Source organism: Theropithecus gelada, chromosome 2 (assembly GCF_003255815.1).
Source record: "Theropithecus gelada isolate Dixy chromosome 2, Tgel_1.0, whole genome shotgun sequence".
Taxonomy (NCBI): domain Eukaryota; kingdom Metazoa; phylum Chordata; class Mammalia; order Primates; family Cercopithecidae; genus Theropithecus; species Theropithecus gelada.
Genome location: NC_037669.1, coordinates 32,461,732 through 32,533,820, shown reverse-complemented (window position 1 = coordinate 32,533,820; position 72,089 = coordinate 32,461,732). Strand labels below are relative to the sequence as shown.

Here is a 72,089-nt window from a genome sequence, read left to right as displayed (position 1 = left end):
CCTACTTATCCCTGCCAAATTCTATAAGGTGTCAAAATTTGGCACAGGGGTTATAAAACTATAAATCCAACCTAATACAGAATTATCTTTGCTTATGTAATTTTTAATAAATAAGACATTGATATTGGTTTAATGAAAATAGCTACATCTTGAATTTAGTATGATTACCATAACTTCTTATCTTGTGGCTTTAGAAGGTCTAGTCCACAGGCAGTAAGGTTTATTTTGGGAAAGGACTGTTACCATCTTTGTTTCAAAGCTAAACTGTAAACTAAGTTCCTCCCAAAGTTAGTTTGGCCTATGCACAGGAATAAACAAGGACAGGTTGGAGGTTAGAAGCAAGATGAAGTCAGTTAGATCAGATATTTTTCACTGTCTCAGTTATAATTTTGCAATGGCAGTTCTATAACTTTAAATAATGACTATTGCAATTTTCATAAACAATCTAGGTAAATGATTAAAATAAAATAATTGGGAAAATGGGATAAATACTTGTAGACAAACTTCTAATTTAGAATCTAAAGTTATATTAAATAATAGATATTTCATTATTTGGGTATTGTCCAATAATATATTGTAGGAAAGCATTATTTCTAAAAACAAAAGTATTTCATTTTTTAAAAGGTGAACAATTTTTGTTTAATTCAAAGCTTATTTAAAGGTTATGTATAAAACAAGGCAAAAGGAACCAGGAAATAAAAGAGATGTAAAGAAAGTTTTAAAAATAAAGAGATTTTTTTGTTTTTTCTGTAAGAAAGCTTAAAGAGACATAATTTTATATGAGAAAGAATCATTTATCATAAGTTTAGTCCTAGAATAAAATGATAGATTGTTTAAAGAAAAGGGATGTTCAGCACAAACCAGAAAGTCCATGCATGTAATGAACAGTCTGTGTAAGTCAATAAGAGAATTTATATATTTAAAAAAACAAAAAACTTTTATATAGGAAACTCTATAATTAAAGGGAAATTATAATGGTCTTTCTAGAGATTGGGCTTGATGTAAGAAAAAAACATTTATACACTAAATATTTGGTTAGAACAATGAAATTTTCTTAAGGGATTGTTTTACTTTTTTTTTTTTTTTTCCAGACAGAATCTCACTCTGTTGCCCAGGCTGGAGTGCAGTGGCACGATCTCAGCTCACTGAAACTCTGCCTCCCAGGTTCACACCATTCTCCCGCCTCAGCCTCCCAAGTAGCTGGGACTACAGGCGCCTGCCACCATGCCCGGCTAATTTTTTGTATTTTTTGTAGAGATGAGGTTTCACCATGTCAGCCAGGATGGTCTCGATCTCCTGACCTCATGATCTGCCTGCCTCGGCCTCCCAAAGTGCTGGGATTACAGGCATGAGCCACCATGCCCGGCCAAGGGATTGTTTTACTCTTAATAAATTATAACATATTTTAATCTTTTAAACTCAAAGTTCAACTTTTATTGCATCTCACCATTTTCAGTTTCCTCTTCCCTTTTAAAGAGTGCAAAATAGTGATATTCTCCTTCAACTCATTTTCAGTTCACATAAATTTGTTACCTTGAGTTCTGTTTGTTGTGGCCTGATGCTAACAATGTTTTCTTAAAGGTCTAAAGGCAATGTTTTCTTCCAGCATAATGTTCTGTGCAGGGCAGAAGGTCTTTTCTTTTCCTTTTGGTAACTGGCCTACCAGATTTTATGGTTTATCAAAACTATTCCTGTGCCATTATTATTAAGTTTTGGTGTGCTTAGGAAAAAGACTGAGATAAAAACAAATTTTTAATTACGGTTATCACATTCGTGTATCTTTCTGTATGTGCTTTAAAGTCCTTCTGACATTAAGTTACAGGGCTTTGACTCCTGGGTCTAAAAAGGACACCAAGTCCTGCTAAATCTTAAACACTGACTGAAATTAAAGTCTCATTTTCACACCCAGTAGACAATGCCAATCAAAATAAACTGCATTCCAGAAACATAGGGCCAGAAATTAAAGCTATTAAACTCCTCGAGGCCCCAGGATTCTCACAGAAGAGGTGGGCATGTGAGATTGTAACGGTCAATTTTGAGAGATAAAATAAGTTCAATTTCTCTATAAGTTGATCATTAATGTCAAAGGCACACTGATGCAAGACCAGCATATGGGCTCTTGAGTCAGATTAACAAGGTTTTCTTGAAGCATTAATTGACTCCTTAATAAAGGTTATAAAGGTTATAAAAGGGTTATGGAAGTCATATCTTATGGTCAATATTAAACTTTTATAGACTGTTTATAAAATTTTGAAAAATAAGTTTAATAGGCTTCATGCTGTTTCATTAGGGTTTGTTGATTTGAAAAGTAGGTCTCCTCTCCCAAAAATAAAGGTTCTTATCTTTTTTTGAAATCTTGAGTTATCACTTTGGTCAAATGAATGACTTATTTTACAATGACACATGATATCAAGTGTTTTAAACCTTTGATATTTGACAAACTTTCCAAAATCAAATTACAAATCATGTATTTTTCTGATCTAATTAATCCTTTAAGATATTAGGTTCCCTAAAGTCCAAAAATGACATAACTTGGCTTATTTTGCATAAAAATTATACAGGAAGCATTGTCAAATATGAAATGGTGTTTGGTTTTCTTTGGGCTGTAGTTGTATAACTATGTTATTTATATGTGTTCCAAAATCATGGGAAACTCCTATAATTCTGATGTGACTTGGTATACATTATCAGTAACAGTTATAATTGTTATGCTAAATTATCGTGTGCCACAGAGGTAACAAATTTCCTAGCCAATTGTGTCTTTGACTATGGCTACCCTAAAACCTTTTGTCATCCTTGGACTACTGTTTTCTTGTTTTGGTCGTCTTTAGAAGGTGGTTCTACTACTACTACTGAAAACCTTGGTTTTTGAACTACCTCTTTTCTTTCCCTCAAGTCAGAAGAATCAGGGCAGATATAGAAGGAACACATAGACATTTTTCATTACCCAGGATGGTTCAGCTGGATACAGATATTAGGAAACTAGTCAGTGTTAAATGGCTGTGTTTTTATTTCAAAGTTTTTGGGGACCAGGTGGTGCTTGGTTACATGAATAAGTTCTTTAGTGGTGATTTGTGAGATTTGGGTGCACCTATCACCCAAGCAGTGTACATTGTACCCAAAGTGTAGCCTTTTATTCCTCACGCCCTCCCCACACTTTCCCCACAGTCCCCAAAGCCCATTGTATCATTCCTTTGTTTTTGCATCCCCATAGCTTATCTCCCAATTATAAGTGAGAACATATGATGTTTGGTTTTCCATTCCTGAGTTACTTCACTTAGAATAATGGTCTCCAATTCTATCCAACTCCAGAGTCTTTGACGTAACTTATATTTTATCTGTATTTCCTTTCTTTATATGGAGAATTGGAGAATTATAATTCTCAAAGACATAGCAATTGGTAGAAGTAGATGATTCCACAATTACTTTATTCCACATTACACACATAGTGGTCTTAGGAGAATATTATTTTTTTATTTGAGGCTTTTTTAAAAATTATACTTCTTAGTATTCTCCTGTTTTGATTTTCTTCAAAAGGAGTTTCTGTTAACCATATATTAAATCTTCTTGGCCTACTTTCAATATTCATTATTTTCAATCCTTTTTATCTATTCATTTATTGTGCATTTTTAAAAGTCTCATTTTCACCTTCTCTTTTTATTAAGGCATTATCTGTTGAGTTGAGTCATTCTTGTGTTCCTTATTGTTTAGCCTTTGTTTCTAAAATGAGTTTCTTTATTTCTAATTCTTTTCTGAATTGTTGCCTCATTTTGAGTTTTTTGGATTCCAAATTATGTTGTTCTTTCATATCTTATGTTACTTAATTTAAAAATCTCTTCTGTAGGCGTGTTTTTGTCATGCTTTCATTGTTTGTAGGAAAATTAATCTGTTCTTTATTCTCTTTTCTTTTAATAACTTTGTATGGGATTTGACCTCACTACCTCCCTGTTTCTTAGTTTTTTCCAAACTTTTAGAAGGAGGAATGACACAGGGTAGTTTTTCTACTTTGAGAGGGCTCTATTTTCTGTTTTGCTTTTTCTCTTTAGAGAGTAAAAAAAATACAGTAGCTTGCTTTTTGAACTGTGTTCTTTTCTACCATTTAATAACTTTTTCTTTTCTTCATCTTTATTGTTACTATTCTTTCTTATTTTGATGCCACTCCCAGCAATTTCTATACAGTGTTGGCTCCCTGGGAGGAAGCCATAGTGGGTTCGTTTTGAAAATTTATGGAGGCTGGAGGTCTCCAGCCTCTCCGGTTCTTACAGCAGGCTCTTGTGATTATCCGCTAATAGAGCAGGCACACCCCTCCCAGGTTCAGCTGCTGAACTCATTTGGCCCACTGTGTGATGCAGTGAGTTCCTCTTAGCTATTTTGAGGGTTCTGTTGTTCTCAGCTCTGTCAGATGTCCCATTGCATCCCTCTACTTCCTCTTGCACAGAAGTTGTTGTATGCAGATTTATGCCTGTTGGTAATTTGTCCTCATCTACTTGTACATTGTGCTCTGTGACACACTTTATTACCTGTTTTTTTTTAATTTTTTTGTAAAAATTATTCATGAGTTTTTGGGTTTGTTATTTGGTTACCTTATTTATTTGGATGTATTTGGAAAGATTTAAAAACTATGCTGCTGCCGCCACCGTCTTCTCAAAATGAACAGGGAACTATTGAATCATATTAAGAACATGAAAGTTTTCTAAAATATTTTGTTTCTTTTAATACATCGCTTTCCAAGGGAAAAAGATTTTTGATTCTTCAGAGTTGTGTTTCTCTTACTATAGAGTTAAAAAATACAGTGGCTTGCTTGTTGAACTCTGCATCTCCCTTCCACACTTATATAAGCCTTTTCTTGTATATAAATATTAACTTTGCATAGACCCTGTGATTTTGTCCTGTCTCCCTTCCTTCCTTCCTCTCTTAAAACAAAACAAAAACTAAAAAAAAAAAAAAAAAAAAAGTGTTTGTGCCTTTAGCAACAAATGGTGGCTGATCCCCACCTCTATCCCTCACCTTCTCACTTTGCTGCACACTTCCTAATTTCCAGTTGCTGGCACTTGCATTTCTTTGCCTGTGAATTTTCCCTGACTACCAGCGCCTGCTTGATTTACGTGAGTAGCAGGCTGAAGTGCTAATGCTGTCCTTGGAATCGGTCTTCAACTAATGACTGATGAGAGGAGGTGTATGCAGTAGACAGAGTAAAGGCCCACCGAAAGATGTCCACAACCTAATCCCAAAAATCTAAATAAGTTGCCTCACAGGGCAAAGATACTTTCCAGATGTGATTAAGTGATGATCTGGAGATGGAAGCTTTATAATAAATATAAAATTATTCTTCTTCAATCCAAACTTGAGAATTTCAGCATGTACCTCCATCAGTCTCTCACCAAACTCATATCAAGTTTCATTTTAGACTGGGTTCCCCCAGAAGCAACCCCTAATTCAAGGACTTGAGTGCAAGTAGTTTATTTGGAGGTGTTCATAACATAATAGGGGGTGAAAAGGTTAGACAGGAAAGAGAAGGAAGCTACTAATTGGTTTGTTTTCTAGCTGTGGATTACCATTGTTGGATAAGGCACTTAATCCCCACCTCCAGGACTCTGAGAGCCAACATTAAACATACGCTTCAGTTATCCCACTCAAGGGCTGAGGAATTTTCCAGATGGGCTCCATCTTATCCTATGGGTTCTTCCTTAAAAGTGGAAGAAGGAGGTCATAGTCAGAGAGGAATTTGAAGATACTCTGATGCTGGCTTTGAAGATAAAGGGGACACCCCTTCTATTTGCAAAGGGTTACAAATGGCCTCTAAAAGCTGAAGAGGAAGAGACAAGGAAACAGATCCTCCCATGGAGCCTTCAGATGCAGCTCTGCTGTCACCTTGAATTCATCCCAGTATGACCCATTTCGGACTGACGACTTCCAGAGCCGTTGTATAATAAATTTGTGTTAAGCCATCACATTCACGGTAGTTTGTTACAGGAACTCTAAGAAACTAATAAAATGCATAAATGTGCCAACTCTCTCAGCCCTTGAGTGGGATAACTGAAGCCTATGTTCAATGTTGGCTGTCAGAGTCCTAGAGGTGGGGATTAAATGCCTTATGCACCAATGGTAATCTGCAGCTAGAGAACAACCAACTAATAGCTTCCTTCTCTTTCCTGTCTAACTCTTTCACCCCCCTACTATGTTAGGAACACCTCCAAATAAACTACTTGCACTCAAATCCTTGAACTGGGGGTTGCTTCTGAGGGAACCCAGTCTAAAACGGAACTAGAGATGAGTTTGATGAGAGACTGATGTAGGTATGTGCTCAATTTCTTCAAGTTTGGATTGAAGAAGAGTTTTATATTTATCATAAGCTTTTATAGATTCAAGATGCAATAACACAGGGGCAGGTGGGAAGTGGGATGGAAGACTGAAACTCAGGTGGTCATAAAACAGTCTCTATCTTTATTTCAATGCTTTTTAAAATAAGTGATTGTGTGTGTGTGTGTGTGTGTGTGTGTGACCGAGGGAGAGGTGGCAGGGGGAGAGCATAAGACTGTGGAGTTCAGATTTCTGCTTTGTGAGTCTCCAGAAACGAATCTTAGGGCTTTCACTGCCACCAAGGACTATCAATCAATCAGAGGAGGGACTTTGAGGTAGATACAGTAGGTCTGCTCACTTTATACCAGGATTTCTTACCTTGCACGGTTGACAATTTGGGCTGGATAATTCTTTGATGTGAGGTCTCTCCTGTGCATTGTAGGATGTTTAGCAGCATTCCTGGCCTCTACCTACTAGATGCTGATAGCACCCCCACACCAGCTGATAAGCAAAAATGTCTCCAAACATTGTCAAATTTCCCTGAGGGATAAAACCACCCTTGTTTGAGGGCCACTCCAACTCCAACTCCAACTCCTTTTCATCTTCAAATCCGAGACTCTGGAAGCAGGCAAGTTAAAGATCACATTCCCCAGCGTCCCTTGCAATTGGGATTCTGCATGTGCCAGCTTTTGAGAACACAGCTGGGTAAGACTTAGAACATGGTGTAGACATCATGAGGCATGTGACTTTTCTGTTACCACTGTCGTGGAGGTAATTTTTTCCAGAACAGTATGGGTGAAGCTTTAGTCTCTGACTTCACAGGAACTGAGCACACAGGCAGCAGCATGATTTTTGCTAATGCAACGCTGTTGGATAGTTGGACATTTCTCTTTGCTGTGCTACTTCTCACTATATAGCATCTAGGTTCATTTTTTGGCACTTCAAGAAATTTAAAATGGCTCCTTTCTCATTAAACTAGTCAGAGACTATTGTATGAACTAGTCATTTTTACCAGGACTGTGTACAGAGTACATCATAATCTAAATTGTGGCTTTTGTTTCATGGAGGAAGTAGGGAGAAAGATACTAAGAGTTTGAATTTTCAGCCTGAAAAGCTAGTGAACCTAGTTATACGGTGTTAAACATTTCTTACATGGCAGAACCCATGCTGACTAAGCCTGTAACATTAGCCAAAATGTTAGGACGAAGATGCAGATCAACTCAAACTAGAGATAGCAGGAATAGGACTTGGCTAGGAAAGGCTATGGGCCTGTGGTCCGCAATCTAAGTAGGCTGAGCCTTCAGTAATTTGGTATCTTGCAGTTAAAAAATTCAACTATGCTATTTACTCAATGAATTGAAAACATATGTCTCCCCTAAACATGCACACAGATGCTTACAGAAGCTTATTCATTATTGCCAAAATCTGGAAGCAATCAAGGTGTCCTTCAGTAGATAAGTGAATAAACTATGGTACGTCCAGACAATGGAATGTTATTAAGCACTAAAAAGAAATGAGCTACCAAGCCATGAAAAGATATGAAGGAAACTTACCTGCATATTACTAAGTGAAAGAAGCCAACTTGAAAAGGCTACATTGATTCCAACAACATGACGTTCTGGGAAAAGCAATACTATGGAAACAGTGGTTGCCAGGTGTTAGGGTGGAGGGAGGATGATTAGAGAACAAACGTTTTACAGGGCTGTGAAACTATTCTTTATGTTACTATAACAGTGAATAAATGTCATTATGCATCTGTCAAGATCCATAGAATATACAGTATCAAGAGTAAACCCTAATGTAAACCATGGATTTTGGGTGATGCTGATGTGTCAACACAGGATTCATTGATTGTAATAAATGTGTTACACTAATGCCAACGTTGACGGTGAAGGAGGCTGTGCATGTGTGGGGGCAGGGACTATATGAGAACTCAGTACTTTCCACTCAATTTTGCTGTGAAAGCCACTATAAAAATAAAATTTTTTATTTTACCAGCTGCTTCTTTACCCCAGTTTTAAAACTGTACCCTCAGAAGGAGATAAGTTTCTGACTCCAAGTTCTCTTCCACAAAGTCCTATAAGAGTGCCTGACAGTGGGAACTCGCTCATAAAGAGAAGATTAAGAATCACTTTTCTACCAAGTCCTATTTTAAATAGTCTCAGGATAGCTATCATTATAATGTGAACTGGAGGCTGGGCAGAGCATAATGGCTAGTAAGTCTCTTTGGCTTGAAAAATCCACAACTGCACAAGCTCTTTAACTGCGGTTATTTGTGCACAAAACTTACCGAAAGAGAATAAACAGAAATCCTACCAGATGTTTGAGATAACTCTAAGACTATTTTATAATAGACTATATTAAACACCAAAACTCTACCTGGACCCTAACTTGCAGAACCAGGAAATGGAATGATGAAGCTGTGTATCCCCCAAAGCCATCTTCTCTAATGCCCACCTCAGCTGTGATCTGTGATCATCAAGGCAAGAGAGCTAGTGTAGTAGAAGCTATGATGCACCATTCATAGCCTCTTCAGGACTAAAGAATTTATTTCCCCAAGCTGTGGGGAGTGTTCCTGGCTAAGAGGCCTCAGCTGTCAGTCTTGTATGGAAATTTTCCACTGCAAAGAGAAATTCTTTACCCAAATGCAAACCCCCTTTCCTGGAGACAGCCTGCATCTAATGACTGGTCATTGCAGGTATAAAAAATCCCAACCTCCTTGGCCAAACTAAAAACTATAAAGGATCAACCCAGCTTCAGACCTTCTTCTGTTTTGCTGAGGCCTTTGCTGAGACTGTATCACATCCTGATGTGTCCCTTTACCCTCTGCTGAATTCGGTTCTCTTTTCTGCCTCCACGCTTTATGATCCCCAGTGCACACCCTAAAAAACTTCCTGCATACTAGTCTCTGCCTCAGAGTCTACTTCCCATTGAGCTTTATTTTCAAAAACTAGAAAGATCTTCCAAGGAACAGAGGCTGGAGCTATTGCATGGGCTAATTAAGAAACTTCACCCACTGCTGCAGCAGGGCACCCTGGCTATTGACCAGTGGCTACCTATGTTTCTTGTATTCCCTTTTCTGAATAGGAACGTATGTGTGTCCCTAAAAACTGAAAATTAGTCATATTGACATTTTCCCCCTTAGCTTAAAGCAGCTTTCTAACAGGGACCATTGATGCACCATGGCCTAGAAAACATCTTTGCAGAAACTTACATGACTGTCTTCTTCCGTTTGTGCTGGTATGACAATATACCTTAAACAGTAATTCTTGTTTCCTCCTTTGTTTTAAAAGACAGGGTCTCGCTCTGTCACCCAGACTAGAGAGCAGTGGCACAATCATAGCTCACTATAAAAGCTGGGTAGTTTAGAAAGAACAGAAATATATTTCTCACAGTTCTGGAGAGTGGGAGGTCCAAGATCGAGGCTCCAGCAGACACAGTGTCTGGCGAGGGTTGCTCTCTGCTTCCAGAATGGTGCCTTCTTACTGCCTCCTGACAGCAAGGTGGAAGGGAGCAAAAAGGGATGAATGCTGTGTCCTCACATGGTAGAAGAGATGGAAGTGCAGGCAGTTCTCTGAAGCTTTTTTTAGAGACAGGGTCTGACTCCCTTGCCCAGGCTGGAGTGCAGTGGTATGATCATAACTCATTGTAGCCTTGAACTCCTGGGCTCAAATGATCCTCCTGCCTTAGCGTCCCAAGTAGCTGGGCCTACAGGCATATACCACCATATCCAGCTAAGTTTTGAAGTTTCTTGTAGGTACAGGGGTTTTACTATGTTGCCCAGGCTAGTTTTGAACTTCTGGCCTCAAGCAATCTTCCTGACTTGGTCTTACAAAGTTTGGGATTACAGATGTGAGCCACAGCACCCAGCCTGAAGCCTCTTTCATAAGGACATTAATTCCATTCATGAGGGCAGAGCCCTCATGACCTAATCACATTCCAAAAGTCCCTATCTCTTAATGCCATCACTTTAGGGGTTAAGTTCTAACATAGGAATTTCAAGGAGACACCCACACTCAAATCATAAAAGTTTTTATCAAAATGAGCTAAATATTATTCAGTTGGAATTGATTACTGTTATATAAGAATTCGAACTATGAATACTATATTATTTCTTCATTTGGGGAGACCAATTGTCCTAAAAGTGAGGCTTCCTCACTTTATTATGTTTTATTATTGCAAATAATACTTCACTCAACAATCAAACATTGCTTATGAAATTTTTTTTAAACACTATCATGGAAACGTTGGGCGCATATAAATTGATTTTTAGTTCATAAGACATGGAACCATGAGACACTACATATAGACCTAAGGCTCCTTTGCAAATGTTTTTGTAATTTGGACCAGCTTTAAGCTACACCATTCCTCTGCTAATCAAAGCTTTATTATGGCATTTACTTTAGAGTCTTGATCTCTATGCAACAATGACTCCCATTAGCAAGCAGATATTTTCAACTTGTTCCACCATCATTACATTTTGGCTCATTAATACAGGGTTTCTTGGTTCCAGAATGATTATAGTTGCAGTTTACTGATTACTTTGCATGTGTCACCTCAGTTAATCAACAAAACAGATAGGTATTGTTACTATGTTTTACAGAACTGGAAACTGAAATGTGGAGCAGATTTGGTTCTCTGGAAGCAGACACAGATAGATTAGGGATCAACAACTGTGAAAGGAAGGGATCAGAGGAAGAAACTGTGATGTAGGCCTAATATGCCCTTGGCAACTCAATTGGGAGTTCTGGATCAAGTATTGCCCATCAGCTTCCCGTGTCGGTTCAAAATGGCCAGCAATCTGTACACTTTCCCTGCTCCATCATTGGATGCAAGCTGTCATGGGAAAGCATGACCTTGGTCAAGGTGTGTCTCAACTGAGGAGACCTGGGAGAAGTTTACAGCTGAAGGTACTCTGCCTATTGCATTCCCCCATCTAAGAGCAAAGATATCCTTGAAGGGGGATCTGAGAAGTGCATTTCTGTGTCTACTACAGACTCTAAGAACATAGAAAATCTATTAAAGTTTCTATAGCTAGTAAGTGACAAAGCTTTGATACCACATATGTGATTCAAAAGCTTATGTCCCCTGCCAACTCATAATTGATTTCTAACTATTCCTTCAAATCAGTATATCAAAATCATCTTTGGAGCTTTCTAAAAATAGGGATATCTGTCCTTCACCTTGTGAGATTCTGATTCAATGGAAATGGATAGGATTTAAAAATTCCACCCATTTTATAAAAAGTGCCCAGGCTGATTATAAAGTATAGTAATGTACAGAAACTATTGCTCACAATAACATTAGTGAAAAAATGGCACCAAATTGAAAAATGTCAAAGGTTTTAAATTGCCGGACTACATTTACAGTAAAGCTATGGAATGTTTTGGGGGGATGTTAAAAAGATCAGAACCAAGATTCATCTCTTTGGGGTTGTCTAACATCAGGGGTAAGACTTTTCCGGGATCCTGTGTCATGTTTTATGATTGCTGGTTCTCTGATTACCTGAGGGAAAAATATTGCAGAAAGTACAGCTGCTTCATCATTCATGAAATCAACCGAGTCTGTAAGTGAACTGAAAAATTTGCCCTCCAAGTAGTTCTTGAGATGTTTGTAAGGAGAGTTTGAAGATACCAAATTCTATTTCCTTTTTGTCTTTCAACATAAAACTCATTAGAGGTTCATGTCTTTAAAATTGTTTCAATTTGTAATGCAATCGCTTTCAAGAATGTAATAAACTCTTTAAATTTGCAAATATACGTGAAAATTATAATTTTGGAATCAAACAATACATAATTATGATGGGATTACAAAAGTTATAAGCTTAAGGCAAGATTGACTTATTACTGAGATAATAAATTACTGAGTCTGGCTTCTTTCCATTTTTTTTTTCTTTTTGTCTTTACTAGAACAAAGACAGGAGTGAGATTCTGAGGCAGCGTTTTATCTACAGTGGAACACTCAGGACTCTACCTGCGGAAGGATAAAGAGCTAGGCGTGCTAATAAAAGCAAGAAAATATATACATCTTTTAAAAATACATTAGATGCTACATAAGATTTTTTCTAAATTTTGTCTAACTAGCATGGACTTTTTTGTATGAAAAATACTTAAAATAGTGACATAACAGTTTCAAGCTGAGATAAAGTTAATATGTTCTCTCTCTGATTTGGGCTTACGTAACCCATAAGCCATAAGGTTGTGGCTTTTGACCTCTGGGCCATTTTAAAGGGACAATGAGCCTTGCTTCAGCTGCCTCAAGAAGCTTTTACTCTACTCTGAACACGGGAAAAGGAAGGAGATGTGTAAATACTGCATCAATATTTCCCAGGATGTTTATTTAATAACAGAAATTCTAAAAGGCTGTGTGTAGCCTCTCTGTATTATACTATATTATAGGACCAACACTAAAGGTGGATGTAAGGAAGTTGTAGTACTGGTTGAATGAGTTCTTTAAAATCAGCAATAACAACTCATTCATCATTCATCTCCAAACATAGCACATTGTCTATTTGAATCAATAAATATTGATAACTTTTTTTTAAATTTTAATTTACCCTTGGCAACTCAATCGGGAGCTTTGAATCAAGTATTGCCCATCAGCTTCCCGTGTCTCGCCAAAATGGCCAGCAATCTATATATACTTTCCTTGCTTTTAAAACTTTCCTTGTACTTAAAAACATTGAAGTTTGGCCTTGGAAGAAAATCATCAGTCTCTGAGAAAAAACTTATATAATCGATTTCTGTCAATGATCACAAATGCCACAAATCTAGATCTCTTATTTGGAGTCTCAAATGGCAGATGAATTTGATTAGCTCCTATGACTATAAGCTAAGCTAATTATTACAAGTGGTTGTGGAGAAAACAGTCCTACGGTGGCCTGTGCTATCTGATCTTGAACTTTTCCATTTCTTTCTTTACTGTTTCTATTCTACTTCATCAAGACAACTGCATGAAGAATGTTTAAAATGGAAATTTCCTTTAATTGATATTCAAGATCTCCTTTAGATTAGAACTTTAGTATCTAGAGAGAACATGTAGCCAATATTAATGATGATCTTGTTCCATTGATATGTATCCACAAATTAAAGACGGCTGCTCTTCCTTCTTCTGTTGAGGAAGTGCTTCCTGTCACTCATTTTCTCCATAACCTCAGATAAATCTTCACTGGTTTAATGACAATAAGCAGTCTCATCTTACTGTGACATGTACAGGAAAAAAAAGAAACCTAAAATCTTTTACATAAAAGAAGTTTCATAATCACAAGCTATCACAAAGGGGAAAATGTATGCTTACCATTGATAGTTTTACCATAAATTTCCTGACCTTAATTTGATTAAAATCTCAACTTAAAGACTGTGACAATATAGATTTCTTTAAAGTTTAATCGCTCATTTCACTGAACGTTGAGTGCAGGAAAAACCTCAAGCTGGGGCAAAAATGTGGTAGAGCGGAAGGAGAAGTTAAGGACTGAGCTGCTTTGCAGAGCAGAGTGTTTGAAAGTGAACAGCCAACCTGACAAGAAGCAAAAACCACAGGACAGAGTACCACATCATCTTTCTGTTCACTTTGTTTCACAAAATCATCCAGGTTCTTCCTACTCTCCTCTCTTACCACCTCTCTCTTCTTTTTTTTTAGTTATTTCACAGATGCCACTGGGGTAGCTATACTGACCCAACTCTGCAGCACTCAGAAGACAAAGCAAAGCCTTCTACTTGAGCAGTTTTTCCATCCCTGATATGTGCAGGAAATGAAGACATTGCCTGCCATGCTTGGAAGTGGGCGATTATTTTGGGTCGTCTTCCTAATCCCTTATCTGGACATCTGGAACATCCATGGTAAGGCACCTGCTTAGGTTATTTCTGGTTTTATTTCTCAGGGGGTCTTGGAGGCAACATTTTCCCTTGCTGAACTTAGTACAGTGTAATGTTTATACTAAGTGGGTAATCGTAGATGAAACCAAGCAGTTACATTTGCTTACCGAAGACATCGTAGAGCGTAAACCAAATTAGAACATAGTTTTCATCTATCTAAATCATAGGCATTTCATCCATAGCTTGACTGACTCTCTTAAAACACAGGTTGATGGCAAGAAAAGAGAACTGAGTAGTTGTTATAAATAGTTAAGTATGAATCTATCACTACTTTTTGCAAAAATGCTCTGGCTGCCATACTGGTGATGAATAGATAGCTGTTTTTTTCCAAACTGAGTGCAGTAAAGTGTTGCAGTGCTCAGTTGGGTAGGAGAGTTGTTGGATAATCGGGGTTATACATATCTTCATGGTTACTCTCAAATAATACTGTCTCTAAATAAAATCTCTATACTTGCTTCGTTGGGGTGTATGCCATGAGAATACCAGTTGAGAAAATGCTACAAAATATAGGAGCAGAACCTTTCGTTATTGCTTCTATTTTGTTGAAAGGGAATGGTTCCTACTTGGTTGTCAACTGAACACAGAAAATAAGTTGGATTCTGCAAAGATGACATTTAGCCACCCCTGCAAAGACTTTATACAGGCGAAAAAAAAAAAAAAAAAAAAAAGGTAATGTCTTCTTTGTTGTAAAGTCGCTTGCTACCTTATATTGACACAGGAACCCACATATTATCAAGAGGAAAAGCCTATGAGTGGCTCATCAGAACCTTCTGATTTTTCAGGTTTTATTTTTTTATCTTTTTTGAGACAGAGTTTTGCTCTCATTACCCAGGCTGGAGTGCAATGGCGTGATCTCGGCTCACTGTAGCTTCTGCCTCCTGGGTTCAATCAATTCTTCTGCCTCCCGGGTTCAATTGATTCTCCTGCCTCAGTCTCCCAAGTAGCTGGGATTACAGGCGTCTGTCACCATGCCCAGCTAATTTTTGTATTTTTAGTAGAGATGTTGGATAATTGGGATTATCCAACATCTGTCCGATCCAGCTGAGCACTGCAAAACTCTACTGCACTCAGTTTGGAAAGAACGAGCTAGCTATTCATCACCAGTGTGGCAGCCAGAGCATTTTCACAAGAAGTAGTGATAGATTTGTACTTAACTACTTATAACATCTACTCTGTTCTCTTTTCTTGCCATCAAGCTGTTTTTTAAGAAAGTCAGCCAAGCTATGGATACAATGCATGTTGGGCAGGCTGGCCTGGAACTCCTGACCTCAAGTGATCCACCTGCCTCAGACTCAGAAAGTGCTGGAATTACAGGCATGAGCCACCATGCCCTGCGATTTTTCAGGTTTTAAATATTCTGTCTTATTATTCCCTACAAGCACATATTTATCAGTTTGGCTACTGCAATTTTAAATTAGAAAATCTGACCACTGAGGTTCTATGGAAAGTCCATCTATAATTTTAAACTGTGTAGTTTGGAATTTATCTCTACGATGCCAGGATGCCATACAACCAAGTACGAAGTGAAAAAGTCCTGAGTTACTTAAGCATCTTTATGTTTGTAAGTATCTAGTATTAAGTCGACTAGGTGCTTAGATGGTTGACAATTTCCCACCTTCCATCAGATGCCTACAGTCACATAGCCACAACTGGAGTCAAATATTATTCAATAGAATTCTTCCCCATTTGAAGGACACATAAACTACTCTATGAAATTAAGAACACTGAGTTTCAGTGCTAAACCACATTGATGGTGGGATATGACATTTATTTCTCCTAATGTGCAACCTAGCGTTTGCAAAAGTGAACTTGGGTGTTAGAACTGGGTTAATTTACTGGCTCCGCCATATGGCATTGATTAAGTCTCTTATCTTTAGTTTCCTCACTTGAACAATGGAGATAATAATCATACCTAAATTATGGGGCTGCTGTGAAGACTGTAAATGCAATAATATGGGTAAAGTGCCTAGCATAGTAAGTGCACATATTTAAAACTCAATAAATGTTAGTGGTATTTTTCCTAAATTATTTTCACCCAGCAACTTCCATGTAATTAAATGAGAATTATGTTTTAACATTATTATTTAAAATAGTTGAGTTTTTAAAGTTAAAAATAAAATAAATAAGTACATATGTTTTGCAATATATTTAGCCCAAAATATAGTGAATCAAATTATTCAGAAAATGTAATACTGCTGAGAGCCATGGCTCTAGCCTGTAGTCTCAGCACTTTGGGAAGCCAAGATGGGCAGATCACCTGAGGTCATGAGTTTAAGACCAGACTGGTCAACATGGTGAAACCCTGTCTCTACTGAAAATACAAACATTAGCTGGGCATGGTGGGAGGTGCCTGTAGTCCCAGCTGCTCAGGAGGCCGAGACAGGAAAATAGCTTGAACCCAGGAGGTGGAGGTTGCAGTGAGCTGAGATCACACTGCTGCACTCAAACAAAAAAGGGAAAGACTTGAGTGAAGTGCTGGTCAGATATATACCAGTTGATATAATTGCAGCATCAGTTGCATTAAATTAAAGCTATAGGTTAAGAGAAGGAACATTTGGTGCAATTTGTTCTCCCAGGCAGAGCTGGCGGCTCCATTTCTTAAAACCACATTAACTACCTTATATCTTGGGGATTTCCCGTGATTTACTTAATTGCTGAGTTCTTTACAGTAACACATTTTCGAAGTGTTTCAAGATAGCCTTTGAAGATTTTTCCCCCTACTTCAAAGCCATGTGAGATCCGTGTCCTTGTTCCTAGGAGTGAGGCTGCATCTATAATAAGGCTGGAAAAAATGTAATGTTCTCTACAAGCTTCCTGTTTAAGATCCTTATTTATTACAAAAGTATGCTTGCTTAGTTTTTGTGTTTCTCCAAAAAATTAGAGAAACTTGCCCCTCAGTGTGTGGCATACAATTTCTGTTCTGATAGAAGTAATAAAAATGTCAACACCTTCCCTTCATGGGCAGATCATGCTGGTAAGAACTAAACTTCAAACGCAAGTGTCTCTGTCCATTGTCTGCCCTATCGTCCTGGACCATTTGTCTGAGGCGGCCCTAGACCCTAGTTCAATTGAGGATCAACCAAGGATTCCACCTTTAGTCAGGCAGGAACACTGCAGTTAATGTCTGGGTATCGCCTAGCACCGTATAGGATCCAGAATAAAGGCAATTGGAGCTCTTTGATTGATTACTGGTTATTGTGATTTTTTGAAAAAGCAATCCTAGTCTGGTTCAGTAAGGGAAGAACACCTGTATTCTGGCTCTTTCAAGAATACAGTGGTTAGGTCTATGTCTCCATTTTGATCTGGTTTGTGTCATATTTACCCTTTATTATGACGGTCCAGTATGGTTTATGGACCAGCTTTTAAATGCCATATTCCACATCCCACACAGATTGTTTTGCTCTACCACAAACTGGCCATATCTTTGGGTCAAAAAAAATCATTCCTTGAAGTTCAGGTTTTGTAGCACAGTATCTTTATAAGGCATATTTCTATGACTTCAGCTATTTGTTCCTGCTGAAATGTACATATGGAGGAATGCTAGAGATAGAGCTCTGTCTTCTGCCAAGTGCCTATGTATTATTACAATAATACCTGCCACATATTAAATAAATGTTTAGGAATGCGTTCTGTGGTTATAGGACTTCTTGAATTAAGGCATGAAAAGATTAACCTTGTGCTGATTGCAACCTTGAATATACTTTCCTATCACAGAGAAGTTTTTAAATTTCTTGCTTCCTCTGTCCTACTACCAAAGTTTCCTCTATTGTAAAGTTGAGGTCAAAAGCTATTTATCTTGCCTCATTGGGACTTTCCTACTTAATTTCCATTATTTGTGAGTTTCATCTTTATGTAGAGTCCAGAATTGTTGAAAGAAAAATATTTATAGGCATTTGTAATCAGGTCCAAAAAATAATCCTTTTCTTTGTTCCTTGGAGAAGCTGTGTGGTATAGTGGCTAAGATCAGGGACTCTAGAGCCAGACTGCCTGGATTAGTATCCTATGTCTGCCATTTAATGGTTTTGTGACTATCAAATCTCTGGTTTTCAGTTTTCTCATCTAAAAAAATGAGAGAATAATCTTATAATGTCATGGTGACTATTAAGTAAATTAATTCTGTAAAACACTTAGAATAGTGCATGGTATGCCATTAAGTGCTGTGCATTATTTAGCTAATTTTTTTTATTTTAGTCCAACATTTCATTAATTTAATAGTCCTGTTAAAGTAACATTGAGTGGCAATTGGGAATCAACCACAAATAAAATTTTGGAGTTGACAAAAGTCTTCTATAAATTACTCTTGATATTATTATCTACTCTTTTTTTTTTCTTTATTTCTTCTAAAAAAGGAAAACAGTATACATGTGCAGATCATGCAGGTTTGTTACATAGGTATATGTGTGCCATGGGGGTTTGCTTAACCTATTGACCCATCCTCTAAGTTCCCTCTCCTCTCCCCACACCCCCCATTAGGCTCTGGTTTGTGTTATTCCCCTCTTTGTGTCCATATATTCTCATTGTTCAACTCCCACTTATAAGTGAGAACATACAGTGTTTGGTTTTCTGTTTCTGTGTTAGTTTGCTGAGGATGATGGCTTCCAGCTCCATCCATGTCCCTGCAAAGGACACGATCTCATTCTTTTTTATGGCTGCATAGTATTCCATAGTGTATATGTACCACATTTTCTTTTTCCAGTCTATCATTGACGGGCATTTGGGTTGGTTCCATGTCTTTGCTATTGTAAATAGTGCTGCAATAAACATACGTGTGCATGTGTCTTTATAGTAGCATGATTCATATTCCTTTGGGTATATACCCAGTAATGGGATTGCTGGATCAAATTGTATTTCTGGTTCTAGATTGAGGAATCACCATACTGTCTTCCACAATGGTTGAACTAATTTACACTCCCACCAACAGTGTAAAAGCGTTCCTATTTCTCCACAGCCTTGCCAGCATCTATTGTTTCCTGACTTTTTAATAATCGCCATTCAGACTGGTGTGAGATGTTATCTCTTTGTGGTTTTGGTTTGCATTTCTCTGATGATTAGTGATGTTGAAATTTATTCTTATGTTTGTTGGCTGCATAAATGTCTTCTTTTGAGAAGTGTCTGTTTAGGCCTGGAGTGGTGGCTCATGCCTGTAATCCCAGCACTTTGGGAGGCTGAGGAGGGCGGGTCATTTGAGGTCAGGAGTTCAAGACCAGTCTGGCCAACATGGTGAAACCCTGTCTCTACTAAAAATACAAAAATTAGCTGGCCATGGTGGAATATGCTTGTAAGACCAGCTACTTGGAAGACTGAGGCAGAATTGCTTGAACCCAGGAGACAGAAGTTGCAGTGAGTCAGGTTGCACCACTGCACTCCAGCTGGGTGACAGAGTGAGACTCTGTCTCCAAAAAAAAGAGAGAGAAGTGTCTGTTCATATCCTTTGCCCACTTTTTGGTGGGGTTGTTTGTTTTTTTCTGGTACATTTATTTAAGTTCCTTGTAAATTCTGGATATTAGGCCTTTTTCAGATGGGTAGATTGCAAAAATTTTCTCCCATCCTGTAGGTTGCCTTTTTGCTCTGATGATAGTTTCTTTTGCTGTGCAGAAGTTCTTCAGTTTGTTGCAACTGCTTTTGGCATTTTTGTCATGAAGACTTTGTGACAAACATGCCAAAAGCATTATCTACTCTTGTCCTTGTCACCAAGAAATGCTAATAGTGTTTGAGAATCATGCAGCTTGAGTTGTATTGTGTCAGTGAATTGTATCATATGTGATTTGTTTCACTTTTCTAATATTTTCCATTCTCTTACCTCAAAATAAGCTCAATATTTTGTACCTTTCTGGTATACTCTCGTGGTTATGGACCTGATTTACGTGTTTATCTTGATGGAAGAAGTGCCTTGTGTGCATGTGTCTGTGTGTATGCATGCAGAGGTGTCATTTTTAGTATGCTCAGAATCTAAACATATACAATTTGAGATTCACTTAGAACAGAGTCCAGAGGAGTGTTAGATCAGTCCCAGGAAAACATCAAGTTTAGCTGGCAGAGCTCTTCAGTTTCTCTTTTCTGCCTTCTTGATAACCATGTTCATCTTATAAGTACAACCTAGAACTCACACACATCACAAATGGCCTATTATCCAATAAGTTGGCTACAAGGGAGGCTGGGGCATTGAGATTTTTATCTGCGGGGTTATGGCCCCACTTCATTTTCATCTATAATATTAGAAGATGAGAATTAATACTGGAAGACATTTAGCAGATTCTGTCCACATAAGTATTGTTTACTATTTTCAAGGGCTTTGAAAATGCCAATGAATCTCAGTGTGATGTCTGTGGCAGAATGTATTAGAGATATGAGGAAGTATCTGGGAAGAAAGTAGAGATTGACTTTCCCTTTCCAATCACAATACATAAGCCACACTTAATCTGAACATCACAGGTAACCATCCTTCCACTGAAGTCAATATTTAGAAATACTCATGTTGGTTTCTGATCAAATGCCAGAGGTGCTCACTGATGCTACTGTCAACAGCTTCTCAGGTATGCTCTCTGCATTTGCTGCCCTGTGTTTCTTCCTCAAGTCCCTGTGATCAAGGTGGAAAACTTAGCCTCTCTGAAGGACAGGGCCTGTGTGTAACAGGCAATCAAAGGCTCTCTGGACCAGAGCTATTCTCTACATAGTCAACATAAATCATTGTTCTTTAGGACTCATTAAGTGGACTAAAAGCTTTTACTATTCAAGAGCAATAATTACATGTTGACCAACTAAAACCACCAGAAACTCATCCTTGTTACTTAGAGTAGACAGGGCTCTAAGGGGTGCAATGTATGTGAATCTTCTGGCCTAGAGAAGCAAAGTCAGTGACCAATAGGGTAGAACTGCAAGGGGACATTTGTGACTCGGCAGAGATGTAATGAAGAAATCCTGAAAGCAAGCTTAGAAAATTATCAAAGGACAAAGTTTTTTTCAATTTTCTAGTTTTGACCAAGGCAAGCCTTGCTGGTTAATATATGTCTGTAGAATTTCTTCTCCCACATAAAAGAAGATCATGCTTATATTGGATGTGCTGCCTTTCTTCTCTCTATTATCTATATTTTTTTGCCTGGTGTATATACCAGTTATTATGCACCACTGCTGATCCCTAGAATGGTTGTTGGGAGTAATTTTTAACAGCAGAGCCTTCTGTGTTTCCATCTTGTCTTTACCACTCAGGCTTTACACCTCTGGACAATGACTCAACTTCTGTGTGACTTCCCTAAATTCATCCTATCAGAAAACAATAATATCTGGTACTTACTCTTGTTGTTAGGTGCCAAGCATAGTGCTAAGAATATTTCCTATGTGTTCTCATTTACTTTTACAACAGTCCTGCTGGATAAGAGCTTGTGCTTTGGAGTTAGCCAGGCCTGGGTTAAAGTCCTAGTCTTGACTCTTCCTCCCACCAGTTGGTGACCTTGGGCAAGTGGCTTATATTCTCTAATACCCAGTTTCCTCAACTTAAAAATAAAGGCCATAGTAGTAATTCCCTCATAAAATCATTGTGAGGGTCAAATGAAACAATACATGTTTGGTATCTAAAAGTGCCTACCTCATAATAAGAACTTTGAAAATATTAGTCATATGCTTTTTTTCCTCCTGTTAAGATAGATCTAGGTTGGTTCTACAGCGCACAGATAATGTGAGGTGGCGTGTGCTTGTGGGCAAGTGGCAAAGAACATGTAGCAGTGATTCTAGAGGTGATCTCCTAAATGTAACTTAAACTTTCCATTGGACATCTGACCTCATGACCTCTAAAGATCTCTTCTTGTTCTACTCTTAAATATCTCAAAGAGAGGAAATGACACGGGGACTTTGTAAGCTTTGCTAGATGCCGGAAAAAGCAATGACAAATACTAAAATGACTGAGTTTAGACAAAACAAGTTCAGAATTATTTCAAACATGAGAAAATCAAGAGATATGTGACTTAAAGTCTTCAGTTGCTCAATACAACTGCATTGAAGAGATCAATCTTCAAATTTGCTTTCCAAATAGTCATACTACACTAACAATGAGGTATTCTAACTGTAGAAGAAATTACTTTAAAGTGTGCTAATACCATATGAAAGTACACTTAAAGAAAAGTTTCATATATGAATATAAGAAGATGTATTTTTGTAAGAAGGGGATTTTAAAGAGGAAATAAAAGATGATTGTGAAAATGCTCTCAATTTTCTTGTTTCATGGTTCTTTGTTTGTTTGTTTGTTTTTTAATAATGGGCATAAATGTAGACTTAGGCCCTGTGTATTCTTGGCATTAATACTTTCCAGTTCCATTTTTGTGAAGGAAATTTTACTTTGTGTGTGTGTGTGTTTACACAGGGAGAGAATGGCTCTTCTTGTCTAAAGACCAATATCAGGTAATATCCACAGAGAATAAGTTAAATCTACTATTGCATACTACATCCTTGTCTGTGATCTGTATCTTTAGTGTTGTTTTTCAGGTGAGACGTATGTAAATACACTTTCATTTTACACAAGGGACTAAGGGTCAGTCAGTTTTCACCGTACTCGTGAGAACAATCACAGGGTTTTCCTTAAAGTAACAATAGTCACCTTTACAATAGAAGCTCTGATTTTAACATATGTGTGTGTGCATCATACTTATTTAATTTTCTCCAAGTATTCCTAGTACTTCTGAGAATATCTGACTTATGGAGTGGGTTTATTTACCATAGAGTTAAAGTAATACCTTTAATAGACATTACATAATACATTAAATGAATACTTTCTATATGAGGTGGAACTCCCCCACCCTAGCCTCATGTCACCACATTTCTGATTTTGTGAGTGTATGTCAGCTAGTTTATGATGGGAAAGTATGTTATCTGGGTTTTCTGATGTCGTGCATGTGATTTCCCAAGGTGCACAAGTCAACGTCCTCCCAAGATCTTTGAAGTATGGTTCCATGGCTGCTATTGCTGTGTGTGGATTTGCCCCGACTGTGTGCAAACCACTGCCTTATGGGATCCCTAAACTCTAATTTCAAGGGAAGATTTGCGAGACAGATTATTTCCCTTCCCTGGTGGCCATCATCTCTTCCCTCCTCTCTGCCATTCCAGCCTTCTGAAGGAAGGCGGAACATACCATCTGGAGGCCTTTTTGCTCCTGAGTGTAAAGACTTCTTTCCTTCTGTAGCCCCCCCAGCATGTATCCGAAGTTTGGTTTGTTGTTTGTCTATGATAGTATCTCCTGACAGATGCTAAAATACTGGTTGATGTCACAGCAAATGGTTGGTTTATTATACTTAGTAATCATTTTAGTTTCTCAAAAAATCATTTGTTTAATTTCTGTGTTAAACTCTGACACTTTCTTAGCTCAAGTTAGGGCAATCTGCATTCATTACAGTAATTCATTTCTTTCAATGGTTGTAACCACTTTGAAGTTTCCATAAATTTGTAAGAATTTTTCAATGGAGACATAGTGAAACTCAGGGGAGATTTTCCTCATGATAATGGTTATAATCAAAACATATGGTCTTTAAAAACAAGAAACAATGGTATTTTACAAAATGTTCATAATCACAACCCTCTTTTTTTTAAGGGCTAATTGGTTTCAAAAATTACTTACACTCTTCAGCTCAGCAACTACACTTGCTTGGTTGGGAGTTACGAGACTATACAGTTGTTTGTGGCTGGCACTCCTTTCTGATCGGCTGGTCTGTGTAGCTGGATGGCCATGGAGTGTCACTTGTTAAATTTTTTTTTTTTTTTTTTTTTTTTTTTTTTTGAGACGGAGTCTTGCTCTGTCACCCAGGCTGGAGTGCAGTGGCCGGATCTCAGCTCACTGCAAGCTCCTCCTCTCGGGTTCACGCCATTCTCCTGCCTCAGCCTCCCAAGTAGCTGGGACTACAGGCACCCGCCACTTCGCCCAGCTAGTTTTTTGTATTTTTTAGTAGAGACGGGGTTTCACCGTATTAGCCAGGATGGTCTCGATCTCCTGACCTCGTGATCCGCCCGTCTCGGCCTCCCAAAGTGCTAGGATTACAGGCTTGAGCCACCGCGCCCGGCCTTGTTAAATATTTTTAATATCCACCCGCGAGTGGACATAAATCAGGCCTTTTCAAACTGAGTACTTGTAAAGTCTAGCTTTTCTTTAGTGGTTACAACTTAACCACTGTAAGGTATGTTGAGTTGCATATGTTCTTCACCTCTCTGCCTTTTAGCCCACCTCTCTAAGGGCTTAGCTGACTCTGCTGTGCAGCCAGTACTAGGTAGAAACAATTAGAGCTGTGAACAGGGGATTATTTGCTCCATTAACGTCTTTCTGTTCAGTCTCAGGGCACATCGTGCTTTCTCACCTTTATACCTTTCTAAGACCAACTCCTCATGCAGAGACAGGTAACACACCATCAAGGAAGTAGCAGACTAGATAGAAGACAGAAACATGAACACATGTGATTATAAAGAGTGATGCATGTCACACAAAATAGCATCAGACATTCGCTAGGGGGTGGGGATATGAGAGTATGGTGAGTTTGCATAAAGAAGCAGGGGCTAGGCCCGGTGTGGTGTCTCACGCCTGTAATCCCAGCATTTTGGGAGGCCAAGGCAGGCAGATCATGAGGTCAGGAGATCGAGACCATCCTGGCTAACCCAGTAAAACTCCGTCTCTACTAAAAATACAAAAAATCAGCCAGGCGCGATGGCGGGCACCTGTAGTCCCAGCTACTCGGGAGACTGAGGCAGGAGAATGACGTGAACCCGGGAGGCGGAGCTTGCAGTGAGCCAAGATCGCGCCACTGCACTCCAGCCTGGGCGACAGAGCGAGATCTGTCTCAAAAAAAAAAACAAAACAAAACAAAACACTGACAGTGATGTGGAGAATGGATTGAGGTGGAGGGAGGGAAACAAGGCCAAGTTTGGAATGTAGACGACCATTTGGTAGGCTGTGACAATAATCCACATGAAACAGAATGAGATCCAAATTAAGGCAGTGTCATGGAAACAAATATGGAAGACATTTTCCATCCTGAATCAATTGAACTTCGCAGCCGATAGAATGGGACAGTGACAAGGAAGCAGACTAAGATGGCTCCCCAGGTTCTGGCCCATGTAATTAGGTAAATGATGGTATTATACTGTGATAATGAGAGGAGGACCAAGTTTGCCCGGGGGTTGGCTTGGAAGAAGAAAGAGATTTATCTTCCCCCATGAAGCCTCTCCTGATTGACCCAGCGAGAAAGACTATCGTCCTCGTGAGGCATCTGAAAGCTCTGAGAGATTATATCATATCCTAGATAATCAAACAAAAATCTAATGGCAAAATTGAAAAGTGATGTAAGACTTTCAGCTTCTTCTTTGTGCTAGAAACTGTCTTGTTACTAATGTGTCAAGGACAGTGGGATATCCACACTCCTAGGTGGGAACAAGTGGGTCCACTGTCTGTACTGAATTTAAAAACAACTAAAAGTTGGTTTCCTTTTTTTTTTTTTTTTTGACACGGAGTTTCGCTCTTGTTGCCTAGGCTAGAGTGCAATGGCATGATCTCGGCTCACTACAACCTCCGCCTCCTGGGTTCAATCAATTCTCCTGCCTCAGCCTCTTGAGTAGCTGGGATTACAGGAGTGCGCCACCATGCCCAGCTAATTTTGTATTTTTTTTATAGAGACAGGATTTCTCCATATTGGTTAGGCTGGTCTTGAACTCCTGACCTCAGGTGATCCACCCGTCCTGGCGTCCCAAAGTGCTGGGATTAAGGCATGAGCCACTGCGCCCAGCCGGTTTCCTTTTAATTATCACTATATACTAGCAAATATGAACCATGTCAGAGGTGAAATATTTACCCTTCAAATATTTTTGGTCTAAGTTCTAAATACTATGGTTACTGTTGAGTTTTATAATATATATGTAAACTTCAAATTAGCACATTTGTAGTATATATCTTTTGACAAACTTTGCATTCTACTTGCAAGTTAACTCAGAGAACTTCCCAGTTATAGAGCTGGTCTTGGATGTATACAATTCAGCTACTTGTGTTCATTTTGATAGTAAATTTATAATGTCCAGGATCTCTCCAGTTTCCTCCAGGGACACTTTGTGCCCTCAGTCTCAGTGGTACTACATACTCCAGTCTTTCAACATTCAGTTTTAAATAAACAACAATACCACAGAGAATGCTGAGACAAAGAAGCAGAACAGGAGCTGTTTCATTTTTGTCATTTGGTGCAAACGTCTTGAATTTTTATTTGTGTTTAAAATTTAAAACAGTGAAAAGGGTACAAATTGTGATGTATACCATTTTCGGCTTGGCAACTTTATTTCATGCATGAAATGTTAGATTGATTAATATTTTTACAATTGAAATGTATTTTTAAAATATTGTTTTAAAACTAAAGAAGAAATCAAGAAAATAAAACTTTAGTGTTACAATTTAGTAGTTACCTAAATTGTATCTTTGTAGAATTTCATTTTTAATACAACTCATTGATTAGTTATTGGACAATTATTTATATAAACTTATATCAGACTGTAACTAAAGAATCAAAGTTCATACTGTTTAGGTGGATATAAAAATGATTGAATAATTACCTGTACATTTTTCCTTTTTTGTATTTTAATATTTTTTTAAACATTTTTTAATTTGCATGGTTTTATACATGAAGTTCAACACAAGACAATGTTCATTATCTATATTTCTTTTCTGGCCATTTTATTACTTGTTTCATCTCATGATTATTTCTGAAAATATTTTTCTGTATAGAGAAAGGGGTTGCTCAAAATGATGTACTCTGGACCTAAAATAAAATATAATCAGTACCACCTGAACGTGGAACATACATACCACTAGTGGTTTTGATAAAAATTTTAAAAATGAAAGAATTCCTAAACCTATAGTGACTTAACAAGGGACATTTCATTATACAAGAGCCTGGAGGGAAGTAGAAGTTTTTATTTTTTGTTTGTTTGTTTGTTTGTTTGTTGAGACAGAGTCTCACTCTGTCGCCCAGGTTGGAGTGCAGTGGCACGATCTCGGCTCACTACAAGCTCTGCCTCCTGGGTTCACGCCATTCTCCTGCCTCAGCCTCCCAGTAGCTGGGACTACAGGCGCCCACCACCACGCCCGGCTGATTTTTTGTATTTTTAGTAGAGACGGGTTTCACCGTGTTGGCCAGGATGGTCTCGATCTCCTGACTTTGGGATCCGCCCGCCTTGGCCTCCCAAAGTGCTGGGACCACAGGCTTGAGCCACCGCGCTGGGCCAGAAGTTTTTATTCTTTTACTGCATGTATTTATTTTAATTATGTTTAGCATTGAAAATTTCCTATCATCAGACATGAATGCTTGAGAAAAACAGCAGAGATAATAAGAGCAAGAATAAAAATAACTGATAGCTCCCACTATTTGGGAGGCTGAGGCAGGAGAACTGCTTGAACCCGGGAGGTGGAGGTTGCAGTGAGAGGAGATCGCGCCATTGCACTCCAGCCTGGGCAACAAGAGCAAAACTCCATCTCAAAAACATAAATAAATAAAAAACGAGATAAAATAACTGATCGTTGGAAGTTGAGTAACAGCCAAAAGCAACTGTCATAGTTATTCCTCTTTAGGAAATATTTATTTGATAAGGCAAACTTTTGGGGGATAGCTTTGTGTGTCCTGAGTATCATATGATGGATATTCATAATTCAGAACAGGCGAAAAGGAGTGTTAAGAAGCTTGTCAGGTGGACAATTAGAATTGTGTCGACAGGGCCCGGCGGCTCACGCCTATAATCTCAGCACTTTGGGAGCAGAGGTGGGTGGATCACCTGAGGTCAGGAGTTCGAGACCAGCCTGGCTAACATGGCGAAACCCCGTTTCTACTAAAAATACAAAAATTAGCTGGACATGGTTGTGGGCGCCTGTAATCCCAGCCAGCTGGGAGGCTGAGGCAGGAGAATCGCTTGAACCAGGGAGGCGCAGGCTGCAGTGAGCCGAAATTGCGTCACTATACTCCAGCCTGGGCAAGAGTGAGACTCCATCTCAAAAAATATATAAATTAAAAAAAAAAAAAGAATTGTGCTATTTGTCTCAGTGGGTCATTTTTACACTATAAACATCAGTGTTCGCCTCTGAGAGATAGGAAGTATTATAATATCTTGTTTGTGCACAGAGGGAGTCCTCTTGATTTTAATGCCTATTTGCAAGCCTGCATTCATCATCGGTTCATTCCTCCATTCAAGAAAAATTCCCGTGCCAGTCAGTATGATTGTGAATGGTCATTATCCTGCTGATAAGAATATTTAGGAACTGCAATGTTTCCATAATCCTGTTGTGAATCAGTGATGTCACCAACTCAGAAAGCTGGCTCTTTTCTCCAGCCCTAACCCACTTTGTGCACTGCTCCGGAGCATACAGTCACGAAAGACAGAACTTGAAGTGATGTCTAATTGCGCCACTAACATCAAGTGATAGCCCTGTGGCTAAATAGAAAGGTAATATATTGTGATAGAAATAGAAATTGCAGGCTAAAAGTGATTTCATAGTTTCAGTCACACATTGAGGAAGGTGAAGTTGTGTGTGTTAGTGTGGTCAGGGGGTGGTGAGTGAGAACTTTCTTACTTTTACAGCTCAACGCTTTCATCTTATTTTGAAGAAACTGAGGACCAGCAAAACTGGGGGACTATCTTCAAATTCGCTCAATGTGTTAGCATTTGAAACAGACATGTTCAAAGGAATAGTCTCATTTTTAGCTATTTCCATGTCCTTTATAAATATCCCCCAAAATTAGGCATTGTATTTTTTCATGGTGGATAAGCAAAGTTTAAACTCCTGCCTAATGCTTATTCCATTTGTTCTGAAACAACCGGTGGTCTCCATGTCATCATGTCAGAAAACCATGATCTAGTTGTGTATCAATGATCTAAATCTATCATGAGATTCCTGGTCTCTAAGACTTTTCCGTTCCATTTCCTCACTCTTAAAATACCTCCCCTGTCCCATGCACTGCTCTGATTGCCAAAGGGCTACTCATTTACCGAGGTTCAGCTCAAGTATTGCCTTTCCATGAAGCTTTGTTCCAGCTGAAGTTAACCTTCTGCAGACCCATGCAAAGTTGTCTGTACCTCTGGTTTGTTTTTTTGTTTTTTTTAGAGTCTCACTCCATTGCCCAGGCTGGATGGCATGATCTTGGCTCACTGCAACATCCAACTCCCTGGTTCAAGCAATTCTCCTGCCTCAGCCTCCTGAGTAGCTGGGATTACAGGCATGCACCACCACACCTGGCTAATTTTTGTATTTTTAGTAAAGATGGTGTTTCACCATGTTGGTCAGGCTGGTCTTAAACTCCTGACCTCAGGTGATCCACCTGCCACAGCCTCCCAAAGTGCTAGGATTACAGGCATGAGCCACCATGCCCAGCCTTGTTTGTACCTCTTTACAGTGTTATATAACACTCTCCCAATTGTCATTCATTTTTATTTCCCATTAGAAGGCAAGCTCCACAAATGCAGACATCCTGTCCGATTCATTCCTAGGCTTCCTAACAACCAGCATGCAAGGTCCCTCAAGCCTTGCTTTCAGCTCAGTAAACTGAAAGAACAAAGAGTGGTATATAGTAAATTTATTCTAGAAAGGTGTCCTCTGGCCGATGTGGTGGCTCACGCCTGTAATCCCAGCACTTTGGGAGGCCAAGATGAGCTGATCACCTGATGTTGGGAGTTCAAGACTAGCCTGACCAACATGAAGAAACCCTATCTTTACTAAAAATACAAAATTAGCTGGGCCTGATGGCTCATGCCTGTAATCCTAGTTACTCAGGAGGCTAAGGCAGGATAATCACTTGAACCCGGGAGGCAGAGATTGCGGTGAGCCGAGATCGTGCCATTGCATTCCAGCCTGTGCAACAAGAGTGAAACTCTGTCTCAAAAAAAAAAAAAAAAAAAAAAAAAAAGAAAGAAAGAAAAGAAAAGAAAGGAAAAGAAGGGAAAAGAAAGGAAAAGAAAAGAAAGGTGCCCTCATTGTTAGATACTCCCGCCTTACCAATTAAATGGTAAACTCTTTGAGGGTAAAAGATCTTTGTCTATAACCATCTCATTGTTTTTCATAATTCTAGCACAGACTTATAGGCTCCATAAACTGTTATTGACTTATCCAAGAAAATTAAAAGGGAAGTTAGGAGGCTGAGGGAGTCTGTTAATTTCAGGGAGAGGAACGGGCTTCTGGAAACAAGAGTTTCACTTGACCTTTCTGCCTCTGGCCTTCTTACTTTTGTGTTGTAAGTCTAACCACATTCAGGTACACTTCCTTTTGGTAAAATATTTTACCCTTTCTCTTCATTTTTTTGAAAACCTCATCCTTATAACTTACCTTTCAGTTTGGTTTCATTTTAGTTCTGAACTTTTGGAAGCAACTCAATTAAGAAGTCTTAAAGTGAACTTGTTTGAGGTCTCAAAGCAGTTATAAGTAAGTAAATATTAAGAGGTTCTAAAAGTTTTCTGCAGGTTCTTTTTCTCACTCTGATTCCTGGAAACTCACTCAAGTTTCTATTAATCTGAGCAGAGATTAATCAGATGTGAGCAGGAAGGGTTTTTAAGTAGGATTTTAGTGAAAGGTATATTAGGTGTAAGAAAATAGATACAATGAGAATATTTATGCTGGCAAGGAGGGTGTAGAAATGAGGTGAAACCTTGTTCTGGATAGACATGTATGTGAAACTCAGGGTCAAAAGTTGCTCCTTGGTTCAACATCTGACAAGCTGTGTGATCACAGGCAAGGCCTTTAGCTGTCTTTGTACTTAAAAGAGAGTTTTGGCTATAATCTCTGTTACGCTTATGTCATTATAATGTATGATACTGTAAATCTATTCAAAAGAATACATGAAAATGAGTGAAATTAAAAAATGAAGGAGATGGATTAGACATATTGCTAAGAGGGGGGTAGTTCAAAACGTAGAAATAAAGGCTAAGAAAGAACTGTAAGAGTGGAGAAAAAATAATTTAAAAGAAAATACTTTTAGGATCATGTGCTTAGCCTTAACTTTACTGGAAAATAAAAAAAATACAAATCAACACAAAGTGCATAACTAAAGGGAAATGAGGAACAAGCCATTGGAAACTGGAGTAAAGGCCATCCTTGTCATACAGTTCCTAAGAACTTGGTGGAAGTGTATCTATGTCTTAGGACTTTACGGAAAGCAGAAATTAAGAGCAATCATTTAGGATATCTGGTGGAAGAAATATCTAAGCCTCAAAGCATTTAGGCTGCTGTGTGGCTACTTTTAACTGCTTACAGTAAGAGGCAGGAGGGGAAAAAATGACTTAAACATGGAATTTATAATTAAAAGAGAAGTGGAATAGAAAGATTTGGAAAATTCACTGCCTAGCCATATAAAAAGTGAAAAGGCATGTTTGGGAGAAAATACTAAGGGTGTGGCCTAGTGACCATTGTTAAAGCGATTAATACGGATAGAAGGGAGTGTAGTACTATTCAAGAAGTTGCGAAAAAGGCCCTGAAGGCATTTCAAAGCCTTTGAGGCTGCCCCTCCCATCATAGGCTCAGAGTTCAGAGGGCAAATTGGTTTCAGAGGAAACTGGAGTGCCTTTTACAGGCTTGCTGCCCAGATCTGCCGCAGGTTTCTGCTCTCTGAATCGATGTACTTTGTAATCTCCCCCACCCTTAAGAAGGTTCTTTATAATCTCCCCCAACCTTAAGAAGGTTCTTTGTAATCTCCCCAACCTTGAGAATGTTCTTTGTGAGATCACCCCTTGCCCCCAAAACACTGCTCTTAACTCCACCGCCTATCCCAAAACCTATAAGAACTAATGATAATCCCACCACACTGTGCCGACTCTCTTTTTGGACTCGGCCCGCCTGCACCCAGGTGAAATAAACAGCCTTGTGGCTCCCACAAAGCCGTTTGGTGATCTCTTCACACGGACACGTGAGACACTGTCTTAGTCTGTTTTCTGCTACTATAACCGAATACCTGAGATTGGATAATTTATGAATCATGGAAGTTTTACTTGGCTCATGGCTCTGTAGGTTGAGAAGTCCAGAGAAGGGTGGGAGAGATTACAAAGTACCAGCACAGTGCTCCTTGGCTGCTCCAGCTATGGCTCAAGTGAACCCAGGTGCAGTTCAACCCACTACTCCGTAAGGTGCAATTGGTAAACCTTGGTGGCACGCACTTGTTAAGTGTGCAGGCTAGCAGAATGCAAGAAGCGTGGGCCACAACTTCCTCCATGTAGATTTCAAAGAATGTTGTGGACAGCCTGAGGGCCCAGGAAGAGTCCACTCCCATGGCAGTGCCAAGTGGAGGCATGGGAGTGGACCTCCACTGAGACCTGAGAACTGTGGAGCTATTAGCCTGAAGCATTAGCCTGGGAGAGCGCAAGCAGGAGTCTCTAACTTGTGAGTGCTGAAGCATCAACCAAGGCCAGCAATGCCATTTTATTTCTCTATTGGGTTTTGGACTTACTTGGGACGTGTTACTTTCTCATTTTTGCCTATTTCTCCCTTTTGGAATGGGAATATCTATCTTATATCTGTCCTACTACTGTATTTTGGAAGTAGATAACTTGTTTTGATTTCACAGGATCATAGTTGGAGAGAATATGCTTCACAGTGAATCGTGCCTTGAATCTTACCTATATCTGATTTAGATAAGACTCTGAATTTGGCATTTTGAGTTGATTCTGGAATAAATTAAAACTTTTAGGGCTATTGAGATGGAACGAATGTATTTTGTATGTGAAAAGAGCATGAGTTTTGGGGGACCAGGGACAGAATGCTATAGTTTGAATGCCCCCTCCAAAATTCATATTGAAATTTTATTGCCATTGTAACAGTATTATGAGGTGGAACCTTTAAGACATCAGTAGATTATGAATGTATTTAATGCCCTTATTGTAGGAATAGATTAGTTATCATGGGAGTGGGTGCCTGATAAAAGGATAAATTTTGGCCCCCATTTTTCTCTGTCTTGTGTGCTCCCTTCCACCTTCTGCTTTCTGTCATGAGATAATGCAGCACAAAGGCCTCTGCTAGATGCTGGCACCATGCTCTTGGACTTCTCAGCCTACAGAGCCATAAGCCAAGTAAAACTTCCATGATTCATAAATTATCCAATCTCAGGTATTCGGTTATAGTAGCAGAAAACAGACTAAGACAGTGTCTCACGTGTCCGTGTGAAGAGATCACCAAACGGCTTTGTGTGAGCCACAAGGCTGTTTATTTCACCTGGGTGCAGGCGGGCCGAGTCCAGAAAGAGAGTCGGCACAGTGTGGTGGGATTATCATTAGTTCTTATAGGTTTCGGGATAGGCGGTGGAGTTAAGAGCAATGTTTTGGGGGCAAGGGGTGATCTCACAAAGAACATTCTCAAGGTTGGGGAGATTACAAAGAACCTTCTTAAGGTTGGGGGAGATTATAAAGAACCTTCCTAAGGGTGGGGAGATTACAAAGTACATTGATCAGTTAGGGTGGGGCAGAAACAAATCACAATGGTGGAACGTAATCAGTTAAGACTATTTTCACTTCTTTTGTGGATCTTCAGTTGCTTCAGGCCATCTGGATGTATACATGTAAGTCACTGGGGATATGATGGCTTAGCTTGGGCTCGGAGGCCTGACAGAGGATTAAATGATTTATTTCACCTTTTAAACATATTTATTAGGTGCCTAATACGTATGAGACATTCTGCTAGTGAGGCTTAATTACTAGAAATTGGGGAATTGTTTTTGAAAATTACCAAATAATGCTTGAGAACTAATGAAGTCACATATATATGGTACTTCCAGAAGAACATATTTGATTTTAGTTTTGTTTTTATCTTTTAGGCAAAGAATCATGCGATGTACAGCTTTATATAAAGAGACAATCCTATCACTCCATCTTCGCAGGAGATCCCTTTAAACTAGAATGCCCTGTGAAATACTGTGCTCACAGGCCTCATGTGACTTGGTGCAAGCTCAATGGAACAACATGTGTAAAACTTGAAGGTAGACACACAAGTTGGAAACAAGAGAAGAACCTTTCATTTTTTATTCTACATTTTGAACCAGTGCTTCCTAGTGACAATGGGTCATACCGCTGTTCTGCAGATTTTCTGTCTGCTATCATTGAAAGCCACTCAACAACTCTTTATGTGACAGGTGAGTTCTCAATATCTAGACCATCTGATATTTTTCTCATAATGTTTCCAGGAAGAGGGGGATTCAGTTTCTCAAGTGATTATGTTAGAAAGTCAATTCCCATAGCACATCTGAAATCTGCTACACCTCACAGATTGTTATGTGCCAGTGTGTACATATGTGTGTGTATGTGTGTGTTTGAGATGAGTGAGATAGAGGAGAGTAGAGAAATAGATAATAAAAGTTATTGTTTTTGACTTTAGGGATTATAAAATTTATTTCATAAGTCCAAAAGTAGACCACTGAAATATCGAAAAAATTATAAAGTGAATACCTATAGGTGCTAATAGCTCTGTGATTCTTTGTCTTTGGTTTCTTTTCTTTTCTTTTCTTTTTTTCCCATTTTTCTCTTCTTTACTTTTGTTCATTACAATTTCTTGAATTTATGTTTGTGGTGCTTCAGCAGTTACACACTTCTTAATAGTTCACAGTTTGTTTAGAGGAAAAACAGCAAACAACTAACCTGGCTTCCTAATGATTTTCTGGGAATATTCAGAGCTTCATCTCTCTCCCCTGTTCCCCAACAGAGGCCTTTAATGTCCTTTGACAACTGAGGAAGGACAGATAGAAGTTAAGCTGGGGGAAACCAAGCTGAATAAAACATGAAAAAATACATAGAGAGGGGAGTAAGTGAGAGTAAAAAAATTTGGTTTATAAAAATTTTATAGCCAACATCATATTCAGTGGTGAAAGGCTTAGAGCTTTCCCCCCTAAGAGCAGGAACAAGACGTGGATTCTCGCTTTTGCCATTTCAATTTAACATTAAACTGCAAGTTCTAGCTAGAGCAAATAGGCAAGAACAGGAAATAAAAGGTATCTAACTTAGAAAAAAAGAAGTAAAACTTTATTCACAGATGGCATGAACTTACGTGTAGAAAAATTCTTAAAAATTTATTTAAAACTATTAAAGCTAATACATGAATTTAGCAATTCCACATGATACAGGATCAACACACAAAAATCAGTGATATTTCTGTACACTAGCAATAAACAATCCACAAAGAAAATTAAGGAAACAGTTCCATTTACCATAGCATCAAAAAGAATAAAATATTTAAGAATAAATTTAACCAAAGAGGTACAAGAGTTGTACACTGAACAAAGAAAACATGGCTGAAAGAAATTCAAGAATATGTAAATAAATACAAAGACACTCTGTATTCATGGACTGAAAGATGTAATATTGCAAAGATAGCAATATTCCCCAAGGTGATCTGCAGATTCAATGCGGTTCCACTAAAATCCTAACAGCTTTTTCTTGCTATTGCAGAAATAAAAAAGCTGATCCTAAAATTCACAGTGAGTTGCAACAGACCCAGAATTGCCAAAACACTCTTGAAAAAGAACAAAATTGAAGCTAAGACTTCTCTATTTCAAAACTTACTACAAAATGACAGTAAAAAAAAAACACAGTAGAACTGTCATATGGATAGACAAAGAGATCAATGCAAATAGAATTCAGAGTCCAGAATAAACTCCACATATCTGTAGTCAATTGATTTTTGATAAGGGTGCCAAGATTTTTCAGTGGGTAAAGAATAGTCTCAATAAATGGTGCCAGGATAATTGGATATTCATATGTAAAAGAATGAATTTGAACCCTCATCTCACACCATATTTTAAGAAATCAAAATGTCAGAGATTTAAGTAGAAGAGCTAAAACTATAAAAACTACATTATATAAAACAATAAAACTCTGGTTTCTTAGGAGAAAACATAGGGATAAATGTTTCTGATCTTGGATTTAGTAGTGCTTTCTTAGATATGATTACAAAAGCGTAATCAACAATAACACCAAAAATAGATAAATTGGACTTCATAAAAATTAAACACTTGTGCATCAAAAGGCACTAAAATTCAACAACAAATAGACTGGCAACCTAATTTTAAAATGAGCAAAGGACTTGAATAGACATTTCATCAAAGAAAATACATAAATGGCCAATAAACATGTGAAAAAAAATGCTCCATGTCATTAGTTACTGGAGATTTGCAAATCAAAACCACAATGAAAACCCACTTCATACCCATTGAATGACTAGAATAAAAAAAAAATAGAAAATAAGAAGTGTTAGCAAGGATGTGAAGAAATAGAAACCCCATCCATTGCTGATGAGAATGTAAAATGGTGCAGTAACTTTAGAAAGTGGTCTAACAGTTCCTCAAAAGATAAAACCTAGTTGTCACAGTACCCAGTAATTCTATTCCTAGGTAAATATTCAAATGAAGTTAAAATATCTGTTCACACAAATCCTTGTGCGTGAATGTTTATCACAGCACTATTCACAATAGCCAAAAGGTGGAAACAACCTAAATGTTCAACTGATGAATGGATAAAGGAAATGTAGTTTATCCACACATGGAATATTATTCAGTCATGAAAAGGAATGAAGTACTAACGTATGTTACAACATTGATGAACCTCAGAAGCATTATGCTAAGTAAAAGAAGATGTACACAAAAGTTTACATATGATGTGATTCTGTTTATATGAAATGCCCAAAATAGGCAAATCCATAGAGACAGAAAATAAATTGGTGGTTGCCAGGGGCTGAGGAAATAAAGAATGTGGCATGACTACTTAATAGGTAGAAGGTTTCCTTTTGGGGTGATGAATATGTTCTGAATCTAGATCGTAGTCATGTTTACACAACATTGTGAATATCTTAAATGCCATCTAATTGTACATTTTAAATGATTAAAATGGTAATTTTTGTGTTATATGTATTTTACCACAATAAAAATATATTTGGATCAAAAAAGAGCGCCCTTTAATTATAAGAAATAAGGTGGAGTTTCTTTCGTTGCTCATAAATTGACCCTTATGGTTATTGGGAAGAAAAATTTCAAAAGAGGGTTATTGCAATGGTAGCATGGCTGAACTCTAGATGCACCCTCATACAGTTTAGTTCCTTTATGGACATCATTCACTTAAATGCATACATTTTACAACTGTTCTTTTTAACGTTAATTTATTACTTTCTATGCTTACTTTTGAGTGTCTTGCAACTCCCCCAAATTAGCACAATGAAGGAACCCATTTAAATTCTTTTAAAATGCTTTAAGTCAGTTTAAAATTTCTTACAGCAGCCCCATGAAAAAATGCAGAGCACTTTAGTGATAGCAGCAACCTTCAATTATGAAATATAGAAATATAGAAGAAATCGATGGCAGAGTTAGGGACTCCGCTTTTGCAAATACAGCGTCAAGCTCAGTGCTAGTTACTTGTGACCATCCATGCACTGGCTGATAAACCCCTTCAGGATGGAGGCTGTGTCTTAAACATCTTTGCTCTGTATGATGGATGTCAGGGTACCTGGAACATGGTAGGGGCTCACTAAATATTTCTTTGTAAATGAATTAAAGAATATAGTATATGCAAAGCACAAACATTGTCTTCATCAACCTGGAGAAGCCTATATTAAGGATATATGGAATGAACACCTTCTGGAAATAATTGCATTATTAATTCACATTAATGAAACAAAATATTGAAATTTTAACAAATACTGTTTTGTAAACAGGCAAAATAAATTACAAAAATAAGGAAAATCTGCAAAATGTTAATTCTAGAATGATATATACTATTGAATAAATAAGTGCTATTAACTACTTTATATAATATATTAACATAATGTATAATAAAATTAAATGTTGAGGCATTGAGTCTACCTTCCTTGGAAGAGAAGCCTTCTTGTGTAATTCAGTCTTTCTTTATGGGAACTAATCTACTTCTATACGAGAGATGAATTTAGCCAAGGTCAGATGCAAGGTCAGAAGTTAATAATTAATTGCGATACAAAAGTCTGTTACACAAAAGTAACTTTACAATTTCTTCTCTATCCCTATTTGGGTCATTCATGACAACTAAAGATAGTCTATAGTTTGTAAAGTGCATAAAGGTGCCTATTCTAGGGATCAAGTTGGGGCTGAGATTAGGATCAACAGTCTATCTATTTTGTGGAGGAAAGAGCCCAACTTTAGGGGAAAGGGAATAACATTCCCTCCTAATTCCTGTGCCCTGGGGGTTTTATGGAACAAAGTACCGGAAGTATGAAGTGGTGAAAGAGAAAGTCTAAGAGCTAAATAGGAGACATGAAGGGCCTTGTCAGTTTTTTTTCGAACATTTCAACTCCTAGTTTCCTACTCACCTACCCTTCTTATCACTCCCTTCCTTATCAGTTTGTTAATTAATGCTCTTGATCCTTATGGAAAATCCCAGAGAATTTTCTTTGCTTCCTACTCTTGTCTCTCCACAACATTCCACTCTGTCATGTGTTTCCTCCAATTGCTTCTATGAGCATCTCACACCATCATTATCTTCCTTCTACATAATTCCAATAAATTCTATGATTGGACTCTTTGTCTTTAGTGTTTCCCCATTCTGGTCCATTTCAGCCAAATACATTTAATTTACCTCATGTCCTTCGTAACACCACTCTCTTGCATAGCATCCCCAGTGCTCACAATATTCGGCTCTTCTTTGTTAACCAGCACTCAAAATCTTCCAGAGTTTGATCCCACCACCTTTCTAGATTGTTTCTGCATTCCATATAGAGCCTCTCAACTCTAGCCTAATGGCCTTACTTGCCATAACCACATCTTCATCATAGCCCTGCCTATGCTGCTCTTGCCACTTGTAGAGCACCCATTCATCTGTCTCCACCTATGGAAATTCTACCCCTCCTTTCAATCTCAGCTCATTTTCCAAGTTCTTACGAAAGCCTTTCATGATCACCTGAAGAGAAGGGATCACTCCCTTTTACCAATTTGTATGCCATTTAAGGTCTGTGCCTCTCATTTATCATTTCCTTTCACTGTAGTAATGTGTGGAAATGTGTTTTAGGTCCCATGAAAGATTATAATGTCTTGGAAGGCAGGAATTTGTGGAATATTTCTTTTTTTTCCCCTACTTCCTTCACTAAAGGTAAATTGTTTAGGAATTAACTTTAATTTAAACTCTGTGTGAATTTAAAACTAATTTAATCTAGGTGTTCATTTTTCTTCAGTAAAGTGGTGAAAACAAAAATAACAGGGAGGGTCAAAGAAAAATTCTTTTTCCTTCTGAACCTGAAAGTGCTTAGTGAACCAAGTATAAGGTGAGGAGAAAAATATATTTTGGAAATAAGTTTAAGGACCATGCTTTTCATAAAGAAATTTTGGAGGTCTGATAAAAAATATTTTATTTTTTCCTGTGAAATATATTTCCAAAGTGATTTTGGACATTTTCTTGTTTTTGTATGTGACCCTCTTTTGCTGTTTATGTTCAAGTTAAAAGTTCATGTAAGAACAGGTCTGTGACAGTGTTGGGGCTTGGATGCTCTTGGGAAAGCACTATTCTCCCAAAACGAAGAAAAGCATCTTGTAAAACAGGCCAAAGTCCTAGGGGAAAAGTTGACAGAGCTGGGGAACAGTCATTGAAACATCCATTGGCCTGCCACTTCACCCTTCCCAAACTTCCTTTCGTCAGTTTCTGATTAAGAACTTCCCCAAGGCTGGGCATGGTTGCTCACACCTGTAATCCTAGCACTTTGGGAGGCCGAGGCGGACAAATCACTTGAGGTCAGGAGTTTGAGACCAGCCTGGTTAACATGCTGAAACCCTGTCTCTACTAAAAATACAAAAAATTAGCTGCACATGGTGGCAGGCACCTGTAATCCCAACTACTCAGAAGGCTAAAGCAGGAGAATCACTTGAACCCAGGAGGTGGAGGCTGCAGTGAATCGAGATTGCACCACTGCACTCCAGCCTGGGTGATAGAGCGAGACTCCGTCTCAAAAAAAAAAAAGAAAAATGAAAAAAGAACTTCCTCAAAATGTGATCATTATCTGTGGCAGGAAAGTGGGTGTGAAGTGAGAGGGCAGGAAGTCCTTGTGGACTTCCACCCTGATTTGGAGCACCTGCTGAATGTGCCTCTTTTTATTCCAGGTGTCAGAGGTATCATTGTACAGACTATACTGTGTCCTTATGCTTAAGGAATGGGGAAGAGGAGATCAAAGCAGATAGACGAAGATTGTGTTGTACTTACAGTCTTTCAGTGAGCTTCAAAATAAGCCCAGGAATTTACTTTGTGTCAATAATCTTGGGGTGATGTTCCACAAATGATGCTAACTTATCTTGAGATGGATTGTTGGATTCTCTGGTAGTGTGCAAACACTGGAATCCTCCCCAAGGCTAGCTCTGGTTTTGGACATACGCAAGTGTACACTCTCATCATTTTCTCAATCAATTTCAGTTCTTTTTCTTGTTTCTCTATTTCAGAACAAACTCAAAATAAGTTAGAGGAGTTTTGAATTTGTTCTGAAATAGAGAAAGAGTTTGTTCTGAATTAGTTTTATTTGATCAAACTAATCAAGTAAAATTAAGGAAATTAGTTTTTTGGGGGGGTTAAAGAAGTAACAGAAGTTGGATCTTCTTGATCCAGCAGATTTGTTTGTATTAGGATATCTGTTGTAGAAACCTAGTCCCCATTACTATCCAAGACTCTCCCCCAGACAGCTGTTTCTGGCACTCCTGGCAGTGGTTTGACTGATCACTAACTAAACAGCAGCTGCAGCATCAATAGACAACATTTGTTACCACTCTGAATAACCAAACCACTTTTTGTGCAGCTTCAATTGCCCCTAATCATTTTTACCCCAAACCCAAGCATCTAGCGAAACAAAATAACATTATAATAGAATTAATATAATTTTGTTTTGTTTTGTTTTTTTGAGATGGAGTCTCACTCTGTCACCCAGGCTGAGTGCAGTGGTATCATATCGGTTCACTGAAGTCTCCAGCTACCGAGTTCAAGCGATTCTCCTGTCTCAGCCTCCCATGTACCTGGGATTACAGATGCACACCACCACACCCAGCTAATTTTTGTATTTTTAGTAGAGACGGGGCTTCATCATTTTGGCCAGGCTGGTCTCAAACGCCTGACCTCAAGTGATCCATCCACCTCGGCCTCCCAAAGTGCTGAAATTACAGGTGTGAGCCACCAGGCCAGACCTTATAATATCTTACTCCAGTATTTTTCATACTGTGTTAACAGTAACCCAAAAATTTAAAAAAAAAAAAAAAATAGATCTTACATCACAACCCATAATACACACAAATATAAAAAAGTTTCATAAGGTCTTACTTAACTGTAAGACAGAGATTCTCCATTGACATTTTGGTCTGGATAGTGTTTTGTTGCACTGAGTGGGGGTTGCATCTTGTATAGTATAGGGTGTTTAGCAGAATCCTTGGTTTCTACTCACTAGTTGCCAGCCCCCTACCTTGTTACAGCCAAAAACGTCTCCAGACATTGCCACATGTTCCCTGGAGCCAAAATTGTCCTGCTTGAGAACCACTGCTCTGGTGTGTGATGCATTCTGATGATTTCTATCCTCTTCTGTTTCCTTTTTTAAAATGCTATTTGTGACCTACTAAATTGTTTCACAACCTGCTAATGAGCTGTGAACAACTGCAGACAAACAGGACCTCAATGCATATCAACATTGATCAGTAGTAATGCACATTAGCTGTGTGCCATGCAGAGCACTTTTGAGGATATCAAAAGTATTTGGTATTTGGAGATTCTGATAAGTTATGAGACAAGGAAAGGACAGTGTGTTAAAGAAACTTGAATTTCATGTTACAAACATGTTGACTTGAGTTCCCATTGCCACTCACTAGCTATCTGACTTGGGTTTATTCTTGGGGCAAAATAAAGACAACGGTTTTCCTACTTAAGTGATGAATATGAGAGTTAGATACCGTAAATACAAAATCTTAAAGAAGTACCTTCTGACAGCTATCATGAAGATTGTTCTGTGGAAGATTAACTCTATCAGAATAAAGAATTTCTGCAAAAGATAAATTATTGCAGAGCCACATCTGCTCAGCAAGAAAGTAAGAGGTGGCTGAGGGCACTGGGATTCTTGAGGAATGCCTCTGAAAGAGAAATGGGGGCACTGGCCTGAAATCTCCTTCATTCAAGTTCTGACAATGCAGAGGGGTGCCGCTGATCCCAATATATCTCGGATTTCCTAACTCTCTTTAGCATTTACTAACATTCCAGATGTAAAAAGTGCCTCAGAACGACCCTCCAAGGACGAAATGGCAAGCAGACCATGGCTCCTGTATAGTTTACTTCCTTTGGGGGGATTGCCTCTACTCATCACTACCTGTTTCTGCCTCTTCTGCTTCCTGAGAAGGCACCAAGGTGGGTTCTATTTTCCCTCTGCCCCCAGTACCACACATTCTTATTTCTGGGGCTAAAGGATTTTTAGTTTCTTCCTGTTGTTTTCTTTCCCAATCCTGTAAACCATGGATAATGATTTCCTAGAAGACAAGTCATACTTGTGCTAAAAAGCCAGATGGGTTGGTTGGGGCTTCCTTGAGTCACGAGAGAGGCATGCTCACCACAGCACAGTGTTCCAGCTAGAGTTGTGGCAAGCACAGCACATTGCTGAGAATTCATCATTCTCTTTGCATCAGTCTTAGGTTTGTGTGAGAAAGAGCTCTTCTAAACCTTAACAGGATTGGAAGTTGAAACAGTCTCTCAGATCAAGATATCTGATTTATTTTGTATTATCCTCTTTTCACAGCCATACCACATCATGCCAGTCCCACACGCACCCTTACCTCATTGAAGAACCAATGTTCCCAGAGAAAATGAATATGTCTGTACTTTCTGTTGCCATTATAAACATAGGCTTGACCTGAATCCTTACCCAACAATAATGCATTTGAAAAATGTGGGTTTGGCTATGAAGGGAATGGTGTGATATTTTGAAAATAATTCCCTTCTACTTTTGTAAGAACTCCCTCAATGTCATGACCAAATAAGTAAGAGAGGAAAGCATAGAGAATTCTGATCTAGCTTTGGCCTGAACTACTCAGTTTTCTCTTTCTTTTTTCTTCTCCTCCATTCTTTCCCATTCCTGTTTTCACAACACCTGCGACAGCGTAGTTATAGAAACTGAGCTAGATAGAGCAACCCTTATTCTGTGTGTCACAGGAGTAACCTTTGACTGGGCAAAAGTGCTTCTGACATTTTGGAGTGAGAACTTCTGGAGTTCAGAACCTTCTCTGGATTCTGAAGAATTCTCTCTTACCCCAATTCTTCATCTGCAACTCCATGGCTCTTTCTACAGCCTCTCTGTATCTTTCATCATCTTTCTTGAGACTGCTGGAACCTCTCTTAGAACTTCAGAAAAGGAGTCAGGGATAAGTCTTTTGATTTACCACATTCAAAGTGAACTAGGTAGTAGGAGACCTTGGCTACACAGGTGACAGGACAGCAGCATTTCTGGCATTGAGTATGGAATGTCCCCAGAGCAAGGACTTCCAGTCTCTCGCAAGTGATATACTAGATCCTTCCCCTTCCTCTTAGATATGCCATGGGGCTATGTGGACTGAAAAGTGATGAACCAGAGAGAGAGCTGGTCACTGTGAATTCTCACAAACAAGTGTGTGCTAGGCAAAGCAAATTAACAAGCCAAAACTAACAACACTATCCCTGGCATTCAACAGGGTAAGCATGGGTGGCAAGGTGGTTTACTTCTGCTTTTGTTACTCCTTTTGATTACTTCTTTTCCTTTTGTCTTCCAGGAAAGCAAAATGAACTCTCTGACACAACAGGAAGGGAAATTACCCTGGTAAACTTGATGTGTCTGTTGAAACAAATGCAATTTGCGTTATACTGTGTTTATGTATTTATTCAATGAATTTATACAACACTTACCATGTGCCAGGCATTATTCTATGTACCATATATATATATACCCATTTTTAAAGATGTGAATTTTGCACTCTGCTCTCTATGCAGCAAAAGCTCTTTAGGGTTAACAAGTGTCATAATAAATGGTTCTTTGGAAGTTCATGGGAGGCAGTCTAGATCCAAGACAGAAAAGTCAGAGACTGAACCGTACAACCTTGACTCTGCTCTTGCCTGTTATGTGGCTTCAGGCTATTCATTTATTTTTTATGTAAACACCTTAAGGTCTTTCTGGAAGAGAGTAGGGAGCTGATGAAAGAATGACCCCATAAATAACTTCATAAAATGGTTAGATATCTTCATAAATAGCACCAGCAAAATAGAGGCATGATCTTTGGCTTAGTTATTATACAGAGGACCCTGGCAATGTGTATGGGCTCATCAAGGAAGGGACCACCCAGACTAAAGGAAGGGAATTTTGGAGTCAATCTTTCCTACGAGGTTTGGAAAATAAATGTAGGCTTTTCTTTTGAGTTGAATGGTATGGAGATATTAGAACTAAAAATGAATGCAAGACGAGGCAATATATTTGTGGAAAAGCATTCTGAAGCCCTCTAATTAAAACTAAACAGTCATAAATGAGATACTGTAAAGGAACTTGATATGTATCTGTGTTTCAGTAAGGAAAAATAGTGATAAAGAGGTAGTAACCCTCTTAAAAATTCCACAAAAGACAAAGTCGATACAGCCAATAATTCTGTATATAATATTAAATGGCATTCAACATTCCCCACCCAGCTGCTTAATTTTAAACCAAACCGAATACACTCAACTTGACAAACTTCTATTAAGTTTTCATGAGCATCAGTAGGTATGTGTTGAGTGCTAAGGGTTTGTTCCCTCAAATAGGGAAATTTTCTTGAATGTTATTTTCTTTCTATAGTAAATAATAATAAAACTTTCATTTGATTACAATAAGGCCAGAGAGCTATGAAATTATTTAAGACAAAAAATCTAAATAATTTACTGTGCAAGTAAAACCCAGGTTGGTTAAGCTGTGCACATTTTTCTTCCTGTGTAGGCTGGATAAATTACGATTTGAAGCTTAATTCAAAAGGGTATTTTCTGTATGTGCAATTGTTTGGGAAGTTTGTTTTAAAGTGTTTTTGCTTGTCACAAGAATCTGAAGATTTTTGCCCCATTTCAGTTGTCTAGCATTTCAGAAAATAATCAAAAGGATACCATATTAGATCCTTGGGGCTAAATATTTCTTAACATAAAACTAGTATGGGAACCGTGGAGAAATCAAAGTACAGAAAGGAACTGGTATAAACGTGACAGGAAAGGAACTGGTACAAACATAACAGGTACATATGAAAGCCAAGGCTCTGCCGGGCGCGGTGGCTCAAGCCTGTAATCCCAGCACTTTGGGAGGCCGAGACGGGCGGATCACGAGGTCAGGAGATCAAGACCATCCTGGCTAACACGGTGAAACCCCGTCTCTACTAAAAATACAAAAAACTAGCCGGGCGAGGTGGCGGGCGCTTGTAGTCCCAGCTACTCGGGAGGCTGAGGCAGGAGAATGGCGTAAACCCAGGAGGCGGAGCTTGCAGTGAGCTGAGATCTGGCCACTGCACTCCAGCCTGGGCGACAGAGCCAGACTCCGCCTCAAAAAAAAAAAAAAAAAAAAAAAAAAAAAAAAAAAAAAAAGAAAGCCAAGGCTCTGATCTTAATCCAGAATGGTCCTTTGAGGGCGTAAAGTGCTTGCCTAATGAAAACCACTGAATTGTACACTTAAAAGGATGAATTTTATGGCATGTGAATTATATCTAAACATATACTATAAATACACATTTTAAAGTGCTTTGTATACCGCAACCTGCCATAGGAATGTAAGGTGGGATTGCTGTTTCTGGTTTTATCACCCCTATCCACCACACTGTGGTGCACTGGCCTTGTGGCAGCCAGCCACTTTGACGGGGTGCCACAGCAGGGGTGCTGCAGAGCGCTAGATTTTCCTTTGCTCCATTCACTTTAACAAAATGTTTCATGGAAATGAACCCTTTCTTGGGATGAGAGACAGGCAACTGAATTGACAGGCTTAAACAGATTGAAAAGTATCACAGGATCCTTGTTGATATATTGAGGACTAATGGCTAGTTTTCAGTTCACTTGACAGTCTTCTTAAGTGTGCCACCTACTGACTTCAACCAGGCTCCTTCCAGTGGAGTTGGGAGTACTTTTTCTCTTAGCCAAGCAACCTCTGCCTCTTTCAGTCGCTCAGCCTCACTGTGATGTCTGGGCAGCCACCACATCAGAGGGTGGCACTGTATCAGGAATTATTACCTAGCTTCTCAGGGTAAAGCCAAACACGCTTGCATGATAGAGCTCTGCCAAGGAAATCTGCCACAGACATCCTACTGCACATAGCACAATGGGGATGACAAAGGACCAGATAAAGTGTGTAGACTTTCAGACTGTGTACCTGATACCTTAAAGGAGTTAGGCCAGACGTCAAGAGCATAAATCGATGGGCAAAACTTGAATTTAAAGAACTGAAATAGCCCCTAGGATGAACACATCTTTGTCAGGTGAACCTTTGTATAGGTAGGAGTGGCTAATAAATAACTGCAGAGTGAGAAAACATCAGGACTAATTTTACTGTTTGTTTCTACAAATTCACCTCTTTCTCAGAAGCTCTAAGATATTTGGCTATATTTGAAACTGTAAGAATTTTTTGCCGGGTGCGGTGGCTCACGCCTATAATCCAGCACTTTGGGAGACCGAAGCGGGTGGATCACGAGGTCAGGAGATTGAGACCGTCCTGGCTAACACGGTGAAACCCTGTCTCTACTAAAAATACAAAAAAAATTAGCCAGGCGAGATGGCGGGTGCCTGTAGTCCCAGCTACTCAGGAGGGAGGCTCAGTCAGGAGAATGGCGTGAACCCGGGAGGTGGAGCTTGCAGTGAGCCGAGATTGCGCCACTGCAGTCCAGCCTGGGCTACAGAGCAAGACTCTGTCACAAAAAAAAAAAAATTATTTTGGTAGGAATAACAACTGGAATATTGTCTTAGAACTTTTTCTAAGCTTTATCTTTCCAAAACTGACATCAATTTTTTAATTTGAGGTCTTAAATTATAATAATGTATCTTGGCTAACTCATAATATTTATTCTTTCTGCCCCCTTCGGGGGTATTTGTTCTGCTTTATCCTTAATCTTTTTATTCTAAACTGCATTAAATGCTGTTCATCATATTATAAACTGCCTGAAGTTTTCATAGGATATTTTTTGCTTTTTCCATCCATTTGGGCTATGCTTTTTATCTTAAAGGGGGATTAAAAAATGTTCTGTGACCTCAAAAGTGACCAGTAATAAAGCACAAAATAACTATTTAGGGGTGACATAGTGATTCTCAAGCCTTTCATCCTTTAATAATTGAGAGTTAGCTGAAAATGTAGATGTCAGCAGCATACATGAGGGACAGTAGATTATTTCTCAATGGACATGACTCCATTGAAGCCTTTCATTCATAGTTTGCTAATGAATATGCACTACCATGGCCGTAAGTGTCACTTAAAACCATCCTCTTTTCTATTATAGGTTGATGTTCCCTTTAAGAGTGAGCAAACGGAAGCAAGAACCAGGCAAAATTCCCAAGTACTGCTATCAGAAACTGGAATTTATGATAATGAGCCTGACTTTTGTTTCAGGATGCAGGAAGGGTCTGAAGGTTATTCTAATCCATGCCTAGAAGAAAACAAACCGGGCATTATTTATGCTTCCCTGAACCATTCCATCATTGGACTGAACTCAAGACAGGCAAGAAATGTAAAAGAAGCACCGACAGAATATGCATCCATATGTGTGAGGAGTTAAGTCTGTTTCTGACTCCTACAGGAACCATTGAATGATCAGTGTGTTGACATTGTCTGGGCCCAATAGGATGTCAAATAATATTTCTCAATTTGAGAATTTTTACTTTAGAAATGTTCATGTTAGTGCTTGGGTCTTAAGGGTCCATAGGACAAATGATTAAAATTTCTCTCAGAAACTTATTTGGGAGCTTTTTATGTTATAGCCTCGGACAACAAAATCTCTCCAAAGCTGATTGACGTCATGAATAGCAGAATAGTAGAATGTTTAAACTTTAGCCACATTTTACCTAATATACAAACTCGATGCTGCCTTTGAAGCTGTTGGAAAGACTCCGTAGGGAAAAGAGGTTTGTGTTATCTGCATCAGTTCACTACACACTCTTGAAAACAAAATGTACCAATTTGACTAACCAACCACAAATACAGTAATGATTGTATATTTCAAGTCAGTCTTCCATAATAAGAATTTTTTCCTGTGTCAGTCTAAGAATGATGTTTCTTAAATGCAAAGGAGAAATCATTTCAGGCCTGATGTAAGAAAATGAAAATAATAAACGGTGCAATAAAAAGATAGAATATACCAATTGGATGTAGGGTAGATGTTCCCCATACCTGGCAAACAAATGCTTATATCTACTCTGTTAGATTGATAAGTAAATATAGGTGTTAATGGAGCAGTCAACATATAGCACATTTATGAGCAAAGCAGAGACTCATGTTTGGGTCACATAGACTAATGGATAGGAATGTGACATAATGCTGCTGAATTAATATATTTAATATACTTATGGGCATCTGAATAGTTTAAAAGTTAGAATAGGTATTATTGGGTAAGTGAAGATAGCTTAAACTGCTTCATGCTTGACTAGATAGCAAGTTAAAGTGCAATTAATGGAAAGGAGGAAAACCCAGAACATTCAATTGGTCAGTAGGGCTCAATATGCTTTCATTCACCACATCTGCATCTTGCTGTTCTTCTTACTAAGGAATCAGGGCAAATCATCTGTAGTGACATATTTTAGTTTGCTAATTATCTATTTTAAAATACTGAGGTTGCAGCCACTTAAGAGTATAGCAAAAGATGGATTCAGATTTTTGGACTTTCCAAAGTACTTGAGCTAAATTATTTCAAAAATAGTCTATAATTTTATTCAACAGTTTGAGACGATTAGAATTCTCAGGTGCTGCTACTGAATAACGTAATAGTCTTCATCCAAAGTGGATAGCAAAGGCTAAAATCCATTTGAACAAATATGTAAGCTGAGCTGCTGCACAAATGAATGTGATGTGTGTGTGTGTGTGTGTGTGTGTTTTAGGTGGAGTTGGTGACAACAGACATGGTGCATGAGAAACTGATCAAAATGACATTACATTTTCAGTTTGCTTATGAAGCTCAAAATACTACAGTAAATGGGCCATTAAAGAAAATAATATGTGAAATTATGGAGTTGAGAGTACACGTGGGGTATACATACAAAAAGAAAAAACTGAGGTTTTGTGGCGGAGAGATTTTCTTAAGTAACACTGGCATTTTTAGTTCCTTAGATTTGGGGGTGCGGATATCCTTTTGAGTCACTGTTATTTTGCCAATTACACCTAGAATTTTAAGCAACCAATTCGAGATAGGCTCTTTTAGCCAGGGTGCATTTGTGGACAATTTATGTAAGAAAGATATGTTAGAATAGCTGCTTGTGGTATTCTTAAAAATAGAAACAGGAAATATGGGGAGGATACATTTAGCTGTCCTCTTATCAGATGAACACACAAAGTTGAACAGTTCCTTTATGATTCTCTCAAACTTAAAAGCAAAATATTTGTCTTATTTAGCATATTCTTAGTATGTCTTATAGTAAAGATAATGCTGATAATGATTTGTCTCTAAGATTTATTAATATATTTGTACTGTTTGCCAAAATTACAAATCATTTATGTTTTTTTTCCTTTTCAAAATGGTGTCAGAGCCATATATGCATTTTCCCAAATGAATCTATTTCACTGTTATTTACATGGCTTATTTCATTAATTTATAGATGGTTTGAGAAAAAGAATATGCAGATAATTTAATGGTTTCTCACAAATTTTAAGCTTGTTGATTGTGCTCAATAAGAAGGTAAAGTTATTAAAACTTATTTGAAATCAATTTGGCATCTGCTTTTGTACCCCAAAATGTGTGGGCATGAATAGAATACTGATTCTTAAACCCCCTGACACATGAAAGCGACCTGAATAACTTGCCAAACTGCAGACTATCAGCTTGCAGCACTAAGAAATTCTGATTCAGGAGGTCTAGAAAATGGCTCTGTAATCGTCATGTTTAAAAGACATGCCAATCGATTTTAATATGTTTCCCAGTGTCCACAATTTGAGAAACCTGGTAGAGGCTAGGTTTGGTATACGTGGTTTATTTGATCAGTTTTGTGCACCAACCAAAACTATCTAGTCCCCAGAATGGATTCTCTGGTGTGATCATATCTATTTTGCTAAATATAGCAACTTTTTTTCAGAGCACCTTTAGGTTCAGCAAAGCTCAGCAGAGAGCATCGAGAGTTTGTATACCGTCTTCCCCCACATGTGCACAGCTTCTCCCATCATCAACATCCTGCACTTCAGTGGTGCATTTGTTACAATCAGTAACTAGAATTGACATGTCATTATCAACCAAAGTTCATGGCTTACATGAGGGTTCACACTTGCAGTTCTTTGGGTTTTGACAGGTATGATGACATGTATCCACCATTGTGGTGATTGACAGACTAGTTTCACTGTCCTAAAAACCCTCTGTGCTCTACTCGTTTACATCTCCCTCCCAATCCCTGACAACCGCTGCCTCTATTGTTTTGCCTTTTCCAGAGCGCCATACAGTTGGAGTCATGCCCCATGTAGCCTTTTCAGATTTGCTTCTTTCACTTAATAATATGCATTTAAGTTTCCTCCATGTCTTATCATGGCTTGATAGTTCATTTCTTTTTAATGGTGAATAATATTCTGTTGTCTGAATGTTCCACAGTTTATTTATCTCTTCATCTACTGAAGGACATTTTTGTTGCTTCCAAGTTTTGACAATTATGAATAAAGCTGCTCTAAATATTCGTGTGCAGGGTTTTAGAAAAACTTCAATTTGAAATTCAGGGGTACATGGGCAGGTTTGTTATACAGGTAAACCAGTGTCATGGAAAGTTTGTTGTACAGATTATTTTATCACTCAAGTATTAAGCCTATTAGTACCCATTAGTTATTTTATCTGATCTTCTCCTTCCTCTCAACCTCCACCCTCCAGTGGGCCTTAAATGTCTGTCGTTTCGCTCTATGTTTCCATGTGTTCTCATCATTTAGCTCCCACTTGTAAGTGAGAACGTGCAATATTTAGTTTTCTGTTCCTGCCTTAGTCTGCTAAGAGTAATGGCTTCTAGTTCCATCCATGTTCCTGAAAAGGACATGATCTCATTCTTTTTTATGGCTGCATAGTGTTTCATGGTGTATATGTACCACATTTTCTTTATCCAGTCTTCCATTGATGGACATTTAGGTTGATTCCATGCTTTGTTATTGTGAGTAGTGCTGCAGTGAACATATGCCTGTATGTGTCTTTAAAACAGAACAATTTATATTCCTTTGGATACACACCCAGTAACGGAATTGCTGGGTCAAATGGTAGTTCTGTTTTTAGCTCTTTGAGGAATTGCCACACTACTTTCCACAATGGTTAAACTAATTTACACTCCCATCAACAGTGTGTAAGTGTTCCCTTTTCTTCACAACCTCACCAGTGTCTGTTATTTTTTGACTTTTTAATAATAGCCATTCTGACTGGTACGAGACAGCATTGTGGTTATGACTCACATTTGAATTTTCATCTCCTTTGTGTAAACACCAAGGAGGATGATGGCCGGATTGTATGGTAATAGTATGTTGAGTTTTGTAAGAAATTGTCAGTATCTTCCAAAGTAACTGTACCATTTTGCATTTTTACCAGCAATAAATGAGACTTATTATTATTTCACATCCTAGCCAGCATTTAGTGATGTCACTGTTTTAGAATTTTGCCATTCTAATAGGTGCGTAGTGGTATCTCATTGTTTTAACTTGGAATTCCCTAATGACATATACTGTTGTGCATCTTTCCATATAGTTATTTGTAATCCATGTATCCTCTTTGGTGAGGTGTCTGTTCAGATCTTTTGCCCATTGTTTAATTGGGTTGTTCATTTTCTTGTTGAATTTTAAGAGTTCTCTGTATAGTTTTGATACAAACCTTTATCAAATATGTCTCTTTTTCTAGATTGCAAGTAGTCCTTTTTTTTCTTTTTTAAATTTTAGATTCAAGGGTATATGTGCATGTTTGTTACATGGGTATTACATGCATAATGGTGAGTGTTGCGCTTGTAGTATACCTGTCACCAAAACATTGGACATTGTATCCAGTGGGAATTTTTCAACCCTCAACTCCTCCTCACTATCTTCACAGTCCCCAGGGTCTATTTTCTCCATCTTTACATCCATGTGTGCCATTTGTTTAGCTCCCCCTGGCAAATAATTTATTTCTGTATGTGGCTTCTCTTCCTCTCAGTATAATTCATAGCACTTATTTGTTATTATGTTTCCTGTAACATTAGACTGTGGGCTTCTTATGGGCAAAGACTATGTCACATTCTTCCTCAGTTTTTTAGCTCAGTGTTTGGCACATATTAGGATTAAATAATGTTTAATTAATGAATGACTGTGTTTGCAAAGTACTCTCTTGATACTCAAAGGATGGCGCTCAAATCAGTAGCATGGGAATCCTCTGGGAGCTTGTTAGTAATGTAGAATCTCAGCCTTCACATGCTAAATAAGTATCTACATTTTAACAAGATCTTCAGGTAATCAGTATGCACTTCGATGTTTGTGAATCTGTGTTCCACTTAACCTTTATGAACCCATCTTTCTCCACCCAAAGTCAGGTGTGGTAGGACTCTAAGTCGCATTTATAGGATAGACTAATTTAGAAAGTTCTATTTTAGGCAGAAACAGGAAAGGCCGCAAAGTAAAAATGACAAGTGAGAGAGCACAGTACTATTTTGTAGAAGTTTTGCTCAACCTGAGAACATGAGAACTGAAAGTCCTGTGCTAGAAATCAACTTACAGTTTCAAAAATAAGTTCTGGGGGGTTAAGCTTTAAAATTGGGCCCTTATTTTGAAGTTGGTCAGGTTAAACATTCCATGGCAATTGTTTTATCTGCACATAATTTATAACCACCTATTAGCGCCTACCAGTTTGCTAGGTTCTGAGGTTAGTATGGTTGAGAAAGATTTCATTCCTGCCTGACACTGCTTATGGTGTAGGTGAAGTAGAAGATAAACAAAAAATTATAATCCCATTGTTGAATTTTGTTGTGGAGATAGGTGCAAAATGTGAAAACACCATAGAATTTTAAGTTTCTTGAGTATAAGAACTATGTATTATTCACTATAGTAGAGTTCATGTTTCTGAGACTGAGGGCTTTGAGGGAACCCTAAATAGTCACATTCCTCTGGCTCTACAGATTCTTGGCCAACTGAAAAACAGAGGAGTCAGCTTGGGAATAATATTAATAATAAAGATGGATTGACAAGCACAGCTTGGGCCCCAAACCAAAATGTCTTTCCTACCCATTCCTCCACCTAATCTTGCTTGACTTTGGGACCCCTTTATAGGAGAGTTTGGTCTACAGAAAGATACCTACCCAGTCATGTGGGGAATGTCAGCCTGCTTCAAGTTTCCTTGATTGCAAAGTAGAGTCAGAGATACAACTATAACCTCCTTGCCTTTGATGCAAGACGTTCTTTCAGAGGCTAATATGGTTAAAAGGGTGAGAAGCTCTGCCCATCACACCAGTATGTTAAATCAGTTCTCTTTCTGTAAGAAGACTGCAAGAGGGCAGATCATAGGAGGACCTTATGTCATAGCTAAGGTGAGAACATGAGGAAAGAGAAACAGTGACTTTTTCCTAGTTTGGTAAGTAATTGCTGAATGTTAAATTACTGAACTGAACGAATTAAAAGCAAGAAACAACTGCTTCTTTCACAGAAGTCAAAAAATGTCATTTGTGCCTTCTCTTAGAGCCAGAAAAAAGGGAGGAGAGAATTTTAAGTGCAGAAAAGAGCCATTCAAAAGAGCATGGCACATTCTGAGATTGTTGGCCAGGCAGCCAGTGACTGTAGAGCAGGTTACAGAGAGGGAATTACAAAATATAAGACCAATTTTAGTTGTAATTGCCACTTAAATATAACGTAGGTAGCCAAAGTTCTTTCCTGTATATTACACAAAACATTGTGAAAGATCTATCAGCAACGATTTTCTCTTTAAGCTTCTTGGCTGTCACAGATGTGCATAACTGACATGCTGATAAAGGCACACAATTTATTTTTATTTTGGAAAATGTTATTGAAACTTATCCAAGTCTTAATAAATGTTTAACAGTTGATAAATGATTCTATTTTGGGTTAAATACAGTATTGAGTAGAATTTTAGCAAACTCTATGAAGTCACAACCAAAGAGAGGTGAGAAACCTCAAACTTTCTTATTTGCCATTCACAATCTACCTTAAAATAATTAAAAATGTTAGCTCCAAACTGGATAATGACAGACTGCGTTGTTTTTTAAATTTTTGGAAATGTGTGTTTTCTTTGAATAATATGCTATAACGCAATTGGACAACATCTGATTCCTAAGTTTATTTGAATAACATTGGTGTTTATTATGCATCTTAAAAAAAAAGTTAAAAAGTTCAAATTAAGTAGTATTATAGTCAATCTGTTCCAAGGAAGTATTCCAAGTAATAGTGGAGCTGGCCCACAGATTGACTAACTGCTATATGAAATTGAGACCTATGCTTTAGGGCTTTCTATGGCTCATAATCATATATTTATAAGCACCCCACAATATTTTACCTCTTATAATTCTTGATGATCCCTTGACAATAATAATAAAATGTTTATAATAATTGATATCTACCATTTATTTATTGCTTGTCTATGTGCCAAACACTGCTCTAAGTCTTTTAAATGTATGACTTTAATTCTCACAATCACCTTATGAAGTAAATGGTTATCATTCTCATTCTTCTGATCAGGAAACTGAGGCACACAGTCATCAAGTTAACTTGTGCAAGTTCTCATCACTAATAAGTGATAGAAATTAAATCCCAACCTAGTAATCTGATTCCAGAACCTATATTCTTACCACAGCACCAACTTGAGGAGCAATGGAGAAGAATTTGGGATTGTTCTAGACTCTGTAGTATGCATAAGAAAACCTTAGATTTGTGCTGAAACCATCTCAGGATTGTCTCATTAAGCCCTGCTTAAGAGTGGTGATGCTTGCAATTGCCCAGGTATCAGTGTTGGGCCATCAGTAGAAGGAAGGAATTGAACTAAGCAAAGATCTGGCACTACATTGGAGAAATAATACTCATGCTGATGGCAAGGACAGATTACAAGATGGTCATCAGGGTAAGTATGCACAGGAGAAGACAAAAATGAGCAGTCTCCAATCAGGAGGTCAGGAATCTAAATAACAATGTTCAGAGATTAAACAAGTGGTATAAGAAACTAGCACAGAGCCCAACAGCATGCAAGAAGCTGGATTCTGAGCCAATTGCATTTTAATGCAGGAGTCTCTAACATAATTCCCATTCAGACTGTGTCCTAGACTGAGGTGGGCTTAAATCTCCAGATGAAAACAAATATTCAGATTTATCTGGAGAAGAGAATTGAAGAATTAGAGACTCTAGAGGTTCATAACAACAGTGATGGGAGAAGATATGGAGCTTAGGCAGACCCGACATTTTTCACTCCCTGCCCCTGGAGAAGCATTGATATGTTGGAAAAACAAAGGAGAAACAGTGACAAAGTCAAAGAAAGAAGAGACTCAAGGACTTAGGAATAAGCCATTGAACCAAAATTGCAGTTTTGTCATCTGTAAGCTAAAAATGCACCCTAGTGGTCTTGGGAAAACCAGAGTGTATCCCATTCGTTAAAACCCACATATCACACAAAATGTCCTAGTTTTAAACTCTTTTTGCTGATAATGCTTACAAGAACCCAGAACAACCTCCAAGTTCACATGTTTTTTTTTTTTTTTAAAGCACTGCCTATTCTGCATTGTATCTTGAATATCTTAAAGCATCTCAGAAATCTCAAAAAGTGGTACTATTAGTAGACATAACATACTTATCCACACAATCACACACACATATACATACAGACATAAAAATTAATATATGTATACAGTTCAAATAATGAAGACTAAAAATGTTTAAGTGGCTACCTCTTAGAGGGAGGAGAGAATAGTGTGGAATAATTAAGGATCAAAATGAGACTACAGTGAATGTACTTTGGTGTAGAGTTTGATTAGAAATAATGAAAATTATTTGCATAATTAAATAATAATACTTCATAAATAAAAAGCAATTCCTCAAATTGAAAACAAACTGAAACAAATTTAAATTTATATTAGATTGATGGCATACCACATAGAATAATTAAGTCAAATGACTTCAGTGTTTTGACTATACAACCTTGCAGGGATATACTATAACAACAAAAAGAACCATAAATATATTTTAATCTTCATTTTGTGCTTGTCATGGTAATATTGATATTATTATTTTATTTTTTGGTTGTTTCTTTGTTTATTTTGAGACAGGGTCTTACTCTGTTGTACAGGCTGGAGTATGGTGGCGTGATGATAGCTCACTGCAGCCTTGAACTTCTGGGCTCAAGTGATCCTTCCACCTCAACCCCCCGAAGTGCTGGGATTACAGGAAGGAACCACCATGCCTGGTGATATTATTATTTAAAAATAATATGTGGATAATATAGTATACAGCAAGTATATATGTTAATATATTTAGAAATATAGCTTTTTTGTATGCCAGAAATTAACAAGTATGGAATTAAAGATTTTAATTAAGAGCCCTGAAATCCAAGTTTTGAATTGGAAGTACATACATAAATTCCTAATTTTATTTATTAACTTGAAAGGAAAAAAGGCATGCACATTTCTCTAATCATTAATGATTTTTAAAGCCTTAAATAAAATATTTCCAAATGTAAATCAGTAAAATATTTAAAGAATAATATACTAGAACTAAGTGAAACACATCTCCAGGAACAACAAAAACAATACCTCCAGTAGGTAAAAGAGAAAAACAACCGTACAACTCTGTATCATATCCAGAATGCTAAAAAATTGCTGTTCCTAGTCATTTATTAATTCACCCAACACATATTTTTGTGAAAGTCTGTTATATGCCAGGCCCTGTGCTAAGCTCTGTGGGGTTCAAAGAAATTTTTAGAAGACTTGTTGCCTGGCGAAAGAGCCATAAATAGGCAATTGTCTCACCTAATGGTAACTGTGAAGACTGACATTCATTTGAGTGCTCTGAGTTCATGGAAAGGCATCAGTCTGGCATCAATCTGGCCTTAGTGTGGTCAAACATGTTCAGAAGCAGTTTTTCTCATATGATACAAAATCAAGAAGCTATAAACAAGGAGAGAAACTACAATTTGGTTCTCATAGATGCTTTTAATTAAGAGGCCTTGAGGCATGAAAACTACTGTGAGAGAAAAGCTACTTTTCTCAAACAGTCCAAAATCATTGGCCATCCATCAGAATACAGTTGGATATGCAAGTAGCTAATTTTATGTAATTCCAGCTATGTGCCAGGCAGTGTGCTACAGGTTTTGCATAGTTTCTCTCATTTGATCCTTACAACATCCCTATGAGGTAGGAGCCAATGAAAATCTCAATTGATGAAAAACAGTGCTTAAAGAGGTTGCTCTTTTGCATAAGCCAGTTAAAGTTAGAATTCTGTCATTGACAATAAAAAATGTTAATTCATGTATTTACTAAAGCAGGTCCAATTAATGATGCTTTCTGTTTGGAACATTTCATGAATTTTTCCTTGCCTGTAAGATCTTCCACCTAAGATGTGGAAGCAAAGGAGGATAGACCAAGGCTGTGTTATCATGAGAGCTTGAGCTGCCCATAGCACTGCAAGTGGGTTGCCCATGGGTCATAGGATATGCAACTAAAATGGTACATCAGAGAAGTAGTATGCAGAGCAAATCTAAATCCATGTCCAGGCAGATGGTCCAACCAGGTTGTCTGACTGAAGGGAATAAATAGAGAGAAATGGAAATGGGAAGAAAGTAGGTCAGAGTGGGTGGTGTGCTTGAAGCAAAGGGTAAGCAAAGAAGCTTTGAGGAAAACTTTGTATTATAGAGACATAGTGAGGGCGTTCACCCCCAGAAGATTCTTAATGAAGTCCCCGAAGCTTTTGGATTTTCAGGTTCCTCAACCTTTGGCTCTTTCTTACATTTAAATCATATCTGAGGACAACGGCTTTCAGCTCCGATTAACATTTCTGATGAAGTCTCTGCTAAATGTACATATTGCCAATGAATATCAGCCAGAATAGGAGACTTTCTTTTTTGTGTGTGGTTGGGTTTTAAAGAGCCCTGTTGGCTACATCCTTGATCAGGGAGAGAACTACTTTGCTTGGATAGTTATTCCACCTCTGTGTCATCCCACCTCCTGACAATGAAGTTCAAAGCATTCCTAGTGACTCCACTACCCCTTGACACCCAGAGAATCAAGAGCATTTGGATATTGAGAGAATTTCCTGAAGTGTTTCAACTTGGCTTAGAAGCAGTCTTAGCTAATTCCTTTAAAGGAAAAATTAATTTAGAGATGGGGTCTCACTCTGTTGCGTAGGCTGAAACGCAGTATTAGCTAATTCCTGACTGAGAAATGAATTTGTGAACACTCAGCAATAGAGGCAGTAGTCTACCAAAATATTGTACTCTAAAAAGCCAATTTGCCTATATCCTTTGGTTACAAAACATTCTCCTTCCACCCCGTCTCACTTCTGACCCTGGGAATAGTGGGAAGAGGGCCCCGCCTTATTCTTTTGGTCAACTCTCTGTGGGCTATTTTCCTATTTATTCTGGTCAGCCCAATTTCCTGCAGCCGGTCTCTATTCCCAGACCTCCCTGCCCTATTTTGGGAAAGTTTCTTCACAGGACTTGGCCCTGCCTGATGGTTTCGGTCTCTCTAATTTGGATATCTATAAACACAACTCCACTCTTCTTGTCCTTTTAGGACATTGCTTGGGTAAATACTTCAGCCTGGGACTGAAGGATATTGGCTTTATATTGGTTTGGGTTTAAGTGCAGATTCTCAGTACCTTTGCCAGGGATGCTTTCTCTGCCCTGGTTGGTAACTAGACTCTTCCAATGTTTTTAATAAATGTTATCACAAAATAAGTATTGTTATACATAGGGATTTACTTTATCAATGTGATTCATTAAGTTCTCGTATTTCTGTTAGCCCCCTGTGCTTTCTGGCTCCCTTCTCTCTGTATGTCACAGAGCCAACTCTCTGTAGTCTCTTTTCCTAAACATCAACACGGATAAGGGTAATAATCTGCGCATTCTTCAGCAGGATATTTTAAAGTCTTTGCAATTTGGTTCCAGTTTACACCTCCAGCTTTATCTTTGCCACTTTCTTTCATATCCAATAGACAGAAAAGCATAGCCAGAATCTAAGAATAGAAAACATAAATCATCTTAGCCTTAGAGTCCCTGAATCTTTGCAGAGATAGCAAGCACATAAATGGTCACTGATGTTTCAGTCAAATCCTGAATACAGTAATGCTTGCTTTCACACTGCATTCAGCATGTCTTTAAGTCTTTATAATCATAGCACCGTAATATTGGTGCTGAGTTCTACTTTTCCAGTATGTGCATAGGAGAAACAAGAAGACACTCCTCTCCATAGCCTTCCTGCCAATTCACAGCCCGTAAGCTCTTTATGTTCCCATAATATTTTATACCTCTGTAGCTTTGAACATGCATTCTCTTCCATTTGTTGACTGCATGTTTTCCACCATTTTGCATCCTGGACAATAACCACTCATTTAAGATTTAATTCAAGTGTCACTTTTTAAATCAGTTCTTTCATAGGTTCTCCAGCAGAATTATTTCTACCCTACTCTGTGTTTCCTGACAATTATGAATTATGATTATTTCTTTGTGTTCTGAAAGTGATCTGACTCTTTCATTCACTTATCCCTTGAAGTCAGGGATTGTCTTCTTCATGTATATGTATTCATTTCCAAAATAATGCCTGATACATACTGGACACACCACAAATATTTATTTTAAATAAATGTTATTTTATATAGAAATCCACTGAATCAATAGTTTCCATGAAATTGACCTTATTTATCCTGACATTTAGGTATAATCTGGTTTGAGTAATTTTTCTTTTTCTTTCTTTTTTTTCTTTTTTTCTTTTTCTTTTTTGAGACAGAATCTGGCTCTGTGGCCCAGGTTGGAGTGCAGTGGCGCGATCTCGGCTCAATGCAAACTCCGCCTCCCAGACTCACGCCATTCTCCTGCCTCAGCCTCCTGAGCAGCTGGGACTACAGGCGCCCGCCACCATGCTTGGCTATTTTTTTTTTTTTTTTTTTTTGTATTTTTAGTAGAGACGGGATTTCACTGTGTTTGCCAGGATGGTCTCGATCTCCTGACCTCGTGATCTGCCCGCCTCGGCCTCCCAAAGTGCTGGGATTAGAGGCTTGAGCCACAGCGCCCAGCCTTTTTGTTTGTTTGTTTGTTTGTTTGAGACGAAGTCTCACTCTGTGGCCCAGGCTGGAGTGCAGTGGCTCAATCTTGGCTCACTGCAACCCCCACCTCTAGGGTTCAAGCGATTCTCCTGCCTCAGCCTCCCGAGTAACTGGGACCACAGGTGCATGCCACCAGGCCCAGCTAATTTTTGTATTTCTTTTCTTTTCTTTCTTTCTTTTTTTTTTTTTTTTTTTGAGATGGAGTCTTGCTCTGTTGCCCAGGCTGGAGTGCAGTGGTGCAATCTCGCCTCACTGCAACCTCTGCCTCCTGAGTTCAAGCAATTCTCTTGCCTCAGCCTCCTGAGTAGCTTGGACTATAGGCACATGCCACCATGCCCAGCTAATTTTTGTATTTTTAGTAGAGACGGGGTTTCACCATGTTGGCCAGGATGGTCTCCATCTCTTGACCTCGTGATCCGTCCACTTCAGCCTCCCAAAGTGTGGGGATTACAGGCATGAGTCACCATGCCTGGCCTTAACTAATTTTTCAGTACAATCTATCCTTATTTCCTAGTACCAAGGATATGGAATTTCTATACTTATTCTATGGTCTTCCACAACTGAGTTCCTATTTCTACTTGAAATGTCCACGATCTCAATTTTTAAAGCTTACCTGTAGAATTACTTTTGATCATTTACTTAAAGTTCTACCAAATAGACATTCCAGACTAGATTCTATCTTGATCTGGTTTAGAGAGGCTTTTGGCTTAAGCTTTGTTTCCTCTTAATTTCTTAGTCCCCATTTTAATCTACAGGCTTATGTTCTCACAAACCTAACCCATGCATCTGCATATGTGTTGGAGAGAAATTGATTCAGGGTATTAAGTGTGGGTTATGCCTCTAACTGCAAGAGAATTGAAGTACCTGGAATGGCCTCTGGAGAAAATTAAGAAAAGAAATGAATTCCTGGCTGGGCGCGGTGGCTCACGCCTGTAATCCCAGCACTTTGGGAGGCCGAGGCGGGCGGATCACAAGGTCAGGAGATCGAGACCATGGTGAAACCCCGTCTCTACTAAAAATACAAAAAATTAGACGGGCGCGGTGGCAGGTGCCTGTAGTCCCAGCTACTTGGGAGGCTGAGGCAGGAGAATGGCAGGAACCCGGGAGGCGGAGCTTGCAGTGAGCCGAGATCGCACCACTGCACTCCAGCCAGGGGGACAGAGCAAGACTCCGTCTCAAAAAAAAAAAAAAAAAAAAAGAAATGAAAAAAGTTATTACTGGACCTTCCCATATCCCTAGCCCTGGGAAGACTATACTGGGTCTTTACTGCCATGCCGACAAATGTGGAACATATTTAATAAGCATGGGGGAGAAACTGAATAGCTTGTGAATAAGGCATTTGCCTCATCCTCTCTGGAGTACCAACTTTTCAGATGAAAAATGAAGGCTTACAAAAACTGGCTGTAGAGATAACCTTCCTGTCATGCCCGTGACACTCAGTTACATCGGTCTATATGACATTCCAAAAAGTCACTTCTGTTGATGAGCTTGTCTTCAAGACAAAATTTACATGCCATACTGGGGCTTGATATGGTTACTTGGTTCTCTCCAAGTACTTGAGTGGCTATTTGGTTTTCTCCAATTCCTATATTTCATGTCTTTGATCCTATGACAGGCCCAAGGGAGGACGGAAAAGTCATATAAACCATGGTTTCTGCCTTGTAGGAACACGCAATTTTGTTAAAAAGAAAGAATAAAATAAATTAAGAGAAACTGTACATATTTGTCAAATATAAGGCTTAACTATGAGTATGCATTTCTGAGTGATATATAACTATATTAAGAGGATTGAGGGTTCTTTTATGGTTTGCTGTTTCTCTTCTGCACCATGTCTTCCTACTCTTGGATATTGATTTAGATTCATTTATCAGGCAGCTGGAGTATTTGTTCCCCTACTTTCTTTCCAGTGAGGTAAATGAGTCATGTATCTTTTGAGTCCATTTACATCTGAAAATATACTTCCGTTGTCTTCACATATACATGATAAGGTAAATTTTTTCTCCTTCTTTCAAAATATTGTAGCTAGTTTTATTTGGTTCTGCAAATGAACATCACAAACAAAGTCTGTTGTAAGTAAGAGATATATAATTTTCATTTTACGTGCCCTGTTGTTTTGTTTCTGTTTTTGTTCTTCCTATGTAGAAATCATTTTTTATCCTTGCAATTCTGAATTTCGAACAGCATATATCTAAACATGTAACTTTCTTGACTCCTGTCTACATCTGGAATCTCAACTAAAAGCATATTTTTCCTCTTGGATCTCTCCTCCATTTTTTTTTAAAGTTGTTTGGTTCTTTATCCTTTTTATTTTGAGTTCTAAATAATTAGTTGCACATGTTTTTTAATTCGTTAATTTGGTTATCGGTGGTATTCTGGTCACCAACTCTTCTGCTTTAAAACAATTTTTAAGTAGAAATTTTATGGAAATAGGCCAGGCGCGGTGGCTCACGCCTGTAATCTCAGCACTTTGGGAGGCCGAGGCGGGCGGATCACAAGGTCAGGAGATTGAGACCATCCTGGCTAACATGGTGAAACCCTGTCTCTACTAAAAAAAATACAAAAAATTAGCTGGGCGTGGTGGCAGGTGCCTGTAGTCCCAGCTACTCGGGAGGCTGAGGCAGGAGAATGGCATGACCCTGGGAGGTGGAGCTTGCAGTGAGCAGAGACCGTGCGCCACTGCATTGAAGCCTGGGCGACACAGCGAGACTCCATCTCCAAAAAAAAAAAAAGAAATTTTATGGAAATTAATATTTATAGAGAAAAAACACAAATAAAATGTGCACAGATTATTGAATTTGAATGGGATAATCTATGTAATCAGTACTCTTTCAGATTAACAACTAGAAGACCAGAACTCCCCAATGCCTCCTTAAAGCCACATCCCTGCTCCCCAAAGAAACTATCTTGACTTCTAACATCATATGTTAGTTTTAATTCTTTTGGACTTGATATAAATAGAATCATATAGTATGTAATTTTTGAGTTTAAAATCAAGAACCCCTAAAGGTCTGAGATTTTACCCTGCTTGCAAGCTGACAGATTGGAGTCTCATAGTTTCATGCATGCTGGTAGAAGACATGGGACTGAGACAAAGGACATCATTCCTCACAGCCCAGCAAGTAACATAACCATCAGCATATTTGTGCCAGTTTGCCTTGCCCCTCAAGTCCCATGGGGTGATACAGAGGGGTTCAGATGAATGCCTTTTCAAATAATGGGTTACATTACAGGAAAAAACTCCAAACATAGGGAACCTAAATCTTATAAAGGGTAGTAAGCATGCCTTCCCTTTGCTCTGAAAGGAGACACTATCTTTTTTTTTTTTTTTTTTTTTTGAGACAGAGTCTCCCTCTGTCCCCCAGGCTGGAGTGCAGTGGCCGGATCTCAGCTCACTGCAAGTTCCACCTCCCGGGTTCACGCCGTTCTCCTCCCTCAGCCTCCCGAGTAGCTGGGACTACAGGCGCCCGCCACAGCTCCCGGCTAATTTTTGTATTTTTTTAGTAGAGACGGGGTTTCACCAGGTTAGCCAGGATGGTCTCGATCTCCTGACCTCGTGATCTGCCCGAGGAGACACTATCTTTATCTTCCAATATTGTTTGCTATACAAATACCCTGGAAACAAATCTGAAACAAAGCATTTAATGCTTTGCTTTACAAGGTATGCGGAAAGTGAGAGCCTCATGGAGAACTGTCTCCCAGTATCTGAGAGATTCCACATTGATATGGTTTTGCTGTGTCTCCACCCAAATCTCAACTTGAATTCTATCTCCCAGAATTCCCACATGTTGTGAGAGGGACCCACAGGGAGGTAATTGAATCATGGGAACTGGTCTTTCCCGTACTATTCTCATGACATTGAATAAATTTCACGAGATCTGATGGGTTTATTAGGAGTTTCCACTTTTGCTTTTCCTCATTTTCTCTTGTTGCCACCATGTAAGAGGTGCCTTTCACATTCCACCATGATTCTGAGGACTCCCCAGCCATGTGGAACTGTCAGTCCAATTAAACCTCTTTTTCTTCCTAGTCTCAGGTATGTCTTTATCAGCAGCATGAATACGGACTAATACACACGTTATATGTTTATGTGTTATGTGTTGGTATTCATCCATGGTTTTGCTTATAGCAATAATTAGCTCTTCTGTAGTATGGTAATCCAATGCATGAATGTCTCACAATTTTAAGTGTACTTTCTTTTCTTGATGAAAATTTGGTTTGTTTCCAGTTTGGGGCTGTTATAAATAATATTACTATAAGTAAATTTGCACATTTTTGATGCATATTTGTTTGCATTTCTGTTGGGTATATACCTACAAATATAATTGTTGGATTATTGGTTATGCATATATTCAGCTTTAACAGATCTTGCCAGTTTTCTAAGGTGATTTAAAAAGTTTACACTTACCACCTTAACTGGTATCTGGCTTTGTTTATCTTTGGCAACATCAACTATACAGAATGAATTTGATGTAGAGTCTCAGTTGATAAAGATAGTCTTACATAAAGTTTTGCATTTTTTCTTTCTTCCTTTTTATTTTAATGCCTTGATGGAGGAGTTGGAATTGGCAAATGAAAGTTCAAGTTGGGGAGAGAATGACCAAAGTTATGTAACAAGAATGCGCTGAGCATATTCACAGTTGATGATTTGTCTGGTCTGCATGGACTGTTCAGTGTAACAGAAACATATTATCCTAAGTAATTTATTCTCTTTATATTATACCTTTAAAAAAATCCTCCAAACTCCTAAACCAAACTCTTAGAATAGAGAAAACATTGAAATTATCTTTCGAAGTGTTGTTTGAATATCTCTCTTGGTTAGTAATGTGCGGTAACCTGTGCTGTGAGCTTTTATCCTATGAATCACTTCACAGGATTCATATGAATCCTATGGATGCAAGCCTATGAATCGGTTGCAATGCCAGATTACTTGGTAACTGCCCATTCATGATTATTCCCCTTCATTGCTATGATTTTACTCTCAAGTCTTGAAAGGAAGTATGACTAAAAGTCCCTACTGAGGGGAAAAAAAAGCACAGAAAATTTTACTTCTCAACTAATTCAGAGGAGGATGTGGTTGATATTTGAAATACACAGAAGCCACCAGGAAAAATGAGGGATAAGAATTAAATGATGAACTAATGAATAAATGCACAAGACTCTCAGAGTAGGAGAAATGATACTGTGAATTATGAGGGACAAATTGAGCAGAATACTTCATAGGTTTTCAAAGGATTGGGCCAATTGATGATTAATTTTATGTGTCAACTTGGCTAAACTGTGGTACCCAGTTATTTGGTCAAACATTATTCTAGAAGTTTCTGTGTGGGTAGTTTTTAGGTCAGATTCACATTTAATCAGTAGGCTTGAAGTAAAGCAGATTATCCTACATGATATGGGTGTGCCTCATCCAGTCAGCTGAAGACCTTAAAAAAACTGACCTTCCTTTGGGAAGAAGAAATTCTGCCAGCAGACTGCTGAGGGCTCATATTGCAACTCTTCCCTGGGTTTCCAGCCTGTTGGCTTACCCTGCAGGTTTTGGATTTGCTAGCCTCCATAATCATATGAGCCTATTCCTTAAAAATCTCTCCTTCTTGGCCAGGTGCAGTGGTTCACACCTGTAATCCCAACACTTTGGGAGGCTGAGGAGGGCAGATCACAAGGTTAGGAGTTCGAGACCAGCCTGGCCAATATGATGAAATGCCATCTCTACTAAAAATACAAAAATTAGCCAGGCATGGTGGTGGACGCCTGTAGTCCCAGCTACTCAGGAGGCTGAGACAGGAGAATTGCTTGAACCCAGGAGGCAAAGGTTGCAGTGAGCTGAGATCATGCCACTGCACTCCAGCCTGGGTAACAGAGTGAGACTCCATCTCAAGAAAACCCCATACAACAAAAAAACAAAAACCAAAAAAACCTCTCTTCTCTCTCCCGCTCCTATTGCTTCTGTTTCTCTGGAGAACCCTAACACACACATGCAAATTCTGCATAACTGGCCCAAATCGCCTTGGCATTTTAATGAGGCTCCTGCTTTGCCTAAGGAAAACCAAAGTTTATTGTTAAAAGGAAAAACACCCAATATTGTTACATAATTTCTGAATTTGGAAGATTAGAATTTCTGATCTCTTAGGTTCTATTCAAGTATAATACAGTCTCAATAACTCTAAAACCTATTCTGTCATCATTACATGAATAGATTTATACTTAACTTCTCAATTGTCCAGTCAAAGAATAAGTTAAATATTGTTTGTTTTCCTAAAGAATCTGTTTTTGCCTGAGCTGGAAATTCTTATTGACTTTTCATTCCCTGACCGTACTCTTTTCCCTTGGCATTTAATAATCAAGCCATAATTAGAACTTAACTTTGCTCTAATAAGCCTGAGGGATTGAAAATGGGTGAGCCAAACAAATCTGAAGCCTGAAACTGCCTCCATGAACTATAACGGGTAGATACCCGAAAGTATCTTTGATTCTTTTACCACTGAAGTGGTGACTTTTCCAGATGAGATTGTAGCTCCTTAGAACATTTTTTTAGTATTCCTTTCATTTCTTCATTCATGCAACATAAGTGTTCTGGCCCTATACTGGGAGTAAAGTAAAAAGATATTTAAGATCCACCCTCTACCTTCAGGGAGGTTAGAGACCAAGAGAGGAGGAGAAATATGGAGACAAATTAGCATAAGACCATTCCAGGTGTAGTGATGGAAAAACGTATTACAAATGTGTACGTTGCAGCCTAGTTTTTTCATCTTTATACAGAAACAAAGAAGTGCTGGCCCCAAGTTTTATATCCAAGTCTATTTCTGATCAGGCACAGGTAATAATTACTCAAAAGGAATGGCTGGTAAAAGTTTAAATTATATAAATGTCTTGCAACAATTTTTCTGCCACCAGAATTGTAAAAATTCTTTTCTAAATGGTGAGCACTCATGCTTATCAGTATGCTTACCCTTACTAAATCTGTTTGTGTCTATCTTTCTGAATTGACCCAGCTAGTAGGCAATTTCCTTTTACAATGCACACCATCAACTTCCCTCATACTATATGTCTACTGCTTTATCAATAATATTTCTAAACTATTTTTCAGCCTCCTCTTTAATACATTTTTAGCTAGAGTTCTCAAACCGATTATGTGTGTGTGTGAGATTATAGGTGGGATATAGTAGGTATATAAGATGATGTGGGTGTCCCTCCCAAATCACTTTTATCAGCAATTACACCCATCCCCAAGCTGTTGTAAGGGCTGGCAACTAATGGATCACAGGTGTCTACCCATGTACTTTCCTGGAGAATAGCTCTCAGATGACGGCCACCAGATGTTCATGCAACATAAGTGTTCTGGCCCTATACTGGGAATAAAGTGAAAAGATATTTAAGATCCACTCTCCCACCACAGCCTACAGCTAATGACTGACTAACTGATGCTAAGTTATGATAGACCAACCCTTTGCGTCAAGGAGGAACCATCTCTGTTGTGCAATTTATGCTCCAGGGCACCCCTATCTGACTAACGTAATAAGAAACTGTAGTTTCATCTACAAAAACAGAAATCTCTTGGAATGGTTTCAGTAAGGTGTAGAGGACTACGTGCTCGCAAACAGGGTGTTCCCAATAAGTCCTGCTCTTGCAAATGAAGCAGGGCGTTCCCCATAAGTCCTGCTCTTGCAAACGAAGTCAGGGAAAGGTCAGAAAAACAACAATGTGTCTTGTGACTTGGTAACATTCCACAAACGACTGTATAAAATAAAGCAGAGCGCGCAATTCGAGGCGGCCGCCATGTTTGTCTTGTCTTGTGTTGTCTTGTTTGTTCATTCCTTTGTTTAGGAAACACGCGGACCCCAACATCTGGTGCAGCGAGCAGGGTCCGTGGCTCCACGAGAGCAAGGAACTGGAGGGGGAACACCCCGGGCAGGTAAATAAAGAAAGGGGGACCCACGGGAAAATTATGGGGAATTCCACTTCTCTGGCCTCTGAATATTTGTGGTTACTGCAGGGACTGTTGATGTCTATAGGAGTAGAAGTTAGTTAAGGAACATAAGACTTTGAAGTGATTGTTTGCCCATGTTGAACAACATTGTTATTGATTTCAATATCAAACCAAAGTGCAGTTAAATCGAAAGGAATGGTTACAAGTGGTTAAAGTACTGCGTCGAGCTCATCAGCGAGGGCAAATGATGTCTCTGACTTTGTGGACTTTGTGTGTAGTTCCATTACTCAGGCATTAGAGTTACTTGAAACTGACTCAGAGCATGGCGATACTGCCACAGGAGGTGAGGCATCTGAAGCTTTAGAGAGGAATGATCTTAGAGAGGAACATGTTTATGCCCCGGTTGTTGAGGACAAGGAATTGGAAAAAGAGCTAATGCCTCCTTCATCTGAAGGAAATTCTGATTTGCAGCACATTTTAGAGATGTTACAACAGTTGTTAAAATTGCAAGATACCGCTGCTCCTGTTTCTCCTATCTCTCCACCATGAGCCTTCCCTGTTATCTTCCCTTCTGCTAAAAGGATTTCCCTTTGCCTCCACCTCCAACCTCTTTGCCTATGTCAGGTCAGGTTTTCTCTGTGCCTCTTCCTCCTGTAGGAGAAAAGAAGGAATCGAAGGAAAAGGATGATTTCGAGGAATTAGATTTATTCCCAATAACACGGGCTGCTTTTGGCCCCAGTGCTCAGTTCCCAAACGGTGGCCAGAATGTGACTTTTACAGCCCTATAATTTAAATTTTTGAAAGAAATGAAAGCTGCAATTTCTAATTATGGACCTCAATCACCGTTTGTCCTTGGCCTTCTCGATTCCTTCTCTTCAGAACGTATGATGATTCCTATTGACTGGGAAACGTTGGGACAGGCTGTCCTTGATCGTTCGCAATGGCTTCAATTAAAAAGTTGGTGGTGGGAGGAAGCAAGAGTACAAGCTAGAAAAAATGCTACGCAAAATCCCCCAGGGCTACTGAAGAGCAGCTTACGGGTTCAGGACAATACACCACTCTTAATGCTCAGGCAGCCCTAGATGATATTGCTCTCACTCAGATTAAAGCCTTGTTTATAAAAGCGTGGACTAAGGTTGGAATAGTGGGTAAAACTTCTTTATCTTTTGTAAAGATCCTACAAGGAGCCACTGAGCCTTATCCAGATTTTGTAGCCCGTCTTCAAGATGCTGTATTAAAGACTGTAGGTTCAGGCCTTGCTGCTAAAATTCTTTTGGATACTCTGGCTTTTGAAAGTGCTAATCCTGAGTGCCAAAAATTGCTGCATCCTCTAAAAGCTAGTGGAGCTGATTTAGCTGAATACATTCGGGCTTGTGCAGGTGTTGGAGGAGCTATTTACAATGCTCAATTGTTTGCTGGGGCACTTTCTAAGGCTTTAAAAGGCAATTCTAAACAAGGTATATGCTATCAATGTGGGAAACCCGGTCATTTTAAAAAGGAATGCCGGAAAAAATTAGGCTCTTCTGCTCTAAAAGAAAAAAGGTTACCATCTGATATGTGTAAACGATGTGGCAAGGGTCGACATTGGACCAATGAATGCTGTTCAAAAACTGATAAAAGTGGGAATGTACTGTCACCCCTCTCGGGAAACGGGAGCCAGGGCCTGCAGGCTTGGGACCCCAACAACTACAATGCAGGCCTACCCCAGTACCCAGTGAGCAGTGGCTTACAACATCAAGGAATGACCTCGAGTCCTCCTTAAAGACATCTTACCCTACCCCAGTTTCTCAGTTTTATGCTGCCACTAAGCAGAGTGCCGCTGCTGACCTAGCTATTGTCCAACCTTATACTTTATCTCCTAATAGAGGAATATATAAGCTGGCTACCGGAGTGTGTGGTCCTTTGCCAAAGGGACATGTAGGACTTTTACTAGGTTAAAGCAGCAATGCTATGCGGGGGTTAATGGTGGTCCCAGGAATTATTGATCCTGATTTTACTGATGAAATCCTTATTATGGTACAAGTCTCACAACTTATGCGCCTAGAGGCAGGGGAATGTATTGCATAATTGCTTTTATTGCCTTTTTTTCCTTTCTTATCTAGAGATGTGTCTCGTCAAGGAGGTTTCGGTAGTACTGGGAAAACTGTTTTCTGGGAAACTTTAGTTTCTGATCAAAAATCTTTATGTTCATTGCAAATTAATGGGATACTTTTTGAGGGCTTAGTCGGCACAGGAGCGGATGTATATAATAATGTTTGGCTCAATGGCCTGATCATTGGAAAAAGAAACAAGTATCGGTTACTCTATCCGGCCTAGGTACTGCTTCTATAGTCTACCAAACTGTCGAGCCCCTGAGCTGTGTAGGACCTGAAGGACAACAAGGAAAAGTGTTCTTTTATATTGTTCCCATTAATATTAACCTTTGGGGCCGTGATCTTTTACAACAATTTGGTGCCTTTTTAAGCATTCCTCATATTTCTTCAGCTGCCAAAAATATGATGTTCAAAATGGGCTACAATCCTTTAAACTCTTAGCCACTGTCCACAAGCCTCAAGCTTTACAATTGAAGTGGAAAACTACAACTCCTGTTCAGGTGGAACAGTGGCCATTATCTAAAGAAAGACTTAAGGCTTTAAAGAATTTAGTTAAGGAACAATTGGCCGAGGGGCATATTGAACCAAGTACTTCTGCATGGAATTCCCCTGTGTTTGTCTTGTCAAAAAAAAAAAAAAAAAAAAAAGGAAAATGGCACTTATTAACTGATCTTAGAGCTGTAAATACTTGTATTCAACCTATGGGGACTTTATCCCCTGTAGCAGAAGAAGAATTGTCATTTGTAGAAAATAGAATTAGTGAAGCTCACCTTGATTATATTACACCCAATCTTCCACTTTCGTTGTGTCTTTTTCATACTCCCCATTCGCCAAGGGCCGTTTTACACCAAGATAATAATATTCTGGAGTGGCTGTTTCTGGCTAATAAAGCCATTAAGAAAATTCACCGGCCGGGCGCAGTGGCTCACGCCTGTAATCCCAGCACTTTGGGAGGCCGAGGCAGGCGGATCACAAGGTCAGGAGATCGAGACCACGGTGAAACCTCGTCTCTACTAAAAATACAAAAAAATTAGCCGGGCGCAGTTGTGGGCGCCTGTAGTCCCAGCTACTCGGGAGGCTGAGGCAGGAGAATGGTGGGAACCCGGGAGGCGGAGCTTGCAGTGAGCTGAGATCCGGCCACTGCACTCCAGCCTGGGCGACAGAGCGAGACTCCGTCTCAAAAAAAAAAAAAAAAGAAAAAAAAGAAAATTCACCCATATATTGATAAATTGGCTGAATTAATTATTAAAGGACGACATCGAGCTCGTCAGTTGCTTGGTGCTGACCCTGTAAAAATTATTACCCGATTATCTAATCAATACATTGAATCTCTGCTGGAAAATCATGAGGGTTGGCAAGTGGCTTGCGCTGAGTATACTGGTTCTTTTTCTCAGCATTATCCTAGTAATAAATTGTTTGCTTTTCTGCAACAATATTCTTTACTGCCATATAATCCTATCTCTTACACTCCAGCTAAAGGTCCCACCTTTTTTACCGATGCTTCAAGCAATGGAAAGGTTGGATACTGGACTTCAGAC

The 72,089-nt window shown here is 38.7% G+C and overlaps 1 protein-coding gene across 2 annotated transcripts; it reads left to right on the top strand.

Annotated features, from left to right (window-relative positions):
* Positions 1-13,855: 13,855 nt before the first annotated feature.
* BTLA (B and T lymphocyte associated) lies at positions 13,856-49,795 on the top strand. Of its 2 annotated transcripts, XM_025376844.1 has the most exons (5): positions 13,856-14,138; positions 33,959-34,273; positions 42,363-42,506; positions 43,898-43,944; positions 47,606-49,795. In XM_025376844.1, exons 1-5 carry the CDS (start codon positions 14,051-14,053, stop codon positions 47,879-47,881), a joined length of 870 nt encoding a protein of 289 aa, XP_025232629.1. In that variant the 5' UTR covers positions 13,856-14,050; the 3' UTR covers positions 47,882-49,795. The 2 variants fall into 2 exon arrangements, with proteins under 2 accessions (XP_025232629.1, XP_025232630.1); XM_025376845.1 differs by lacking the exon at positions 42,363-42,506.
* The last annotated feature ends 22,294 nt before the right edge of the window (positions 49,796-72,089 follow it).

Excerpts from the sequence above, each read along its gene's own strand:
- BTLA (XM_025376844.1), top strand. The coding sequence starts at position 14,051 with ATGAAGACATTGCCTGCCATGCTTGGAAGTGGGCGATTATTTTGGGTC. Across the intron at positions 14,139-33,958 it reads GGACATCTGGAACATCCATG|GCAAAGAATCATGCGATGTA; the intron begins GTAAGGCACCTG and ends TTTATCTTTTAG. Across the intron at positions 34,274-42,362 it reads AACAACTCTTTATGTGACAG|ATGTAAAAAGTGCCTCAGAA; the intron begins GTGAGTTCTCAA and ends CTAACATTCCAG.